Source organism: Neltuma alba, unplaced genomic scaffold, assembly GCF_004799145.2.
Source record: "Neltuma alba isolate B1F8T4 unplaced genomic scaffold, ASM479914v2 tig00010413_pilon, whole genome shotgun sequence".
Lineage (NCBI taxonomy): Eukaryota > Viridiplantae > Streptophyta > Magnoliopsida > Fabales > Fabaceae > Neltuma > Neltuma alba.
The window spans coordinates 198,666-270,754 of NW_021635315.1; the positions used below are offsets into that span (position 1 = coordinate 198,666).

At 31.7% G+C, this 72,089-nt stretch overlaps 2 protein-coding genes across 2 annotated transcripts; both read right to left on the reverse strand.

Annotated features, from left to right (window-relative positions):
* Positions 1-6,830: 6,830 nt before the first annotated feature.
* On the reverse strand, positions 6,831-11,910 carry LOC114756454 (uncharacterized). The gene is made up of 3 exons (XM_028945399.1): positions 11,794-11,910; positions 11,033-11,205; positions 6,831-7,263 (listed from the first exon to the last, which is right to left on the reverse strand). Exons 2-3 carry the CDS (start codon positions 11,182-11,184, stop codon positions 7,122-7,124), a joined length of 294 nt encoding a protein of 97 aa, XP_028801232.1. The 5' UTR covers positions 11,185-11,205; positions 11,794-11,910; the 3' UTR covers positions 6,831-7,121.
* A 35,898-nt stretch (positions 11,911-47,808) lies between these two features.
* On the reverse strand, positions 47,809-48,527 carry LOC114756447 (uncharacterized). The gene is made up of 2 exons (XM_028945394.1): positions 48,343-48,527; positions 47,809-48,234 (listed from the first exon to the last, which is right to left on the reverse strand). The coding sequence occupies exons 1-2, from the start codon at positions 48,506-48,508 to the stop codon at positions 47,981-47,983; spliced, it is 420 nt and encodes a 139-aa protein (XP_028801227.1). The 5' UTR covers positions 48,509-48,527; the 3' UTR covers positions 47,809-47,980.
* Between the last annotated feature and the right edge of the window lie 23,562 nt (positions 48,528-72,089).

The following is a 72,089-nucleotide window of genomic DNA, read 5'->3' on the forward strand; positions in this document are numbered from 1 at the left end:
TTTTTTCTAAATTTTTTTCAAAATTTAACTCTTACTCATTGGCCAAAAAAGTTCTTATTAACATTTTGTTTATATTTTAGTTTACAATATTGCATCTAATTTAATTTTCTTTGTTTTAAGAGTAAAATACTACAACCCCTTTGCATTTTGCCCTAATTATATCAACCTCCTCTTTATTTTGAAAACATATACTTAAATCCAAACTGTTAATTCTGTTAGGAATATTCTAAAAAGATACCTTTTTTTAATTAAAATTTATATTAAAATACTTTTTATTTATTAATTTACCCTTTCAAATACTAAATCCCTAAATTTTGACTAAATTTTTTTAAAGAATTTAAATATTTTTCTTTTTCCTTAATTTTATTTTTTATTTTTGCAAATAGTTATTTATTTAGTGTTTTAATCATATTGGGATACAAAATTAATTAATTTATTTAATATAGACATAAAAACCTTAAATAAAAATTTGATTAGTTCTTAAATATATATAATAGACTAAACACATTATAAATATTTTTAACAAAATTTTTATTTTAAATAATAAACTAAATGATTTTTATTGCCTCTCAAAGTTAGACAATTTATATTATATGATGAAAAAAATATTTATTAATATATATTCTATTCATTTAAAAGAAACCTAAATAAATAAGTTTTATCCTACTATGAAAAATTAAAATTATAAAATTTTATAATATAATCAAGTTAATAAATTTTATTGCATATTAAAAGTTAAAATGTTGAAAATACATGTACTATTTTTGGTCTTAACCATAAGACTTCGTTCGTAGTCTATGAACAAAATCTTATAATTAAAACCAGAGGTAGTATTAAAATTATTTTTTTTGTTGTATCAAAATTTATTTTTTGATAAATATAAATGTTTAAATAACTTCTATGTTATACTGGTCAAAAATAAATTTTATGTTAAGGAGGAGTGTTTTGGTCAAAATTGAAGTTTAAAAGTTAAACTTAATGGTCACCTAACAGTTGGATAGAAGAAAAGGAAATCTCAAATATGTAAGGAAGATTTGTATACATTAAATTTAATTTCAAGAGTGGTTTATATAAATTTTCAAAATAGAGAAAAGGTTTCTATAATTTAGATAAAATAAATGGTTAGAGTATTTGTAACATCCTGATTTTCATATCTATAATATTTAAACAAATTTTTATAGAATAGATAGAGGTTAAATACATACATGTAAGTAAAATAATTCTGATTTTATATATGTGGATATGTGTGTGTGTGAGAAAATGGATAAAATAACAATGTTAAGAAGTCTCACATCGACTAGATGATGAAAAGAGGGAGTTCTAGGAATCTATATATAGGTGGTAGTAGGGGAGAGTTAAAGATGAATTAAATAATTTTCTCATAAAATTGAGACAGTCTCAGTAAAGTGCTATTTACGAGTTTGTGAACCGTTGGATCAAGCTGTAATTTGGTCAACTAGTCCTAGACTTCATGCTCGTTAGTTTCGACGGTTAGATCGTCAATTGAATCCCTGAGTTACAAGTTATTAGGTACGATTTTTATTTATTTATTTTTGATATGGTAGACAAAATACTAGATAGTAAATTAGTGTTTAAATTTTTTCACTGTTGGATTAATCCAAAATTTAGAGAGTAAACTTGTGACATGTAAGACATTAAATTTAACGGTTGGATTAATAATTAGACTTCTATAATAAGAATAAATTAATTCATATTGAGGGTTTTCTATCTAGGTTGTGAATTTGGTTATTCAAATGATATAATTTAATAATTAAAGATAACGTAAGTTAAGAGAACTTATGAATTGAATATAAATTATCATATATATGTTCTTACCCCAAACCTTGAAAAAAATCTTTCGAGTTAGAATTTGGAGTAACAGCTAGAGGGAGCGTTAAATGTTAGAAATTTGTGAGTAGTTTACTCTAATACTATAGAAATAATATTTTAATGTCAATTGTAGATATAAACCCTATTGTGGTATTTTTGAGTACGGGCCTCATTTGTACTTGATTGTTAGCTAGGAGACCAGGTAACTAAATTTCTATCTATTACATGCATTGGTATGTGGTTTGTAAGTGATTTTATAACCAAGTTTCATATACATATATTATTTTAGTATGAACTGTCTTGTAGGATACTATTTTGAAAAATATTGAAATCGTTTGTATTGTTAGAAATTAATAATTATGACTATGAGGTGTTATGAACTGTCTTGTGAGATATTATTTTGAAAATAATTAAAATCATTTGTATTGTTAGAAATTAATGATTATGACTATGAGGTGTTATTCTGGAATTCGGTTGATTATGCATATAGATATATTATTTTGAACCCTGTGCATCTGGTTTGGATGGGAGAATGAGATGATTGGAGTTATTGATATTTATATATTTATCACGTGGTATTAGTTTTCGTACAGAACTCTATGGTTGGCCACTATTATTGTCCCATTAGTTCTTCGAGGGACTACGACACCCCACTAGTTCTTCGAGGGGGACCCATGGTCAATCGAGTGCTATGTGGTCTTTGGCCTGTCCATATGACTCGTGTGATGAGTTTGTTAGAGTAGTCAGTCAAATGAAAAGAATTTAACCCATGGGTCCAATCGGCAGAAATAAGGAGGATATAAAGATGGATTTGGGTTTATGGATTGCATATGACATGGTATCTGCATTTGATATTTATATCTTTTGAATAAAATGAAAAGTATGTTATCTCTTCTGAAATTTATCAGCTATATGAGATTGGCGGAACTATTTGACTTATATGGTTATTGTGAGTTAAACTATTAAATAAATGTCTATTAATTACTATTAACTTTGTGTATCTCACTTGACACCTCACTAGCCCATGCTAGTATGTATAATAGGTAAGGATTTAGTTACTGAGACGTTATCTCATCTCTATTGTTTAACATTTTTCAAGTGAAAGCTTTAGAGGAAAGACATCAGGAAAGGCTTAGGAGGAGTAAAGCTACATTAACGACTTGTAGCGTCACCTCGATTTATGAGCTATATTGTATCTTGTATATTGCCATCTTAGAATAAATTGTTTTTAATTGATTCATGCATTATTATGTCTTATGTCTTTTGAATGTACTATTGTGGTATGTGTGCTGGTAGTTGATCAGAGACCTATGATCACATGTGATTTGTTTATGAATTTATTATAAAGTATGAATTAAGATTTAATTCTTAATTTTTGATTTATGGGCTATATTATATGTTGTTTTATAACCATATTAGATAAGATTGATCTTTTCTTACATACTTTGTATTTGACTGAGTTAAGAAAATTTTTTTTATCTGTGATATGATGTGTAATTGGGTGCTGCTATTTTCTATCACATATAACAATATTATATAATTAGTTAGTGTAGATGATTGTGATATAATTTGAATTTATATTTAGTATGGTTTGGTTATAAAAAGTTATTTTTTAAAGTTATTATGAAAAAGTTAAATTTATCGATTTATTTAGAAAGGTTGTTTCAATAGTTTACTCTTGTTTTAATAGTTACGTTGACTAAAGAAAACAATCTTTCTCTCTTTCTTGTTTTTCCCCCTTTGTTTTAATCTTCTTCGTGGGTTTTGTCCAAAACATTTGATTGATTAGTATAAATTATTACTAATGAATTAGGTTAAAAGTTGGTGATTAAGAAATGTATGATTCATTGCACTTGGCACCAAACTTTTTGAAACTAAGACGTTCCATAATACCAAGGCAACTAATGTTTCAATCGTCCTATTCATAATATAAGTTGATTTTAACCACGACAGGAACAAAAGTTTATGGTCAATTAAATAGTAGTTACATCATTAAAGATGGAAAAATTGTAGTATTTTTCAAATATACACCCTTATCAAAAATTAATACTACAGTAATTATAATATATTAATTATAATTATTTGTGAAATTTAATTGTACTAAAGAGAAAAATAGAAAAAATATTAAATGTTCTAGATATTATCAAAACGGACTTATATATTTTTTAGAAAAATAAGTTGGAAGAAAAGGACTTATGTTGTGCACATATATGCATATGAAAAGGCAGTCAGGTTGGAAATATATTATGCTCCCTTCATTCTTAATTATTATATCCGCGATCTTAATTATAAGATCTTGTTTATAGTCTAAAAACGAAGTCTTATAATTAGGACCGGAGGTAGTATAAGAAAAAAAATTTGGAGGATGTGGTATTCCTATATATAATACAATTTACAAAAATATGGCAGTAATTAATATATCTTTTTCTAAAATACCTGTAACCAATAAATAAAAAAACTTGGCCCACCCAATAAAAGTGAACGGACAGGATACACACAAGTATTTATCTTTATATAACGGAAGGGAGAATTGATGTTAATTAGATGTCTTAATTATATCATTGGAAGCTAAATAGTTATTTTAAAAAATAAAAATCTGTATATATGATATAACTTTTGCTTTCTTAAAATTAATAATAAAAACCTATTCAAAAATGTGATTGCTGATAAAGTTTAATAGTGTCATGCGATCCATATAATAGAGACGACCTAGAAAGATAAGATTTTGTTATTGTTGTATCAAAGTCAAGGAATTATATTAATATCTTGACGTGAAAAAAAGAAAAGAAATAAAGAAGACAATTGATTTACGCGTTGGGAATCAAATTAAGTATTTCACTAAATTAACTTATGTTGAAACTTAAAATAAGCTATTTATAAATTAATTACGAAATAAGCAAATGAATATACTCCTCCTGTCCTTAATATAGGACCCAATTGTTGAGTTAGTTTTGATCCTAAATATAAGACCTATTTCTCATATTTATCAATTTTCTCTAAATTACCCTTATGGATACTTCCTTAACTATAATCAATTATAAGAAGGAAAGATGGTATTAAGAAAGATGATTATAGTGTTTTAGGAAAAACGTATCACATTTCTTATAATTAACTAACTTACTTAACTTTTTTAATCTAATCAAATTAGTTAAATGAGTCTTATATTAAGGACCGGAGGAGTATTATAATGTACATGCATAAGTCAGGACAAAACAAAAAAAGGCCAAACAAAGCCTTCCCATGTGAAATTATTCCAAATCCATGGCCCAAAAAAAAAATCTAAATTCATTCCTGACTATAATTCAAATTACTTTTGAAATCATTTATAATTTGATAAAGAAAATAAGGTTAATGTAATTTTTAGTTCCATAAATCTGTATTTATTTTGGCTTTGGTTCCTCAAAACTTTTGGTCCCTCAATTTTTTTAATTTAAAACATTGATTTTTATAATCTAATAAAAATATAGACTATTTTGTCCTTTAAGAGACTAAAACCTATGGTTTGAAACTTGAAAAACCAAAACCAAAACCAAAATGAGAACAAATTTAAAGAATAAAAAATTATATTAACCCAAGAAAATATTATCTTTGTTATTAAATAGAAGTCTAAAATATACTAAAATATACTACCTGTATATAATAAAATATTTATTTCTCACAAAAGTCTCTGGTTGATCCATTGGTATGTGTGTCAGGTGAAGAGGCATGACTTTGACTAACCGTTAACTGTTAAGGATAATTAAGTTTAGAATAAAAAAATCAATTTTAAAAAGGGAAAATCCCAAAAAAGGTCCTTGGAATATGGGAAATACCAGATTGGGTCCTTAAATTTCGAAAATGACAGAATGGGTCATTGACCCAATCTGTCATTTGTGAAATTCAAGCGAATTGACAATTTTGCCCTCATTTATTCATTCACTACAATGATTCAAGGAATCACTATAAGAGTTTAGGTGTTACCTAGATTCGTATAGCGAATAACTATTCACTTTTTCATAGTCAGGTATCTTGTTATTAACTACAACTAATGCTGTAATCACTAGAACAATGTAAGCATTACCTAGATTTGTGTAGAGAATAACTACTCATTTTTTCATAGTCAAATATCTTATTATTGTCAGGTACCTTATTATTAATTACAACGAATCTTGTAATCACGAGAACAGTGTAAGCGTTACCTAGATTTGTTTAGAGAATAACTACTCACTTTTGCTCAGGGGCAAAAATGTCAATTCGCCTGAATTTCACAAATAACAGATTGGGTCATTTGACCCAATTTAAGGGCCCAATCTGGGATTTGGCGTATTCCAAAGGCTTTTTCTGGGATTTTTCCTTTTAAAAATAAAACCTGACTTAAATAACTTTCTTAATATGTATAAGGTACGCATTTGTAACCCATATTTGGATCATATAGTTATAAAATAAATATTTTGAAATCACTTAGACTAAGTAACAATAACGCAATATCTGATTTTTTTTTTTATTCTTCTTTTTTCTCATTTAAAAACCAAAATAAAAATTTTAAAATCAAATGATAAAATTACCCTCCGCCCATAAATTAAACTATTGAATATCAGGCTGCTGCTGCTGCTTTTCTTTTGTTTTTTTTTTTTGTTGAGCAAATGCATTGGGACTACATAAGCAAAGAACGCCATACCAAAGGGTATGGCTGGGTAATGATTGTATTTGATTGGAGCAGCATTGTAGAAGCATGCATTATGGGAAATTAATTAGACCTCTTTCTTTGAACCCCACTTGCCTCTCTAATTGGTGTGAAGCAATATTATATACTCATGGGGAGCCATTTCATGTACATCAAGCAGATGCATGTATTTACCTTAAAAAGTTTTCAGGTGAATTACTAAGGATATTCTCAAACCACTTTAGGCTTTTAGAGGCTTGGAGCGTATTAAAAAGTTTTTGCTTCTCCCATCATGTGCTTCCTAGGAGTCAAACTTTGTTTTCCTCCCTAAAAAGGTGAGGCCAATACTAACAAAAAATAAAAAGAAGACCCAAGAAAGATTGTAACAGGCAAAAAGCCCTGTACCAAAGTTTTACATTTTCCAAATAATACCAAGAATGCATACTAAAGGGTCCACATAAGTCTTGCTGCACCTGTTACCTTCTAACAGTGAACAAAACAAAGCAAAGCTAGACTTCATAAACAATAGAAAGAAAGGAGGGAGGCAAAGGCCCTGATCAAGAGTGGTAATTATTTATGAGGTTCTTCTCATAGTAAGTCACTGCTTCCAACATAATCTTTGGATTCCAAGGCGCTAACCGTGTTTGTTTTACCTTTTAGACAGAATAGAGGCCAGGCCCACCCTCCATCCATACAACATAGAGAGGCCGTGCCTTTGAGGAAGAAGGGAAGCCAGGCCTGTACGTGAGCTGTTGGTAAAACTAATCTGCTTGGCACTTGGCTCTGAGGACCTGAAATTATTTCAGCATTTTACAGGAAATCAGTAAGAACTTGGTGATGCTCTTGGCATGTGAAAGATATAAATTCCCAAAAACTAATCGTTTCGGCGACGGGGAAACATTAAGGAAAGTAAAAAGCATCATAAACCTAGCTTGTGACGGTGGCATCAGGTATGCATTATGAGCAATAGAGCATATAAATTAAACCAACTCTGAATTTTGTTCAAATAACAGACTTTTCTAAGGATCCTCGTAGAACCTGCAACAATCAGATGATTTTGGGGAAACTATATTTGGGGCTATCCTCTATTATTGCTCGAAAATGTAGACAATCACTAATCTCTCCCACTCTGTATCACTCAGCTAGGAAGCCTACCTCTTACTGCTAAGAAAAAGTTAACTCTCAAAAACAGAAAATTAACAAGAACCAAAAGAGAAAATCCTTTCCAGGCTGATTTTCAAGAGACAAGGCCCACTCCTCACGCTACATTGCTTCCCCCAACCCCCACTTTCTAGCGAGAGTTACGACGAGATCCCAAAAAATAATCACAAAACAAGTCTCAGAGATTGTCATTTTCTACTTTGGAACTTATCATTACAAGCTGCTTATGTTGTTATTAAAACTCTTTAGTAATTATTTTTCTTGTTTGGGACCTCATTGTAATGCTCCCCACTTTCTAATCTGACCTAATCATAAATCGTTAACCAGCATTATTCCTATTCTGCCCTTCCCATGTGCATTATTATTATCAGCGTTTTGGTTTGGCCCTGATCCTCCTCCCTTGGCCCTTCTCTTGTCAACTCTGGCCCCATGATTTAACAGGCCCATAAGTTCTGTTTAGTTTACAGAATATAAGCTCAAAGCAAGCAGACTGGTATAACCGAAAAAGGCGTTTGATACACACACCCCTTTTCAGTTTTACCAGTCTGCTTGCTTGTATAACTGAAAAAGGTGCTTGTTACTGGGGATTTAATCCCCAATATTTTTTTAATTTTCTCTGTTCAGGCTTAAGCCTTCCTTTGTATCAAAAAAAGAAAAAGGTGTTTGATAAGGAGAAATTGCCTGGTTATGTAAAAGATTAAAAAGAAATTGAAAACAGCGTTCCGAAAATACCATTCCTCTAAAGAATAATAAAATATGATCTTTAAATTTTTCAACAATAAAATGTATCAAAATAATCATTTTTAATTATCATTATCAATAGAATATAATAAAAAAGGAAACAGAAAATTGTATTATAATAATAAAAAATTATTATTAATTTTTAATTCTAAACATTTCATACTCGCTGATCAAAATATTAAAATGATCAATAATGTGAAAATCAATTGAAAAAAATTAAAAAAAAAAACTTAACAATACTGATCTATTCTTTAATAGATCAAATGAATAAGATCTTGATCTTTCAAAATAAGAAAATAAAGATAAATAGGCAACATGCTAGATTGTTCAATTGTGAAATGAATGCACCAGAACCTGATATAAAATAAAACTTTCTAAATCTAACAAATAAAATAGAACTCACAAGACTTTCAGGGATATCATCATATGACCCATATTTATTACACTTTCACAGATCTATCCTTTTCCTAATAGATTTTGATCTTGTCATTCGAGTTACGGGCGCAAATGAGGATGTTAAACCTCAGGGAGATTGCTGACAAAACTACCCATGTAATGTTCAATTCTTTAATGAAAATGCGGTCAACTATTTAGTACGGTGCCTTCAACAAAAGAGAGGTAGACGATAGTGGTTGCATTACTAAAGAAGAAAAAGAGGAATATGAAGATAAAAATGAGACTCATCAACGTACAGAGGTATTAGGTTGTTGTTTGATCAGTCAGATTTTCATTTTCACCATCCTCCCTAATATTACAACCAGCATTCTCTACCTTGACCTTTCCAAAGGCCAACTGCACTTTCAACAAAGGAACAAACCTCACATTGGCAATACCGGCAGCGATCTTACTGAAGTTCAACATTGCCATTCATGCTGACTTGGATTACAAGATTGGAATCTATTGCGAGAAATCCATGGAAGTCTGGATAGATGAAGCTATGTGATAACGCTCCTAGAATAATCAAGAACTTGAATTTACTTTTCTTGGATGCAGGGCCCGACATAAAATAAAAATCTCAATATAATAATAATAATCATAAATTTATAACAAAATAGAATTCTCAAGACTTCATGAGCATGATCAAATAGCCTCACCTCTATCAGACTTCCACGGACCTATATATTGTTCTTGTTAGAATTAACCCGGAAGTGACGCAAATATTTTTACATATCTTCCCCTAAAACATCTCTTCTATCACATGCCTACTATCGAATATCATTTTCAGTCACACCTTCCTTTCCTTTCCTATCCTAAAGCTTATAGATTGTAGAAAACAAAAAAGACAACTCATATTGCATTCAAATATTCCCAACTTAAAATGTTAGCTCATCAAAATAGGATCAGAAAACCTCTTGAAATTGAGGTGTGTTTCTGCTAATATCTTCTATCCAACCAAGTCAACTCAAACACAGATCTATTATCAACATCACCCACATCACTACTTGACAGTGAAATATAACCCAATATAGTCCCTGTTTCACTTTTTCCTCCTTTGGAATGGGCAATAACTATATGAGAGCATGCAAGCTACATTCAAAAGCTCCAATCTCAGAAAAACCCAAGTATCGGCATTGATTCAACCTTGGGGGAGGCATTTGGGCAATGCTTCCCAAAAATGCTTTTGATATTGATTTAAAACAATGAGGGTGAGGGAAATGAAAATGCATAGTTTGATTAAGTACAAAAACAAATCTCTCTAATATGACAAATTCTTACTTTGATTGAATTCAAAATAAAATTTGAAATTAATTTCTGGAGATGGCCAAAACATTTCAACAATTTTGGAGATTTCTTCAGCCACAAAAATCAATTCAACCAAAAGCTTTAAAATTATCCATTCCTTATCATAAGTACATTCATTAGCTTACTATTCATTTCTTTCTGTCCTCAAAGAAGAAGAAAATCTTTAAAAGAGATGGCATCGATTGATGCATTGTATTTTTCTAGTTATTGATGAAAGAAAGATGAATTTGAAAATGGAGAAGTTGATTTGAGGAACAAGTCTTGGACACTAAAGTGGATATCAAGAGCAAAATTTGGACAAAGGTGAATGCTTGTGACTTGATGTCATGAACACCATAATGGGTGTCTACAGCACTATTGGAATAGTGGTGATTGCTTGTGGCTTGATCAAAGCAAAAGTTTTCAGGGAAGATTGCCTGAGTATCCATAGGAAAATTGAACAAAGGCTTATTCTCGAACTTTTGCATATTGGGCCCAGCCAATGCTTGTGGCTTCTACGCTCTCCCATAGCTTTTAAGAAAAAAATATGAAAGAAAGAGTATATACAGAATATACTGGGTTAAATCATAAAAACGTGAACTCAGCCTCTCAATTTCTAAGGATCCTGATCCATCAAAAAAAGGTGCCCTTTCCAATGACTTAGTGAAACAAGCAAAATTAACTGTGAAACATGATGAGCCACTGATCAAATAAAATCCATACAAGTGCGCAAGCATGTCTACCACAGAAAGAAAGCATCTATACATGTGTGCATGAATTTCTACCACAGAAAGAAAGCATGCAGAAACTTAAACTAACATATGATATCCTATAAACAAAAGCCAAGGGTTTTGATGAGAATTTTGCAACATGCCCATCAAGAAGGAAACTACCATCTACCAAAACCACAATCATAACTGAGAAAGTAACACATACACGGTATGAGATGACATTGCTTGAGCAACTGTTGACATGCCTTGTCTTTGCTTGTGCTTAGGGTTGGCCGTACATAACACATATACACGTCCTCGACGCTTAACTGTCCGACAGAACTCACACATCTTCTTCACAGATGACCTTACCTTCATGATTACTCAAACGTCTACAACCTGTCAAAGTAGCCTTAGTAAGCATAATTAACCACATAACCACAGCAAGATCCACACCTAGGGATGAGTTCCACGTGCTGCTCTATGATAACATATTTACAGAATGCACCAACCGTATCTGATAAAATGATCAATTCGTCATCCTAAAAATTGAAGTATGCCAACCCTGCCCGAACTTGATTAAGAAAAACCACAAAGGGGGAAAACCATTGGCCGAATAGAAGAAATGGTGGAGGCATGAAAACCGTGAATAAAGTATTTACTTCCGAAAAACCCAACCAGATATCCAGCTAAAAATTATATATAAATTGTCAAAGAGTATGGTAAAGTCACGTCAAAAAGAACAAAAGAAGAAGAGAAAAAGAGTATGGTGGAGTTATGCCATTGTTGTGCCAGAGAAAACGAAAATGAGAAGCCAAGATCAACACAGAGCACGAGCAGACGGGATTATTTTCGAAATTTCTTAATCAGAAAGGATGAATTGAAGCATATCCGAAATATCCAATCCAACTGAATTTACAAATCAAACAAAATCATTGTTCTCAGCATCAGCTTATGTTAAGGGACTGAAAAAAAAGAAAATGGTACCTGGGAAGAGGACAGTGGAGTCGGCGGCGCCGGCTGGAGGTGCTCCGCAGATGTCAGCGGCTAGCAAGCAGAGAGGCGAAGAAGCAGAAAGGCAAAAGCCAACGGGGATGATGCCATAGCAGTTAGGGCATATTCATGGATGGGCAATTGTGGAATATTGAAAATTAGGCATGGTATTTTAGTTAATACATGACATATTTACTTTCCTCCTCTTTTTGCCTATGACCAGAGCTGGGAATAGACTACACAATTTATTAGGAGTATATAATAGAAATAGGCTCAAAGCGCAAGCTTTTTTGAAAGCGTGTTTCCATTAAAATGTTAGGCCTAAATTTTTTAATAAGCCTATTAAGCTTGTCACATCAGCTTGTACATGTTATCATCAAAGAGTAAAAAATTAGACTGAACCAACCAATTCAATAAAAAAACTAGTGAACCACCTGGTGGCCTGGTTTAGTTTGGATGTTAAATAAGGAGGGAGTTAAACGATCAAATCGGAGTGAAACGGTGAAAACCGGTGAAAATCGGCAATGAATCGGTTTGGATGATTATGTTATTATTAGTCTTATTTTTTTTCATTTAACTTCTAATATATCAACCCCTATAGATTTAAATGAATTTTAATAATGATTTTGGTATCAATGATTATTAATTTTAGTTAATGATGAACTATAAAGATCAAAATTCTTAATGTTATTATATTTTGTTATTGTTACAATTAAACTATTGTTATATTTTCTTATATTTTGTTATTAGTGATTATTAATGTTGTTATATTTTGTTATTTTTAATTATATTATATTATTTTAATATGACTAATTGGACTCTGAGTTGATCCTAGTTCGATCAACTGACCTTGAGCCGCTACTTTAATATGTTTAGTGACCATCTGGTTTTTCGTTCCTTATTTATAATTTTAGTCTTTTTTTGTGAATAGTACAAGACTAAAACCCATATTGTTATATCTTCACTGCTCGTGGGAAAGACACTCCCATGAAACAAAAATATAGTTCTTGTACTTTCTCAAGTGACTTCACAAAAAATAGTAACCACATTCTTTAACTCAAAGCTAAGATTGGCAAGCTTATCAGCACAAACATTACCTTACCTATATACATGTCGTATCCTAATTCTAACAAAATTTTCTAATTCCTTACAAATTCCAAAAGACTAGACGTCACATCCAACTCATCAACTACATTACAAAAAATATTTACAATAGATAAAAAAAATCACTTTCAACAATAAGAGATTGTATACCAAGGTAGTTAGCCAATTTCAGTTGTAATTACCAATCTAGCCAATTTAGCCAGTCCCTTTGAAGCCCCATTAGTATTCAATTTAACCCAATCCTCCTGTGGTGCTATCTACTTTATATTTATTTCTTGCCTTGTTAGATTCCTTAAGTACAATCCACAAATAGCTTTTTCTACTTCATTTACATAGCTATTTATGACCAAGCACGGGCTGTTAGGGGGTTTATAACCATCCTCAAGCAACCCCTTATTCCTCCAACTCCAAAACATCCAACTTTAAACGCTATATCCTCCGTTTCCTTTTCTTTCTACTTAAACACCATCAAAACCAATCTTTTCCTCGCAGAACATAAAAATCCGAAACAAAACTTCTCTCTCCCAATTGCTACCATACCTCTCTACCATAATCTCTTAACACATGCATCACTATTTCTGGCTCGCTATTACATTTATAGAGCAGGGCTTCCGCCCATCAATCTACTTTTCCTCTTAAGAATAGGTAGTATTTATTTGCTACTAACCATAAGAAAACTTGGATCCTCCTAGGATCCTTTAATCCCCAAAATTTTTCCTATAAGCTATCACATACTCCACCTTCGATTTTTAGCTTATTATACACACCAAAAACTCCAAATTTATCCTGTTAGGCTAGCTTAGGCCTCTTATAATTTTGGTTAATAGTTAATTATTCTACCCTACCCCTAGGTTTTTAATCATGTCGACTATTGTGAAATATTCAACCTCTTTGGTTGAAACCTGCAACCTGGCCGTTCCCGCTTGCTCTCCATGATCGGTCTATCACACTCAATTATTCACTCTCATACCTCTATTATCTGATTTGAAATGTGAAACATTTCTGACCTCCTAAACCCCTATCATTCATGTTCATCATTCGTCTGACCTCCATTCTCTATTCTATCCGTAATAGCCCAGACTGAAAGATTACCGTTCATACTCCCATTCAATGTAGGAAACTTGGGTGAACCTTGTTGTGACGTCCTAATTTTTTTATCATTAAAGTAAATTTTTAAGATCAAATAGAAAAAAGTTAAATATATATATGAAAGAAATTAAAATAATTATAATCATATGTATTTGTGTATATGTATAAATATATATAAATAAATTGATAAAATAACAATATTGAGAAGTCTCACATAAACTAAATGATAGGAAGATAGAACTTTAGGAGTCTATATAGCGGTGGTAGTAGGGGAGAGTTAAGAATAAGTTAAATAATTTTTGCACAAAACTGAAACAGTCTTAGTAAAGTGCTGTTTATGAGTTTGTGAACCATTAGATTGAGTTGAAATTTGGTTAGCCAGTCTGACACTTCAAACTCATCATAGTAAATTATTGTTTTAAAATTTGTTCACTATTAGATTGAGCCAGAATTTAGAGAATCAATTTGTGACATTTAAGAAGTTAAAGTCAACACTAGGATCAATAATTAGACTCCTATAGTTTGTCTGAGTTCTTCAAAGATAGAAAATAAGCTATAAATTGGGAGTGTTCTATCTATGTTACAAATTTAGTGATTCTAATGATATAATTTAATAATTAAAGAGTAATCTGAGTTAAGAGAGCCTAGGAATTGAATCTAAATTCTCATACATATGTTTTTACTCTAAACCTTAGAAAAAGCCGATCCAATTAGAATTCTGAGTAACAGATGAAGGCCTTAGAGGAGGAGTTAGAGGCTAGAACTTTGTGAGTAGTTTACTCTAATACTGTAGATATAATATCTTAATTTCATTTATAGATATAAACCCTATTATGGCATTTCTAAGTGCGGGCCTTGTTTGTATCTGACTAGTAGCTAGGAGACCAAATAATTGAATATCTAGCTGTTGTTAAATTCTTTTATATAAAGTTTTTATTTGCTTGTGGGGTACTATTTTGAAGGGGACTGAACAAAATGAGTTTGGAAATAACTAGTCTTTGAAATATGATGCTTGAGTTAAAGTTTTGATGGGTGATATTCTTATATATGTGTATATCCACTTGAATATTTTGAATCATGTACATTTGGGATAGGCTATGGAGGAGATGATTGGAGTTACTGATATCTATATACTTGCCATGTGGTATTGGCCTCCTTATGAAAATTTATGATTAGCCACTATTATTGTCCCACTAGTTCTTTAAGGAAGTGAGACACCTTACTAGTTCTTCAAGGGGGGACCCATCATCCGCTGAGTGTTTGTGGTCTTTAGCCGGAGGATATAAAGGTAGATTTGGGTTCAATGATTGCATATGGCGTGGAACCTTCATCAATATTTATATCTTTTAATAAATGAAAAGTATATTATATCTTATGATATTATCAATTGTATGAGGCTGGTAAAAATATCTGACTTATATGGTCATTGTGAGGTTAACTGTTAAATAAATGTCCATTAAATATTACTAACTATGTGTATCCCACTTGACACTCGCTAGCCCATGATAGTGTGTATGTGATAGGTTGAAATTTAATTACTGAGACATTGTCTCATCCTTGTTGTTTAACATTTTTCAGGTGAAAAGTTTAGAGAGGGACGTCAAGGAAGGCTCAGGAGGACTAAAGTTACAATAGCAATTTGTAGTGCCTCTTCGATCTATGAGTTATGTTATTTCTTGTATATTGCCACCTTAGAACAATTTGTGTTTCATTGATTCATGCATTATCATATCTTGTGTTCTTTTATTTGTTTTGTTATGGTATGTACATTGGTAATTGGCCAGAGACCTTAGATCATATGTGATATATTTATTATGAATTTATTATAAAATATGGCTAAGACTTAATTATTACTATTTTGATTTATGAACTATATTATATGTTCTTTTATAATCATGTTAGATAGATTGATCTTTTCTAATATGGTATGTATTTGAATAAGTTAAGAAAAGTTCTTTTATCCGTGATAAGGTGTATAATTAGGTGCTACTCTTTTCTATCATGAATGATAGTATCATATAGCAAGTTAGTTTATCTAGTTATGATACATTTGAGTTTTTTATTGGCATGATTTGGTTATAAAAAGTTTTTTGTTGAAGTTACTCTAAAAAAAGTTAAGTTTATCAGTTTATTTAGGAAGGCTATTTCACTTGTCATCCTAGTAAAAACTTTGTTTGTAACACCTCACTAGACATTGATGCCAACATAGCTATTATTCAATGCATAATCACGATAAAAAAGAAACAAGGTAATACTGTTCATGATGCATTATATTGTAGTTATAAAAGATTTCTCTTACCTCAAAATCATTAACCATGTTAGAAAAGAATTTAGCCACTAACATGGTTATAAGGAGCTCGTGTTGTACCTGATGAACATAGTTAAGATAGCAAATAAGTTAGGTACTAACAAGGAATAAATCATCAAACTGGATCTGCTTATTTATTATATAATGAGTTGCCAAAAGAAGTGTAGATCGGGTTGCTTAGCAAAAATCTACTTCAAACCAAAAATATAACCAAAAATAGAAATAACAACTTAGTCAACAAGTTCTACAAAAATAATAGAGAATGTAGATGTTCTGGGTGACAAATAAATGAAAGTCAACATAATCAAAAGAAATGTGGGGTTAGGTCACTTTGCCATGTGACCTCCAGCCTCAGGTTCCTTTCCTGTCGCAACTCTCCTTTTGCTCTCACCTACAAAAAGTAATAGAGTGAGATACAATGTCCTGGTAACAAAACTCCTATCCACCATGTCCACAAGCATCACTATAATATACTGAGGTAGGATTAACAGTTAAAGTGACTATCGTTTAAAATCATGTTCCATAACAAGACACAAATATCAAACATTAGGAATAATAAGTAACAAAAGGAAGTCAAGCAATGGGTCATAATTATAAATCACTATTTATTAGTTAAATTCAATTACCGCCATATATCCTCTTTATACTTGCTGACTTGAACCTATAAGCTGAGTCTTACCGTGTGATTGGTGACCCTTACAAGCTCCTCTCACATGTGATGTGAACCAGTCAAAGTTAGCAAAGCACATGTAGGCCATAGGCTCCCAAAAAAAGAGGCATATTACCCCAATGGGTTTACTGCCCAGTATTTTAGCGAGTATGCTACTCTCAAGTCATACTGTCTTAAGAAACTTCTGGCGTGTCGCAATTGGGGTGTATTTGCCCTCTCCAAAAGTATTAACCATAATGCGGTTGATGGAGGCAAATCACGTTGTTATACAATATATCTCATCACAATAGCTCTCTTCCAGTTATACAATTCACATATGATTAAGGCATATCTTATTTCCTTATGAGATAGTACCACCATATTATCGTATAAATGATTCAATTAACATATCCACTAGTTTTAAGCATGCTATATCACCATATTCATCTCAAATATAAGAATTATGCAAGCATACAAATAAGGAAAGAACAAATATACAAACCTAAGTTCTTCGTTGCAACATCACAAGGAATCGCCGTAGTGATAGGATCACTCGTTAGGGCATCTTTCAACATACTTCATCATAGCAAAAAAAAAAATTTCACCCCGATGATGATCATAGTGTCACATTAAACAGAGGCAAAAACAAAAATTCACAATTTAAGGCTTCCATCCAGTTTTAAAGTTCCAAAAAGTTTTTCCAACAAGCAGCCATACTGAATGAAACTTTTGATATACTCAATGATTCTGAAAGCTATTTTATTTAATTTGTCTATCCCAGGTCATTTAAAAATATAACCTAAAGGTTACCCTTTTAATTAGAGATCCTCTTAGAAGAGCTAGTAGGAGAGATGGATAAGAATTTACGTTACCTGGATACCAAGTATAGTTACTGACGTTCCCAATTAGTTTGTTCATTCCTCGAGGGTTATAAATTACCTTAAGATAGATATAGAAATTAATTAACAGACTACTATAGATCCTCACAAAGTACCTAAAATTCTAACTAAGAGGGTAAGAAATAAAAAAGAGGAGAGAAAAAGAAACAGGAAAGCTGGAGTCGCTTCCCGTGACTAGTAGAGCTCTCAGATTTTCGAAAGGTTGCTCCAAGTTCACCCTAGCAAAGAAAACCCTATCTTAAAAACTTTTAAACTCCATTAATGAAGGCCATACGAACTTTGCCCATATTTAAAGAAAATTTTGACCTTTTGCCACATCAACCTTACTTTAATAAGATACCCTATTTTGGGCATTTGCTGTGGTGACATTACCCTTCATTGTGGCCATCTATCTTGAAAAAGTGGATGTTACACTATTAGAGCCTAGAAATCTATGCTTGTTTTGGGGCTACTAACTTCTTTACTTGCTATACTAGCTGTCTCAGATTAGTTCACTATCTCTATTCTCTTCATCTTGTTGATTGGTAATATGCTATTTTGAATCATGATTCTTGCATAAATGATGATTATATGAGTATATAGCTATTGTAATCCGTATTTTGGAAAACACTTTCTATACCAAAATTTTATCTTTCTTGGAAGGAGAGTATAACATCTTAAATTTTGGGTCTAGAAATATAAGAAATAGTCTGAGATTGGCCTACTAACTAGACCTTTTTTAGTAGGAGTTTTAGAAGTTCCATGGAAGGATGAGAGAATTCTCAAGGACTAAATCATAAAGTAAGAGTTTTCTAAAACTATGAGATAGGCAAGTTAGAGACTCTGATGAAGTTTCAAGGGCTCGAGTATGACAATTAGAGATGATTAAGGGCCAAAATTTGTATTGAGAATCTTAGTGAGATGATTCTTGAGGCTAAACCCAAGTGGAGACCTAATTGTAAATTCAGAATATTTCAGGCCGAATAGGGCTGTGATGGAAACTACGCCTGAAAATTCTAGAAAAATTTAAAAAAAATGGAAAAATCAGGTTTTGAAGTTCATATAGAGTTAAAAATGATAAAAATACCCCTTAGAAAGAAGGGTCGAAGGTTTTGGGCCTATAGCTTTCCATGTCCCCCATTCGTCGGGTGGTGCTTGTTGTGGGGTGTGCCACCTGAAATCCTTGAAGCTCTCGCCTTGCGAACGAGCTGACAGCTGATGGCTGTTAGTCACGACTACCACCAAAAAGCTTCAATGAAGATGAATATTAGAGAAAATTGATGAAATTCTCACAGTTTGGGATCATTATGAATATTAGTCAAAATTGAATTATTTAAAATATTAGAAGACCTCAGATAATTGGAGATAAATGGGAAATAATTATTTAAGGAATTATCACAAGTTTTAAAAATGATTACGTCCTTAGAAAGCAGAAAGGTTGGTTTTAATAGAATTTAAAGCCTATTTATACACTATCCAGGGAAAGTCACAATAAACTGCCTATGAGTTGACTTTTAACGTGAGAAAAATTAGAGAAATGCCTCATGATGAAAAGGTAATATTAGTAGCTAGAAACAAATTCTAGGAATCATAGACTGATAGAGAGAATTTGGTCAAATTTACTGAGAAATAAATATTATTAAATGTTTTAATGAAAGAAGAAAGGGAAGAGTATCCTTCCCTCTGCATGCATGTTATATGATACCATATAAAGTTATTTATGATGAAAAAAGGGTTACAGAATATGTCCCAGGTTTACTGAATAAGTCAGGACCCGGAAAAATACCCAATACAGTGTAAAGTTGTAAAATAGGTGGAGGAATAGTCAAGGGTGAGAGGGAGAATGAATTTCTCCCTATTTTCTACCTACTTTAACTCAAAAATGATGAGAAGCATATGAACAAAATAGTAGAAACTGTTAAGGGGCATGTTTAGAAGAAATGGAATTATATAATAAAATATTATGTTTTACCACATGTGTGATTAGATGGCATAACACAACGCAAGTGTTTAAGTAAGGTGGCTTAGGATTTGTATACTTTATAAGAGGCTTAAATGGATGGCAAGAGATCAAGTCACAAGACCTTTGTAATTTCAAGCAACTTCAAGGGCAAAATTGAAAATCCAAGCTACAATTTTGTCTATAAATACCCCTTTCTCCTTGCTATTTATGTGTTTGGATGGCCAAGAGAGGAAGAGCAAGGGGAGCATGAAATTTTGGAAAGAAAAAGGGAGAATAAGAAGAGCATAAAGCCAAGGCACATCCAAGCTTCAAGACAATGTAAGGTTAGGATTTTTAATATAATTTAAGTTTCTCTATGTCGTGTAAAGCTTGGTTATGGTTTTTATTGAGTTTTGGAAGTTTAAAACCTAAGGAAAGGTTCTGTCCAAATATGTTTAAGTTATGGAAAAGATTGATTAATGTTAGATTAATGATTAAGAGGAGGAAAAGAGAAGTAACCACATCGCTTTGTGATGAAATTAGAAAAAATCCAACTTCTCCCAATTTCATGAGAATTTTAGCCTGACTTAGGGATGATATTAGGACTTTAATTTGATTATTTTGATACTTCCAATATGCTTAGAATGAAAAATTATGTGGGGTAAATGTAAGAAAGCAAGTTTGGAAACATTAGAATTGAAAATGAAATTTTAAACCCTAAGCTCTATATGTCTCGGCCAAGATTGTTAAGAGGGAAAGGAGTTTGATTTTAATAATTTTGATCTTGGACTAGGACAAAAATGCTATGATTTTAAGCTTTTGGGATAAAATTTCACCTAATAAATTTTCTGATATCTAGTACTCCTGAGTAAAAGCTTTCAAAGTAAATTTACACCTTAACTGTTATCCAATTATAGTATATTTTTGGCTGTTCGAAGTTTTTAAAAATACATGCTTTTTTTAACAAGCGTCAGGTCAGACCAAGACTTTGTACAGGCTAGGCTTGACTAAATAAAAGGCCTATGGCAGAATTTTGATCTGTTGTTGGAATCCCATAGTTATATATCTAGAATTAGGAAGTTGTCAGGCAGTTGAAGAGAAAAGGATACCATGGTTTAGTTGCATTTTTCCAAATAAATTTCATGACTATAGAACCTTGCCAGCAAATGAGAACTTGATAGAAATGAGTTTTTTTTTTAAAATTTATAAAGAATAATACTCCATCCTTCAATCTTATTCAAAGAATCTTCTGACAAGAAATTTACTGAGGTCCTTCCTTTATTTTCAATTGGTTTTCGAAAAGCTATATTGGCAAATGAAAGAATATCATTAACTTCCCTCACAGTGACAAATGGATCTTAATGAAAACCATGATGAAGAGCTAAATTTCATTTCCTCCAATTGACATTGATCACGCATAGCATCCCACAAAAAAGATCCATATGATTAGATCCATAAAGTTTCAATAAAGTGTCCTTAAGCCATCCTTTTAGATTTAGAAAATCAAGGAGAGGAATCTTGATGGAAAAACAATCATACCATAAGAGATCTAGAATAGGGATAATGAAAATATGTTCAACAGTTTCCTTCATGTGGCAATTGAAAAGACATAAGTCATTGGTTGGCAAATGATGTTGTTTTAACATATCAATTGCAAGCAAGCTATTGTTATAGAATTTCCAAAAACAACAAATATGTTTAAATGGAAAAAGAGATTTTCAGATTATTCTCCAAAAAAAACATTCATCATTCAAATTATTTGAGATTTGCAATGAAGCAATTAAATTAGATCTTGCTTTTAGGCTATCTAGCAAATTTATCATAGAGATAGGCCAATGATTGATTTCCTTTGCTATAGGATGGGGATAAAGAGAGCAAAGTAAAAGGGATTTCCATTTAATGCAATTCTATGAAGAAGGGACATGTATTAATAGATCAGCTACCTTGTGAAAAAGACTCACATGAGGCTGATTTGATTGCATAGGCCACCAAAAATGCTGGTTGAGTGGAATAGATTACTATTGCCTACCTTCCGCCCTAATTTATCAATTATAATACTTGAATTATCAACAATTGCTTTCAGATCCAAGAGGACTTAGAAGGAAACTTAATAATAGATTGAGAATCCAAATCAAAATACTTGATTTTCAAAGTTCCAGCTAGGAGGGAGCCTGCATCAAAGGTAATGATCCTCCAAACTTATTTAGCTAACAGAGACTGATTTGTGATTCTGGTAGGTTGAAGCACCAATCCTCCCTTGTCTATTGACTTAAAATGATATTTTTATTTAGCAAGTAGATGCCTTTTCTATCATCATTTGTACCCCAAAAAAATTAAGAAAGAAAGCGTTTATATGGTTACAAACATATTGGGGTAGATTGATATATAAGAAGAACATGCATATTAACTACTGTCAACTGATTTAACTAAAGTCTTAATGCTTATGAGAGCAGTAGTTTACTAAGCAGAAGTTCCTTTTCTATTGAACTGATGACTTGATCATAAATAATAGACTTGTTCTTGCCAGGGTCTACCTAAGTACCCAAATATTTTCCAAAAGAGGATTCAAATCGAAAGCCCATGAACTTGGAAATTGCAACTTTTGAGTATGCGTAATATTGGGGCTATAAATAAGGAATAGCTTGGTCTTGTTACAATCTTGACTAGTTCATAAGGCATCGTATTCAGTATCATCTTGATAAAGAGAAGGTTTTTAAGTGAAGACTCAAAGAAAAAGAGAGAATCATTAGCATAAAGCAAATAAGAGATGGCTTTGCATTGTGATAGATCTTAATTCCCTTCCAAGAGATAGAGGCATTGATGTACCACGCATGACAAAATGTCAGCATAAATAATGTAGAGATGAGGAGATAAAGGATCTCTTTGTCAAATGCCTCTGTTAGGAAAAATTGTAAAGGTCAATTTACCATTGAATTGGATTTGATATTGGATAGTAGACAAGCATTGTTTAATCAATTTTGACCCAGTTTAAAGGGAAATTCATCAAAGAGAGAATAACTTCAATGAAATTTCAAAAGTGCTTATCAAAAGCCTTAGAAAAATCTACCTTTAAAGTTGCCAGCTTTGTCCTTCTAGAATGAGAGGAATGGATTTGATTAAGGAGATCCACAGCCAAGAGTATGTTGTTAGAAATTAGTCTACCTTTAAGAAAGGCACATTGATGTGGCACAATGATCTTTGGAAACTTAAGGTGATTACTAAGAACCTTTTAGATGATTTTATAAGTCATTGTGCAAAGATTTATTGGGCAAAAATCCCTAAAAGATTGAGGTTTATCAGATTTTGGGATGAACATATTATGGTTTTGTTGAGGGATTTCAATGTATGCTCTATTTGCCAGAATTGATTGACCATACTAAAAATATTGCTAACAATAACCTAATATTTTTTTTTTGTAAAAGTGTGCATGAAATCCATCAATTCCAACCGCACCATCCTTTGGTAAACTAAAGACAATCGTTTTGACCTCATCCTTGCTGAGAAGTTTTAGAAGAACTTGAATATCCAAATTAAGTGAATGAATGGCTAAATATTAAAGGCTAGAATAGACTTCTTCTTTTGTAGGTTGTTCAGTTCCTTAGAAAATTGTCTGAAAATGAGAAAGCCATTTTTTGACAATTTTTCTTCATTTGAGGTCTAGTTACATCCCCGTTTTGAATTCAAGGCGATGCTTAGCATCTTGAAAAGTAGTCATGATGCTTGAGAGAAATGTTCCATCCAAGGAGATAGCATTGGAGATATCATTGAGATTAGATTCTACTTGACAAGTTCTTCTAGGTAGATTTCTTAGTCTAGAGTTATTCCAACCAGATAGAGTCTAATCTATAGAGCTCTTGCAAGCTTAGTATGGGCTTTGAACATTGGAGAACCTAGAATTGGTTAAGACTAAGTATTTCTTATGATCTCTTTAGTTTCTTCAAAATAAAAACTAATAATTTTCAATTTTTTCTGCTTATTTTTTCTAAAGTGGCAATCAATAGACAGAATGATGGAACATTGATATGAGGAAGCAAGAGGCAAAGTAGTTACTATAGAAGAGGGAAAACTCTGTAACAACCCTAGCTTGTAATAAACAGGTTAGAAATGTACTTTTGTTTCTAAAAATACCCTTATAATAAATGAGAAAAATGATGAAAGAGCATGTGTGGGGAAATGTGATAATAGAGAATATGGCAAATGAGAGAGAATAAATAATCGATAACAAGATTGAAAAAACTGCATTAAATGTTAAAACGAACCCAAATTAAAGCTTGTGAAATGAACAACACTCATCCCCAAATTTGAAGCTTATAAATAGGATCGAAGGAAGTGCATAGGTAATATAGCCAAAATTCATTATCATAGCGAACTAACATGTTATAAACATTAAAGACTTGGCCTAATTAATAGCTTCCTTATCTTCGCTTCTACTTGTACTAGGACATATGGAAGTTAGAGATGGAAGGAGAGGTGAGGTTTTACTCCATTTAAAGTATACATGTTATCACTCAAGCAAATTTGTACAGCACGTACCTTTGTAAAACAGTTTGCAAGCAAGGGTACAAGAGTTAAATATTGTGCATCTTTGATCAACTTAAACACCAATCATAGAAAAGCATATTTGAGTTATAAATCATAAAACAATGCCAATATAAACTTTCTTAAGTAAATCTCACTAATGTAGCTTGTTGACTCTAAGTCTGATGGCACTACTACAAAAAATACATTGAACAACACCACTTTACAGCGGTTAAAAAGAAATATACTGTAAAATAATGATGGTGGCATTTTTGTAATTAACTCATGATAAGTTTTGACTTTTCACGATGGTTAGTCGTAAGTACTTTTCATGACAATTATTAAGATAACCTCCATTAAATATGATTTTCACGATAGTTATTTTAATAACCACCGTGAAATATATTTACCGTGAGTTTAAAAAAGCCCTATCAAGTGATAAGTTTCAGAGTTTTTCATAGTGTACCGTGGTCCCCTCCTCTGCCCTGCTACTCAAACTGCCTTTTATGGCATAATCCATTGTATACCATCATTTTTGGCCATCCGTTCATCACATTTTGCATTACCGTCACATTTTGCCGTTCAAAGTCGCCTCTTTTCACATTTTACTCATCTCCCACACCGCAAGTTTCCTCTTCATTCATTCTCTTCCTTTTTCCTGATTTTTTTAGATGTTTAACGATAGGAATTTGTTATATATCAAATCGGTTGATTGATTTTATATTTGGAACATTTTGTATTATTTATTTTCAGTATCTTACATGCGTGGAGGGTTGGTTTGTGACACTTAGCATTAGAAAACTACAATTACTTCCTATACACTACACTAGAACATGTTTAAATTTTCAAAATTGATTAATCTTTAAGTTTGTAATTTTTTAATAATTTTTTTATATTTATTTCGTATTTTGTCAAATTTTTGTTATAAATTTTAATATTTACTAATAAATAATCTATTAAGTGTTTGGCTAATTTTTTTCTATTGTGAACTTTGATTGATGATAAAGTGTTGTTCAAAATTTTATGACAAACAAATATCATTTGTGTTCTTATTTTGGATTCAGAAGTTTTAGCTTTAAGAATATTTATTCATTGGTTTGAGATTATTGCTTTTGTTTTGCTAGTTATAGTTCTTCAAATTTGTCTTGTATTTGTTTCTTATATTGTTAGTTGGTTGATTGGTTGATTTGTTCATTGTTTAAATTTTTGGGATTCCTTATATTAAGAGGAAACCATGTCAAAATTTTTGTAAAATGAAAAAGGGATTCCCTTTGATTTGTAATTAAGTGTTAGTTAATTTTAATTTATTGACTCTGTTAAATAATAGGTCTTAGTTGGATGAAATCTAGAAAAATTAGCAAAAGATATGAGGAGGAGGCTGAAAGGTTTCTTAAATTTCCTTAAAGAAATGTCCCTAACAAAAGAGATAGCTTGTATTGTTATCCTTATGTCAAGTGCTTAAATAATAGTCGATGGAGTATTCCAGAGATAAGAGAATATTTTATCTGTGATAAGATAAATTTGAGGTGCACAAACTATATATGACATGGTTATATTAGAAAGATCACTCTATCTAGAAAAGAGAAAGTTGTCAATTATGATGACTTTGGTGATAGAATTTCAAATATGTTTCATGATATAACGTTCGAGTCCTTTGCATAGTTCTCTCTTACATGCAAAAGCTTGTGTAGTGATACAAAGATGCTTTTGTACCCAGGATGTAAAGATGACTACACAAGATTGACGATTGTGTTAAAATTGATGAACTTAAAGGCAAGAAATAGTTGGACTGATACTAATTTCATGGAATTGCTTGAGTTATTCAGTAATATTCTACCTAAAGGAAATTTACTTCTAAAAAGAATATACGAGGCAAAGAAAATTTTGTGTCCAATGGATTTGAAATAGGAGAAGATATATGAGTGTCCTAATGACTGTATATTATTTAGAAATAAGTATGAAGGATTAAATAAGTGTCCTAAATGTGGCACTTCAAGATAAAAGTGAAGAAAAACGGTGGTGATTTTGATGAGATGACCAAAGGTTCTTCTTTGAAGATATTGTGGTATCTTCCAATAATACCATGATTTAAATGTTTATTTGCTCATGCCATAGAAGCAAAGACCTTAAGATGGCATTCTGATGAGAAAATATGTGATGAAAACCTTCATCACCTAACAAAGTCTCCTTAATAGAATGCAATAGATTAAAAAAATTTTCAATTTGGTAGTGAGCCAAGAAACCTTTGACTTGGGCTCTACACTAATAAAATCAATCCATGTGGTAATCTCAGTAGCACACATAGTGCTTAGCTAGTTCTCCTGGTAATTTACAACTTGCTTTCTTGGTTATGTATAAAAACAAAGTATATTATGTTGTCTTTGATGATCTCGGGGCCAAAATAGCTGAAAAAAGATATCGATGTGTATTTGGCACCTTTGATTGAGGACTTCAATGCATATAAACAAGAGACTTTCAACTTGTGTGCCATGATCTTCACCACAATAATTGACTTTTTGGCATATGAAAAGTTGTGAGGATACAATATTAAGGGACATAAAGCATGTCCGATAAGCGAAAAAGGCACTCGCTAACTCAAACATAGAAGGAAGAGGTCTACCTTGGTCATAGAAGGTTTATTAATCGACACCACCCTTACAATAAGTTGAAAAAGACATTTAACGGCCCATAAGAATATCAAATGACTCCAGTACCAATAACTAAAGAAGAAGTTTATCATTGGGTAGAAGGAGTTAATGTGATCTTTAAAAAAGAAGAAGAAGAAGACTGCAATTGAGAGAAATATATGAAAGAAAAGATCTATCTTTTTTTATCTTCTATATTGGTGGAGTCTTGAAATGAAATATAATCTAGATGTCTACATGTGGAGAAAAATGTGTGAGAGTCTTATTGGTAGACTTTTGCACATAAGTAAAAAGACTAAGGATAAAATCGATGCGAGAGAAGACTTAATTGAAATTGGAATAAGAAAACTACTACACCTATGAGAAAGGGAGGGTAAGAGGGCTTATTTGCTTCTAGCAGCACACATATTGTCAAAGGAAGGGAAAACAAGTTTCTGTGGTTGTTTGAATGGTATTAAGGTGCCATAAGATTATTCTTCTAATTTAAGGAAGCTTGTTTCAATGCAAGATTTGAAGATATCGGGAATGAACTCTCATGAATGTCACATGTTAATGCAATAATTACTTCCAATGGCTATTCAATGCATTATGAAAAATGATGTGAGAAGCACTAATATGAAACTTTCTATGTTCTTTAATGCTATTTGTAGTAAGATGATTGATCCTTTTGAGTTAGACGAATTAGAAAATAAAGGTTATGTTATCCTCTCCTAACTAGAATTGCACTTTCCCTTATCATTTTTTGATATTATGGTACATTTGATAGCTCACCTTGTGCAGGAGATAAAATTTTGTGGTCCTGAGTGTTTAAGATGGATATACTTGTTTGAGAGATATATGAAATCTTAAAAAGGTACTCTAAGAATCCTTATTGTTTTTACCCCATTTGATAACAATGTCTACCAGTTTGATTTCCTCTATGGAGCACCACAAAAATAAACCAAAGATGTAATTGACACGTGAGTTTATGTTTTTATATTTATTGTGTGTAAAGTTTACAAAAACATGCTCTAATTTTATTTTTTGATTGTTGATAGGGCTTTTCATAGTTTCAATATGATGGCCAAGAAAAAAAATTTGCCACTACCAACATGGATTCTTCTACTAATATGTTGCTTTGAGCTTAGTATATGTTTATAAATTTTTTAGATAATCAAAGTTAAATAGTCAATTTTTTTTCCATTTTATTATTATATCCTTGTTAATCCGAGAGCACTGAGTATGGATATTATGTGATCCACTATATAAATGACATTATTGAGGCAAGAGTTACTAAGATGTTAGATGAGGTAAATATAAGTTACATTATAATTTTTAATTTTTTTTACAATTTTGATCTAATTGACTAATGACTGTTATTTTTAATTTACAGGCATTTTGAGATAGTGTGCCATATGATCCCGAAGAAATCAACTCAATAAGGGATGCTTTGTCAACAATGTTGCTTGAGAATTTTAAAAATGTGAATGACTAATTCACATTTTAATTCATTGTTTATTAGGTTTAGTTGAAATATTGATCGATAAAGTTGTTGACTATTAGGCATAGTTGATTGAATAAGAATTAGAAACATTAGTTATATTAGTGTTAGATTTGACTTTAAGCCTTGAAATGGTTTTGCATTCTTTTGTTATGCTGGCTGGAATTAGTCTGTAAGTGGTTTGCATTGCAGGAAGGTTGTATAAAAAATTAAAATGAATTATTTTAAAAAAAATCCTGAGGACTTTTTACTACGGTTATTTGTATATAACCACTGTGAAAAGTTAATTTTTCATGTGAAATTCTTTGCTTTTAATATTGTAATATTCACTACGTCTCTCAAGAATCGTCGTGAAAAGTCTGTTTTAATTAACCGTTATTAAAATCGTTTTCTGTCATAGTGTGAACTAGACATGCATAGTAGGATCTGATCTTAGAGAATAGGAGAGAGCTAAAGGAGATGAATGAAGAATGCAGCATTCAAATAGGATATTTATAAGAGTAGAAAACTCATGAAAAAAAAAAAAATTGCATGCCTTTGGCCACATGCCACACAGAGGTTACGTAATTCTCTGTTTCTTCTTAACACCTCATCTTGCCACGTGTCAAGCAAGGATTACATGATTCTTTGTTGCTTCAAACCTCGTCCATTTATTTGCTAACAATTAACATAGTTGTGACACATCAGTACTCACTTCAAGATCTCAAGTGTCTCCATCTAGAAAATTTTATATGATTTTTGTATCTCTACATTCTACCGATAATATTCACAATCCGGTAAACACTGTAAAATCTAGAGAAAATATTTTCAATTTTTTTGCCAACGGAAAAATATCTTCAATTTAATCCCTAAACTTTTATTTCATATTAGTTCTTCATTATTTAAAATAATTATCTAACTTACTAGATATATTATGTTATCATATTTAGCAGGCACATAGGTAGCTTGTGACACTTAGACTATGATAAATATTGCTAAATATTATTTTTTCCTCCTTACTCTTATAATTCTCCTTTGTGAAATATTATTTGATATATATTTACTTCTCCACACAAGAGGGTGTTTATTGTCGCTGAGCATCTCTGGTCCTTATTCCAGCTATATTATATACATAGAGAGAGGCATGAAGGAAAGAAAAGATTAATAATGAAAGTTGTGAACTCAATGTTTTGCGATAACAAAATCGGAGAAGTATTTATTTTGTTGGGAAAAAAAATTAATAGTAACGTTCGAACATATACACACACACATATCTGTCAGTGACTTCTGGCATTCTTTGCGCATCAACCCAATTAGCCCAGCCAATCTATGTTATCCCGAGGTCTTAGCAGTCTATGTATTTGCCCTGTGGCTCGAGTCAGACTTGGTCTCACCTCGACGTCATAATTATTTCTGAATTTTCTAAGTGAATACGTATGCTTATACCTCGAGTCCACAACACTTTCACCCTTGGCCACTATGATTCTTTGTAGTACACTATAGCATGTTTGGAGTTTCACACTCAAAGATTTTGCGTTCATCTAACCAGAATCACATCGAATCTCTCATTTGAGTTCATACCTGTTCGTCAAAGGGTTTGATTATTATAACTTACATTGATCTCTTATAGTTATAAGTCGAAGATATGCGCGTATAGGATTGATTTCTTGATCTCAAATATTAGACAATGGGTTCTTCGTAATTGGTAGAGATATCCATTCGGCTACCGTTAAATTGAGCGAGTTTGCTCCCTTTTTAATACTATTCTTAATCCTAAATATAAAATCTATTTTATTACACAAATTACACTGTAAAATAAATTTTATATTTAGGATTTGACAGCGGAGTTCTATTTTTATTAGCAGCAACAATATCAGTAGTTTGTCCTCATGGGAATTGTGTTTGGCGATGGGCGAAGAGGATTGGTCGAACACTCAACTAGAGCCGGTTTTTAGACGGAGCCTTTGGAATTTTCTGAGATGCAGCTACTTTCACGCCAAGGACCCTATACCTAAAGCCAAGCAGAATCTTGTGGTTATGCCATTATAACATTTTTTGGTCCAAAAGAATTAGCAGTAATTGAAGGAAAGAAAAGTACATTAGCGTATTATTTCGTTTAGTTCCAGAAATTCTTACGAATATTTTTCAAAATTCCTAAAATGCGTTTTATATTTTTAATCTTTTAGAGTTCAGGTTTATATATATTGTGAATTTAAGTCTCACAATTTAGGAATAATCTTGTCGTATAAAAAGTGAAAAAGGATACTAATAAAGTTAACTTAATTTTTTATTTATTTTTCAGTATTATATATATCTATCTCTGCAAGCATGTTTATTATTTTTTAAAATCTGAGTCATTCTTTTTTTTTTCATTTAAATTAAATGCATATGAAGAAAATTTACATTACGCGTGCCTAAACAAATTTGGACTATTATTTGTTTGATGAAGGCACATCGAGCATCTTAAAGTATTTTTCAAATACATTCAGCATTCTAAAATATTTGGTACATCAAGTATCTTGAAATATGTTTCCAGGTACATGTAGCACTTTGAATTTGGTGCATTCAACACCTGATAAGTTGTTAGGTGCACTATAAAATATTTTAGAATACTAGATGTACTTAAAAGGAATAATTTAGGATGCGTCTAGTACTCTGAATTTTTTTTTTTTGCATATCCAACGCCCTAAATTACTAAGTGTAAAACTGCATAAAAATATTCTTAGAACGCTAAATATACCTTGAAAAATATTTTAGGATCACAAAATATTTTAGGATTATGGATACACCTATGAAATTACTTTAGAATATTGGATATACCTTCATTTTTTTTGGGGTTTATTTACTAGTTCTCACTTCATTTAAAACTATGATTTTGATAAAAGTTTTAACAAGTCATGGTTTTCATTATGATAAATTTGTTTTTAATTTTTAAACAGACGTCTTTCTTTTCTAATTTCAAGTTAGATTCTTTCTTAGCATTATTCTCGTCCCTAAATATAAATTCTAATTTTTAGTGTAATTTACATTAAAAACTAAATCTTATATTTAAAACAAAAAATAACATATATTATGGCTTCCTCAATCTTAAGCAACATAAAATTTTCTTTTGACAAATCATACATTAATATTCCAACAAACATTTCATCATTTATTCAATAAGAATTTAGACTCTTATATCCAATCTTCTTGTTTGCTTATTTTGAAAGTAGACTCTTCTTTTTCTCCGGTATTCAGGGAGAATCTCATAAATTTTTTTTAAAAATTACTAAATCTCAAATAAGATTTAATAATAACATTTTAATAAGATTTGACAACACTAAATATACAAATAACAATATATTTATATAAAAAATCTTCATTTAAAGTTTAGTAATTTTAAATTTTTTTGTGACATTTTCTCTTTCTTTATTTGGTGAGGTAGATAAGACACAGCACAAGAACTAAGTCTATATTTTCCGTATATGTTTTCCGATCTGTTTACAGGTGCAGCCCATCGAGTCCTCCCAGCAGAAACGGGATGGAATCATGGAAACGACAAAGAAAGTTGATATAGCAATGATAATTATGTCCACGATGAATGCCACTCAAAACTTCAATTATATTTTCTTTTTCATTTTAAAAATGGATGATTTTTAGGTTTGAAGCTCATCCAAAGTCAAAACAAGCTCTAAGATTTTTAAAAGAAATAACCATGTTGAAAAACCAAATTTACAAATAAGTTCCTCCCTCTTTTTCTTTTTATAAGACACAATTAAATAAATTACTTTGTTCAAAATGTTGATTAAAATTAATTGAAGAGAATAAATATGTAAAAAAGTTACTCCCTCTGGTCTTTTTTATAAGAGCATGATAACCAAATTACGTGATTTAAAAAAATTAAAATTAGTTAAAAGTAATAAATATGTAAGAAATTGACTTTTTTTTTCCCAAGCACATCATTATTTATTAAGAGCAAGTGAGAAAAAGAAATAGCGTAGTAATAAGAAAAAATATAAAAGAGAATGTAGTATGTCAAGTTGCTAACCTTTTAGTTAATGCAGTATATAAAATTAATTAAAGATAAAAATGATAAAAACACATTAAATATTCAGACAAATTCAGTTAGGATCTTATGAAAAAGAACAAGACAATTCAAATTTTAGGTTCTTATAAAAAAAAACAGGAGGGAGTCACACTTTTGCTAAGAATACCCTCATTTGGAAAAGAGATAATATGTGATGGAGAGAGAATGTGTGGGAATTAAATACTCCTCTAGTCGTATTTATAAAGCATTACAACATGTTCCACACAAATAAAAAAAAATCTTAAATTTCATTAATTTTTTATTAAAATATCACAACTTTCCATCTTTACTGTTGTTTAATATATACACTTTAAAAAAAAGATAACTATCTGCACTATAAAAACTGAAGGACAAATAGTATATTTATACTAAAAATTTAATGAAGTGACTTATAAATAGGACCAAGAAAAATCTTCTCTCTTTATCTTATAAATAAGACCAGAGGAGTACTAAGAAATATGAGTAGTTAAATAGAGGTAAAATAAAAAAATCAACAAACAAAATTTAAAACAACATTTATATGTCTCTTATAAAAGAGAATATATCATACTCCACAATTGTCTCCTATAAAAGGAAAGTATTAAAAAACCATTAAATTTAATATATATATATATATGTATATTTATATGTATAACACAAGTTTATTAATTAAATTAAACAAAAAAATTTACAAATAGAACAATAAATATTTACTATGAGTGGTATTTAGGAATAAATGATTTTTAAATTTATTTTTTAAGTATAATTATTTTTGAAAGGCATCTAGACAAAATAAATGCATAACTTATTTATTAATCGAATTTTTATATTAAATCATACTTTGTGTGAGATCATTAACTATTAAATAAAACTTCCCGGCTAGGACAAAAAGAACTACTTCTCCTATCTTTAATATAAGATCTAGGTAGAAAGTTAATATTAGTTTTATATGTAAGACCTATTTCACATGTTTATCGTTTTTTTTCAAATTAACCCTACTGATATTCTCTCAATAATAATCAAATATAAAAGGAACGGGGGTAATTAAGGAAATGCTTATAATATTTTAGAAAAAAAAGTCATATTGATTAAGTCAACTAACATTCTTAATTTATTCAAATGAGTTAATTAGGATCTACATTAAGGAATTAGATTAGGTTCTACATTAAGGATAGGAAGAGTATTAAATAAAACTAAAACAATTAAAGAAAAGTTGTTGTTGCCATTATAGACCTGTTTAAAATAGTTTATAAATAATTTTTTAATTGTGATTTATGAAAAACTAGGTAAGTATATGACAGGAGGATTTTTATCTCACCTCACGTATTAAATGATTTCCAACGCTATGCTAAATAGGGCCAATGCATTGTTATGTACAGTGCACCTTTTTCTTCTCTTTATTTACTATTCCCAACGTTCTAGTGCCAAGTTTCTTTCCTTAAGAGGCAGTTTATAAACATTTCATGCAATTCTATCACTATAAAATATAAATGAACAAAAGTAAGATATCTTTTTAAGTTTATTTCTTAAATTTAAAAAGAATTTTTATGACGTTTTAATCTGACACCGTGGATCTCATTTCTCACTGAGTCATAAAATTTAGATGATGAGTATGAAATCAAATAGTAGACAAAGCATGCTTTAAATTGTATTTCATTAATTGATATTTTTATAAATGCTTAAATTGTTAATATTTTTGTATTTTTAATATTTTATCACTTATCTGATTATTTAAAATCTTAAATTTTTAAAAAATAAATCTGGTTATATGAAAGAATGAAAATTTAGAGTATTCTTTGCCAGCATTTAAATTTAGTGAGTTAACATTCTTTTTCCAAAATGAGACTAATAGTGTTAAAATTAAAAAAAAAACTCATAAACTTCAAAAACTAAACTAAAATTTAAAGTAAATCTAGAGCACTAGACATATACTTTAACTTACCTTTCACATAAAAATAAAATAAATTCATTCATTTTTATTAACTTTTACGTCTTCAATCTATAAATATTTTATTACTTATTCAGTGAGAATTGAAACTCTTTTATCTAACTGTTGATACTAGAATCTTTCATTATTTTTTATTAAATTGGAGTGGTAAAATAAGGCAAAGCATTAGAGTTAGGTAGGATTTTATTCACATTTTAAAATATTTCACAGAAATATATATGCAATCTATATTTCTTAGTTCATAATTTTTACATTATTTCTTAAATATTAAGATTGAATAACACATAATAAAAACGTGAAAATTTTTAAATATATGCGAGTAATACAGATTCTCAAAGTATTAGTTGTCTTGATTGAAAATGATGAGAAGAAAAAAGGAGTTGAGGAACGTACCAATCAAGTACATATTTTCTTAGTGGATTAAAATTTTTTTTAAAAAGGTAGAAAATCTCAAAATAAATTCATTTCCACCTAATTATTTTTCATATAATTACTTGAATTTGAATTATATATTAATCCTCTGTTTGCTGTGATTTAGGTTTTGTTGCATCATATGCAAATGGTGTGTTTAGTATGAGAAAAATAGGGAAGGAGAGGAAATACTTTAATAAGTTTTTGTTTAAAAGAAAAAAGAAAGTGGGGTTAAAAGTTTTAATTAATTTTTTTATTTTTTTATATTACATCTTCCCTTTATTAAAATTTATAATCCCATTACTTCATTTTTTAAATTGAACCTGTAAAAATTTTTGTTCACTTCTCCTCTCCTCCATTATTCTCATGCCAAATATAGGGCAAAAGATAGTTAAAATGTTTATAACCCCTAAGGTATGATCAAATATCCCAACAGCAAAACAAGTAGATTTTTTTAATTAGAGGGACAACTAGAATCAAACTGGCGAGCTCGTGCCAATTATTTGAATGTTGATTGTTCTACATTCAATGTGGCTAAGCAAGTTTGAATGGGGTCAATGTCAATGAGTTTGCTTTTTCCAGAGAAAGCAAGCCAATTGGCGTGTCTAGGTTGGTCACTCGCTTGACTTCAAAGCATTCCAGCTGACATTTATGAAATCAATCGTACACTATCTGTCCACATGCTGCTGACACAGGTATTACTTCTTACCGACTACTCAAATCCTACCTATAGAAACTAGGTAAGAGTTAAATTTAATTTTGAACATAAAATATCAGTTTATTTGTTTTTTAAATTTATAATATTTTTTCATAATATTCTTTCTGATTGTAGGGGATTAAATATGATAATTTAGAAAAAATCAATACATATTTGTTATAAATAATTAGTTTAACTAATTTTTTAAATATTCTCAAGTTTTTTTTTGTTATTTTTCTTGAATTAGTTATCTAACTCTTATATTAAAAATTGAAAGTAATATAATGACATCAAACGTACCATCTAATGTAGGAGAGGTCAAACTCAGTTCTCTTCAAACTAGTCAAAACTTAATATAAATTTTAAAAATTAACCAGTATAATTAATAACAAATATCTAACACATTATTCTTTTTATTCATTGGGCTTAGCTTCTTTGTTTTTTTTTTTTTTTAAAGTCTTCAATTTACCAATTAAAATTACTCAAAGCATTAACTTCCCATCTTACCGCGGCTTGCGTAAGCTTTCATTTACTTTCAGTTTTTATTTATAAGTCATTTTTAATATGGTTTACATAAATTAAAAAAAACTTTAACTTTTATTAACTCTCATTTAAAATTTAATAATTTTTTAATTTTATCTTTATTTAATATACATTATACCTCATGTAAATAAAGTCAATACAATAATAAATTAAGGATAAAATTATATATTTATAAAAAAAAATTTCTCACTGTCCTATAAATAAGACAAAAAAATATCATCTCTTTACCTTATAAATAAGATTATAGGAGTAAAATAAAATAATCAACCTTACTTAACGCGTCTCTAGCTAGTTCTCTCACCGCCGGCTAGAGTTTTGAGTGATTGTTCAATTTTCTTCTATTTTCTCTGAACCTTCTTCAATTTTCTTCTTTTCTCGATATGGTTGATAGAACGGTAAGGAACTTTCTTTTTGAGGCCGTTCGACAGAGAGGTAGAAGGAAGTGGATTCTTTTTTTGTTTTTGTTTTTGTTTTTTAAACCATCATAAGGAAGTGGATTCAGTTAACAAGCAAACAGTAGAAGGGATATTGGTGGTAAAATGAATCGGATATTGGTGGTAAAATGCATCCATCTCCTCGTTGGCAAATTTTCTAAAACAACAGTTTTATCTTATAATAAATATTCTCAATGCATCAAGTCTCGTTTTCAGGACATGTTTAAAATTGTGATTGGAACTTTTAAAAGCAGCTTTTCAATCATAATTGATAGAATATAAGATGAGTATGTAAGAGAAATATTGTCTTGACTTACGTGAGAGAATATATAAGCACTTAATAGAAGCATATACAAACAGATCCTTAATAGATCAAAACCTCAGAAGACTTAATTTACTTTTGCCTTTTTGTTATTGGATTAACTAAGCTATCCAATGCGTTAACAGGTTTTGTAAACGATTAAGGGCCTATTTGTTTTCTTTTTTGTTTTTAAAAACACTAAATTAACAATAAATTACTAAACAAGGTTTTTTTTTAATTTTTAAAAACAAAAAACTGTTTTTTTTAAAGCAACGCCTGCGTTTTGCTACTGTTAAAAAAAATTAATATGTTAATCATACTAGCTACTTAATATGCCATTGTGTTGTTTTACAAAGAAAACTTTCCAGAAATGTGTTCATCATGTGCTTAACACGTAGACGTATTGCGTAGAAAAAGCTTCCAACAGTTATAAACAACCAATTTTTGTCTCTAATGACTATATTCTTCAATGAAATATAAATTTAACACTCTCAACATCTGATAAGTTTTGATGATTAGAAAATCCTTAAATAAGAGTTTTAACTATTTCTTAACTGGTTATTTAACTTGGCTATGTAGTTTTGCCAAAGTCGTTATTTGTATTCATACAAAAAACGAACTTGAGATTTTGTAAACTCTTCACATAACAATGTCTTCCACCTGTATCGACCCGCAGAGCGAGTCTTGGATATAAAAAGAGGGGCAGCAAGGATTAAGCTGCTTGAGCGATATGCATGGACCCTTGGGAAAGGTCATGGTAATGGTGGCCAAGTTTGGACAAAATCCGAACAAGTGTATTATTGGCAAAACCCTTGCAGTGGATGAGTTGTAAGGGATACATATGTGGACAAAGTACTTGTATGGTTTAGCAAGGTTGGATAAGGTTTGGGCAAGTGTAAGCAGGCTTGGGCAAGGTTCAGGCAAGTATTGGTATGTGTGAACAAAATGCTTGTATAGTCTTGACACGTCATGGACTGCCTAACATGTCTAGGCAAAACTCCTTGCATTACAACTAATACTTATAGATTGTTTTAAGTATTTTCTACTCTTATATTTGAAAATTTATATTTCATTCAGCATCAAATGGTATTATTTGAGTAATAGATCTTCAGTGTACTCATTTTGCTGTGTCAGAGACTGTTGTTGAGTAGTAATCTTCTTCAGTCATTCCTCAAATTGTGAGGATGAGGAACTCTTAGAAGTTAAAGATGAAGTATCCCCTGGTTAGATTGTCATGAGAAAGGTGTCTTCTGAGAGAACAATTTTCACTATCAGCAATGAAGAATTGCAGTGGGTTAGAAGTGCTTGTTTGAAACTTTCTTTTGTTTTGTTTTGTTTTTGAATAAATAACAGTAGAAAGATACAATATAATAAACCTCTGTTTTAAACAACAGGGGCATCAGAGTCTGAAACTTTGTAGATTATAGTAGAGCCACTCTTGTAGGTTTTCTTGAAACTGGACGCATGCTCAAGTGAGATAAACTAGGGTAGATCTTGGAATCTCTGTAAATTTATCCTTCAGCTCTTTACATTTTCAACACTACATATTTTACCATGTTTTATATTAAAATAAGGTCAAGGTGAAAATTTGTTCTCAAAATTTTTACTTAGAAAGGCTAGGCATCAAAAAAATTTGGAAAAACCATATTGAAGGTACCTATACTTTCTTTTAATTTTTAATTTGGTACCTATGTGTTTTTTTCTCTTTAATTAAACATTTAATTTTATCTTTTTAGCAATATTAGCTCTTATAACTTTGTTCTATTGATATTTTTAGTCTCTACATAAGGATTAATGACGTTAATAGAGGAGAAATAAAGATTTAGTTAAGAACAAAAAACACATAGGTACCAAATTGAAAATTGAAAAAAAGTATAGGTACCTCCAATATGGTTTTCTCAAAAAATTTTTGACTGCAAGTTTGCCCTGAACATTTAAAATCATAGTAATATTACCCCACCATTTAAAAACTAACATTGACCATTATCTTTTTTAATGGTAAGGGGCAATATTGTTTTGATTTTAAACCTTTGAGGCAAATTTGCATATAAAACAATGTCTTAGTGCCTAATGCTCCCAAGTAAAAATTTATGAGACAAATTTGCACATTAACATATATAAATAATAAAATCACATTTTAATAGGGTAAAAGTGCATCCAACTTTCTAATATTATTTACCAGGTACCAATACTCTATCTTTTTATGATACATCAAACACCTTGATTGTATTTTTCTAAGGCATTCAACACCCCCATATTATGTTTTTAGGTACATCTTGCACCATTTTAAAGTGCTAGATGCATTAAAAATAAGATTAGAGTACTGAATGCACTAGAAAATGATATCAAAATTTTGGATGCGCCATAAAAAAATCAAGGTGGATGCACCTTTATCCTTTATAATTGGGAAAATCACAATAGAAAACCCCTGAATTGGTAAAATAATGAAATGCACACCTGAATAAGCTTAATTGTTTGGAAAGACAAAGTCTTGAATGGCAATTATGAAATCAAGGCTAAAAGTAAAAAAAGCCCTGCTCAGATTTTAAAGAACAAAAGACGCGGGCGCGAACTAACCCCTTACTCTGAATAACTTCCCATTTTGTGGGACTCTCCATTTTGGCTGAGAAAGTTGCTCACATCGTGCCCTAAAACTAGCATGGAGAAGAGTCGAGTGGGAGAGAGGTTAACGCAATCCTCAATTTGGCAGCATCGTCCAAGCAGCTTGCCATCACCATTTGTCCTTGTCGTGGCCGTGATCACTTCAGCTAGGTGGCACTCCGACATTAGGTGAGCTTTCGCTCTATTACACCCAGAGTTTAGAAATTTCTACTGATTTGAAGTCGTATTCCGTTCTTAAAACTGGTTTTAGCTGTCGCTATTTGGTTTGATTGGAAACCCACATGGATTCCTTGGCCTTTGATTGGACAAGACAATCTATGTTTGAAGTTTCTATCTATCTTTTCTCTTTCATGAGTCCGATTAGAATTAAAGTTCTATCATTTTAATGACATTATTCAGAATTTATATCATGAAATCATGATAGTACTGTCTTCGAATGACATTGATTTTCTAGCAAGAAGAAATAAATATCATAGCTCAAATAGGATATCTCAAGTTATCTTTGTGAGATACCTGTTAGATATTATGAGGGATTTTGAAAGGCAGCAAACAAGAAGCCACAAGAATAATCCCTTTCGCCTGAATATGATGATTTGTGGGCTTTAATTAGGTGGAATGATGCGTTTGAACAAATTCTGATAATTTGATAGAGAAATGTTAGCATATAGCTTATACAGTGAGTTGTGACACGCAGCAAAAGTTACGTAGTTTACCTTGTTGACAGATCCCATGTTTTTCTATTGTGACCATAGTATTGAAAACAAACCAGACCGGATGAGGTTGGACCGCAAACTGGCCAACCGATCACCTAACCGGTCTAGTCAGTTGAGAAACCAATAGGAGGGGTCGACCCAGTGTGAACTAGTCAACCCGGGAGAAAACCAATTAACCCGTCCCGGCCTTCTGGTTTGGTGGGTTAACCTTTTTTTTTTTTTAAATTCTTTTACTGGTAAAAAATTATTAATCAGAGACTAAAGGATTGCAGATAGGAATACTTTGCTGCCATAAATCTATTTTGATATTTTGCATTGAATATTTTGTTATTTTAATAATATGATACTATGATGTCAATTTGTCAAGGGAATTGTAGGAAAAATGAAAAGAAAATATAAGTATATAATTATTTTGTTGGAAATTCAAGGTATTAAATTGATATTTAGTCTTTTGGATAGCATGATGAGAATTTAATTAATTTTTAATTTTTTTATTTCTCATCCGTTTGACCCCTAGTTTGACTCTGATCTAACCTACTAACTCTTGACCCATTGCCTTGACCTGTTCAGAAGCCGGTCCAGTTTTTAGTACCTTGATTTTGACTTGCTTGATGTTATTGATTCCCCTGGTTTTTTTTCTCTACCTTCTTTAAATTCGAAATATGATGTGCTTGTGGTTGGTGGCTTGAATTTTTGTGTTTGAGAAGGAATAAAGAGAAAATATATTTGTTAGCTAGTTTATGTTCATGCTAAGTACATAATTATGGGTTTAACCCTATAAAATCATAAACATATTAATGCATAATTATGGATAATGTTGGTTATTCTTTTAAAAATAAAATATTCTGACTACCTTTCTAATTTGCACACTACAAAAAAGAGTAATTTGTAGCGGTTAAAATAGGTGATTTTTAATGATTTTAACTGCTAACAATACCAATTGTAGCGGTTATACAAACCACTACAAAAACCATTGAAACAAATAGTTTTGTAGCAGTTTAATGGAACTGCTGTGCAAGATAGCCAACCACTACAGATATTTGTTGCGGTTATATAATCGCTAGTAATTATGTGATGAATGAGATAACTTTGAGACAATTTGTGACGGTCAAAAAACTGCTACAAATACATTTGCAAGTTTGGAAATGAAATTTGAAACTTCGTCACGGTTTAGAAAACGACTACTAATGACAGGCACAAAATTTTTGTTTGGCGGGAATCCAAAAAAAATTTATTTGGAGCCAAAATTTGTGGCGGCTAGAAAACCGCTACAAATGGAGAAATTTTAAAAAATGGAACCAATAGGAATTTGTGGCGGTTTAGCAACCGCGACAAATAGGGAAATATGAGGAAAGCAATGGCAGTTTATCCTTTATAGTGGTTTAAAAACCGCTACAATCATTATGTTGAAATTTTAAAAAAAATTGTTATTAGATTTGCAATTAAATTTTGAAGATAAAATATAATAAATTAAATATGATTTACATAATTATGAATGACATTTTATTACATTTGATGTTATATGAGGAAATTTTAGTAACATTTTAAATATTAAATGAAAAATACTGATTAGAAAATTTAGAATTTCATAGTTGTAAAAGTTAAAAAAGTTTTTGAAATGTTATTTATGAAGGTAAGAAATAAATTAGAAAGAGTAGAAGATAAAGGTAAATAAGTCTTGCATAAAAAAAAAAAAAATAGCAAATATAAATTAAATAATGTGAGAAAATAAAAATAAATTGACAACTGAAAAGCTTATAATTTGATAAAATTATAACGGAGGACAGGAGGAAAGGAGGAGGAGAAGTGAGAAAAATAAGAGGGAGGGTGGGGGGTATTTATATAGGGTGGGTGTCATTTGTAGCGGCTTTAATTCACTTTATAGTGGTTATAACATTTGTAGTGGTTTTTGTAATGGCTACAAATAATGAATTTTTTTAAAAAAAAAAAACTTACTAATTTAAAAAAAATGGTTTGGAATGAACTGTTGGAAATTTAGTTTTTATCACCTTGCTTGAAAGGAGATATATAAAGTCAAATAATTAGAAATAATTATAACACATATAATTAATGTAACAAAAATAAACCAAAATTATATGTAAAAAAAATACCTAACAATTGGTAAATTGTCATCTCCTTTGGAGGAGAAATTTTCAAAATTCAGTGGTTGGAAGGGTTCATTGTCGTAAGTGATGTCATCACCATCATCACCTATGTTATAAAGATCTTGCGGCTTGAGGTGAACTACCATATTCCAATCTTTATGTTTATCATTCTTGACATAATAAACCTGGTGTGCCTCAAAGGCAAGAATGTATGGCTCATGACCTTCAGATTCTCCAGTATGAATGAGCCTGGAGAAATTAACAAATATGATGCCCAATTCATCAGTAGTGAGTCCATGTGAAGTTGTTGTATTTGCCTAGGAACACTTGAATAAAGTGACAGTGAAAAGTCCTTGATAATTTAACTCAACAATATCAATCAGCTCTCCATAGTAAGGAATGCCTCCAAATTACATGTCACTATCACTGGTACTAGCATAACTCCTCATTCCAAATGTGCCAAAAACTCCAGAGTTTTGTATGAGTAAACCCTGATCATGTGAACTTGAACGCATTGACATTATATGTAGTAAACCTCCTGGCATTATCAAACAGACTATATGCAAGACTTTTGAGTTCAGCTATGTGGCAATTGTTGTCATTACATATTTGATGTGTAAATCAACTTAGAAATTCTCCGTGGACTCTCTTGTCAACCTCAACAGATATTTGTCAACGAACCCATAGCTGCCTCCTGACATATCTTCTAAATCCCCTATGGTGTTATTTGTCAGAGAAGGCAATAATAAAGAAATTTTAAATATAAAAAAGAAAATCAATGTACAACTTACTGGAGAAAAGGTTCAACTTGAGTGCCAAAAGGAACCTCCCTACATACATGGGCGAAAAGTGAAAAAATAAGGGGGGTGGCGCTTATATAGACATCACCGTTTTGTAGCGGTTTCCCTAAAACCGCTACAAAATTTTCAAAATTTGTAGCGGTTTCTAACAAACTACTACAAAATGATGACATGTGTCTTATCCGCATTGAATAACACAATAGTTTCTCACGATTGTTTGAGAAACCGCTACAATTTTCTAAACTTTGTAGTGGTTTATTGATAACCATGACAAATTTTTGCACCTTTGTTGTGATTTAATATCAACCACTACAAATATTACAAATAGCTTTTGCTTTTCAACGAACCGCTACAAAGGAAACCACTACAAACTGATGGTATCATTTGTAGCGGTTATTATAACCTAATCGTAACTATATAATCGCTGCAAATTTGGTGCCAAGCTCACGCCATCCGGTGCTACCTTGATGCCAAATTTGTAGCAGTTATTTAAAGGAGAAACCGCTACATTGTGTGACACAAAATGTTACCTCAGCAAACTGATGCAGATTTGTAGCAGTTTTGTTTGAAACCGCTACAATTTACATGTTTTATAGTAGTTTTTTTTAACCGCTACAAATAAACAGCTGCAATTTTTAGTTTTTGTTGTTGTTGTGGCATCAATTACACAGACCTCCTATCTATTTTAAAAACATACAGTTTCGTTTAATCAGTTTATACCATCAGGAATATTTTAAAAAGATTCTAAAAATATTATTTTTAATTAAAATTTATATTTCATTCAATTAAGACAAATATAGAAGATTTGGTTAAAATTTAACTAATTTTTAAATAAATATATATTGGACAAAAATATGTTTATAAATTTTTGTAACAAAGCTTTGTTTAAAATTTTTGAATTATAAATTTAAATAATTTATAAAATCTTTCAAACTTATATCATTTAAAATTTATTATAGATAAAAACTATGTATTTGAAATATTTTTTTACAATTTAAAAAAAATCAAAGTAAATAATTTCTAACGAATATGATGAAAAATTTAAATTATAAAATTTTATGATTTAAATCAAAATTGATAAATTTTATAATATATTAGAAATTTTGAAAATATATGTATCAGAATTATTATTTTTGATTTATAAAATATATTTTATAAAATGTAAATTTCTAAATAATTATTATTAAGTTAAAAAAGGCATTTTGGTCAAAAAAATAATTTTTAAAGTCAAAATTTAACGATCAACTTACGGTTTAGGTGGATGAAAATGAAATCTTAAATATAGGAGAGAGGTTTGTGTAATATACATTTTAATTTTAAGGAAGGTTTATATATATATTTTCAAAATAAATGGGAGGTTTTTGTAATTGAGGTAAAATAGAAGGTAGTCAGTACATTTTACTCTTCTTTTTATCTTGTTTACATATTATCACTATTATTGGTTTTACTTTTGCTTTGGAAATGCCTGAGGAACAATAAGTGACATATTATCTCACATAAATTAGTAATTGGGAATTTCTAAGAAATAATGAAATATAATTAGCTTGGCTACAATGGTTTTTAAGTGTCATATACTTCTTATATGCTATGTGTGTATCAAGCATCAAGAACTCTGATTCTCAATTGATTCTTGTATACTATGTGGACATAAAGAAAATTTGAATTAGTCTTTAATTTGCTCTATTTGTTTTAGGAGGGAGATAAATATTGCAAGATGATTTGAATTTAAGACTTCTTGAAAACCTGTGGCTAAATTGTTTGTCCTAGCTAGAAGATTCATGAGCTGCTTAGCTGTAATTTCTGATAGCTAGATTTGGTGCTTGAGTTCATACTATTTGCTATATGTTGTTGTCAATGATTGTATGTTACATGTTTTGTTGGACCCGATATGTGATTTGCTTAACTGAACAAAATGGTGAAGTTGTTATTTGATATACTTAACTTGTCATATATAATATTCAAGTTGCGATTTGCTAAATTGAACTTGTTATTTGGAATAGTGAAATTGTAATTTGATATACTTAAGTTGTGATTCTCAACTTATTATTTATAATAGTTAAGTTGTTATTTGATATACTTGTTATATATAATATTTGTCATTTGCTAAACTCAATTTGTTATATGGAATAGTTAAGTTGTTATTTGTTATACTTAACTTGCAAGAGCTGACAAGGGACAGAAAACCAAAAGAATGAGAAAGTTTTTATACATAGTTTTAATAGGAAAATAAGGATAAATTATACATACTGTTATTGCATTTAACATATGTATAATATTTTTTTCTTTGTTGATGAGTGGCCATTGTTATAAATTATTAATGGCAGTTATGTATTGCTAAAATGACATTTGAATTTGATATTATTAAATGTTTCAATTCGAATTGTCATTATTTTCGCATTATACTGCCAAATGACAAGAGTCATAAGCCAAAATAACGAGTTCGGTGAGCAAAATTCGAGCATGTGACTGGGTTTCTAATGAAATTAAATTTCATGAAAAGTTGCTATTATTTTCACATTTTACTGTCAAATGACAAGACTAGTAAGCCAAATGACAAGAGTAGTAAGCAAAACAACAAGGGAAAATGGCAATTAGGTCCCACTCAAGGGAATTAAATACAAAAAGGTCCCTTGAAATCATGAAATTATTTTAAAATCCCAAAAAAATTTTTGCATTAAATTTTATTTATTTACTTACCAAATTATCCTTCTTCTTTTTTTTTTTTAGATTTGCATTGACAACTGAAAGAGCAGTAGTTGACAACTCAGGGTGCAAGGATTGACAACTATCGCGGCTGGTTTGACAACTTATGGTGTGATATGTCGAGAAAATGTGTTGTCAAACCAGCCGCGATAGTTGTCAATCCTTGCACCCTGAGTTGTCAACTACTACTTTTTCAGTTGTCAATACAAAGTTAAAAAAAGAAGAAGGGTAATTTGGTAATTAAACAAATAAAATTTATTGCAAAAAGGTTCCCTAGGACTTCAAAATAATTTCATGATTTCAAGAGACCTTTTTGTATTTAATTCCCTTGAGTGGGACCTAATTGCAATTCTCCCAAACAACAATTCAGTTATATGGTTTCTCATTAAATTATGTTTCATGCAAAGTTGCCATTATTTTCACATTTCACTGCTACATAACAAGAGCAGTAAACCAAATAATAAGAGTGGTAAGCAAAATAATAAGTTTGGTAAGCAAAATTACAAGCGGGTGATTGGGTTTCTAATCAAATTAAGTTTAATAAAAAGTTACTATTATTTTCACGTTTCACTGGCAGTAAACTAAATGACAAGAGTGATAACCGAAATAACAATTCTATGATTGGGTTTCTTATGAAATTAAGTTTCATGAAAAGCTGATATTATTTTCATATTTTACTACCAAATGACAAGAGTAATAGGCCAAATAACAAGTTTAGCAAGCAAAATTACAAGTCTACGACTAGGTTTTTTTTATTAACTTTAGAACATTAAATAGATCCATATTGTTACCATTTAGAACTAATAAATACAAAATGTTAATATTGTTTTGCCCATAAACGAAAGACCAACATTTTCAGATCATCATGTCATGTTGCTGCCATCATAATAACAAGTATGAATTTAAAACACTACCAATCAAAATTACAACAATGGTAAGCCAAATAACAAAAGATTAGAGGTGATTTGATAGCAATCAGTTTTTGCATTTCGCCATTTGAATTCAAAGGATTGGTAGAAAATTAGGTTTGAAAATGCTGTGAAGCTACCTGCAAAAGATGGTATGCTCTTGACCGTCACTTACTAGTCCATGGGGGTACTGTGGCAACTCCATAGACGCCTACTCAATTTTCTCAATGCCACAAGTAGGTGAGAGAAATGAAGGAGGTCAATTCAAGAGAAGATACAAGAGAGACTGCCATGGTAATTCTCTCCCTTTACAATGGTAACTGATGGTGAATGGCGATGAGTGCTTTGTATTTCCCGTCATAGAGTGTTCTCAGATTGCTAGGGGTTTGACAGGAATGAAGAAGTGAAGTAGGGTGGGGGTCGAAATTAGGAAGTAGGGTGGGGGGAGATGAGGGTGGGGATGAGGAAGTGGGGTTGGGGGAGAAAGGAGAAGGAAGAGGAAAGGGAAGGATGAATAGAGGGAGATGAAGAGAAGGAGGAAAGAGGAGGAGGAAGAGAAAAAGAAGGGAATGGCATTTTGCTATTTTCTCTGTCATCTCATAATTGCAATTTAAGATCTAATCTCTTCAAACAATTATGTTAATTTAAGAACTCATTTTGCAATTTCATACCTTCAAGGGTTTTTATTTGTGATTTTTTCTTTATAATTTTATAGTAAAACTTGTTTTGGTGAATCAAGTTTAAGCTTCAATGTTCATATTGTGCTTCCGAAAATTGGTTGAGCAAGCTAACAACATGGCTTTGTTTTTGTATTTACTCATGCACACACTTACATTCTGTGTACGATAAAAAGTCTTTAAAGATCTTAGGAATTTTTTTTTTGTAAATACCCAATTTACCCCGTCATCGTTGTGTTGCTAATTCTAACAGTATTTAACAAATTTTATTTAGAGATTTAGAATTGAAAAAGTTATTCCATTATTTTAATCCAATAATTGATTCATTGAATTTACAAGTCAGAACACAATTACAACATGAAGATCTGCATGTAACATCTTGGAGTGCAAATAACTCAATAACAGAAGAAGATCAAAAAGAAAAAAAAAAAAAAGGGAAAAAGTCAGGCTAATTTGAAACAGAATCACTAAATCTATGATATAAAATATCGACAAAATTCTACAACAACAGGAGGATCGACCCAGTAAATCGAGTCGTCTCAACAAGAAAAAAAAGCCTATGACTGGAAACTTCCCCACTTCTCCGTCTACAGCAACACAGGACAAAAGAGAAAAAGAAAATAAAGGCAAACGAAAGAAGACGAGAGGTATAATCACAGAATATTCACAGAAAAACCCCAAATCAGTAAGAGTAGGCCAATCGTTGAGCCACACGATCCCTCAATATCCCATTATAGAGAGCCACTCTGTTCGCAGGCATTCCTCTGTTCTCTTCAATTCCGCCATTGCTGCAACTCCTTCGAACCTTCTTTGTTTCTGATGACTCTCTGTAATTTCTTCTCACTCCTCCTTCTTCATCTCTTCTTGTTCTTGACACCGCCACGTCCTCGGCGAAGTGAACCCTCTTCTTCTTCTTTTTCTTCTTCTTCTTCTCATCTGCGCAAGAAACCAACCCACAAGTCAAAGAAACAGCATAGAGATCGAAGCTTTAAGAATAGCGAATCAATGCGTTTTGAATCAAAAAACAGGGGAGGATGACGGTACCTGAGGTGGATGATATGCAAGATCGAAGAATTGGAGGCGAAGAGTGGTGTTGGTGGAGGGGGAATTGGAGAGATTTCTGGAGACGCAAAGTGAGGAGGAGGACGGTGCCGGAGACGGCGGCGGCTGCAGCGGCGGCAGCGAAGACTACTGCTTGTGAGCTCATCATTTGAAGACTTGTTCAGGTCAGATACAGGAGGAAGACGAAGAAAAGGAAGAGAGGAAGAAGAAAAGCGAATGAGTGTGGCGATGGCTTAGGAATTATATTATCGTAGTGGTGAAGTATGAATGAGAACGATACATGAATATTATATTTATATCTGAACCACGTTGGAATATTTATAAACTAATTAGCGGTATTAATTATCAAACCTATTTTATCTTATATCCAGATAAAATTACAGAAAGAACCAAAACTTAGATATATATATTATGAATTGTTCAGAGTTAAAAAAATTTTATTTGATAATAAAAAAATATCAAATCAAAATTTGACAATATTACCTCTGGTTTTAATTATAAGAGCTTGTTAACTAATTTAAGAAGATTAAAAAAATAAGTGAAATTAGTTATTTGTAATAAACAGATGTGTCTTTCTTAAAATATCCTTAGTAATTAAGTGTGTTGGCTAAAACTATAATTATTAGAAAAACTATCTTGAAAAAAATTGTATAAATATGAGAGATAAAATAGATTGGGGTCTTATATTTAGGACCAAAATAAAAGTCAAACAAGATTTTATATTAAGGAACAGAAGGTAGTATTAACTATGGAAATTAAATAGAGATGATTTCAGTAAAAAGTTCGTATAGTTTATGTAAATCTCTGGAGATGAATATAACATTAGTATTCTGATAATGGGATGTTCTCGTTAGGGGATAAAAAAGATAATGGGATGTGATATGCCCGTGTTGAATCCTATATTTCTTCATCTCTTCTTCTTCTTGTTTTTTTTTTTAATTATTTCTTTGTAAGATTTTCTTAATTATTTCTTTGAGTATAAATGAAAACTTAATCACTTAAACTTATATATTACTTCCAATCTTTAATATAAGAGTTTGATTGATATTTAATTTGATCAAAAGTATAAGACTAGATTTGATATTTAATTTGATATTTAATTCACATTATCTGTTATACTGTTAAAAGTTTTATCAAATAGTAATTTTAATTAATATACATGATTTATAATGTATTTTATAGAAGACAATACAAATTTATTATAAATATCTAACTTAATTTATTTTTTTAATTTATTTAAATTAGTAAACTAACTTTTTATATTAACTACCGCAGATAGTACGTAATTTGTTCGCAAGTTAGTTAGCTATATGATAAATAATTTAGTTTTAATGTAATTGCCGTAAGTGAAGCATAAAATAAATGAGGTCCCCGGCTCGTTTTCATTGAAAAGTGTCAAGAATGAAAGTTTATGCAGCCTAAAATAAAGAATATAAAAATTCTAAATTCTTAAATAGTATTGCATTTCCCTTATCTATTATTAAAGTGTAAAATTGTTTGTAGAATTGTATCGGCAAAAAAAAAACAAAAAAGTTTATGGGACGCGGCGCAATATAATAAAAAATTGTTTCTAGAATCGTAAAGTTGAAACCTGAGATGGGATTATTTTATATTCTATAAATATGTGTGTGTGTATTTATGTGTCCCCGTGGCTTCTAATATTTTATAATTGCTCACCCAATCCACAAATCACGATCAAGGTGTTAAATTTTCAATATTTTTAATAACCGAATGGGCTGAAAGTGGTATCAAAAGTAACATCAAACATAAAATAAGAGTACAGTGTGTGAATTAAGTTTATCATTATGAAGAACAATTTCATGAATTAGATATGTTTAGAGGAGATGAATACTTTCGGTTTGCCTATCTTTTGAGAGAATTACTTTTCTGAAGTTAGCGATATATAATAGGGAAAATTATTTTACACATACTTATATGTATTTTTTAAAATTTTTAATTTGATACTTATATATTTTTTAAATAATTTTTTTAATTTTGTTCTGGTAATACTATTAATCCCTATAAAATTATAATACCTATGTACTTAGCATAAAAATTAGTTGACTAATTTAAGTAAATTAAAAAAATTTGTTAAGTTAATTATTTGTGATAAATAGATGTTAATTTCTTTAAAATACTCTTGTTAATCATTTGTATTAGTTATGATTACTATTTGATAAAATTTTTAACATATATAATTACTACAAAGACTAATTTGAAAAAAGTGAATAAATTTGAGAGACAAAGTGAATCAGAGTCTTATATTTAGAATAAGATTAGATGCCAAACTAACCCTTATTAAGCACTAGAGGTGGTAAGAATTAACTGTGCCAATAAAGTAAATTTAAAAAATTTAATCAAGAAAAAAAGATATGAATACCAAATTAAAAATTAAAAAAATAAGTATCTGCAAAATAAGTTTTTCTCAACATCTTAAAGAACACTTAGATATGATTTTTTTCCCTTGGCAAAAAAAAAAAAAATTTTTTTCCTTCTCTTCTCCTTATTAGCTTCTAACTACCATGGATTGATTTTTTAAATTAAGAAATTAAACTTTTAAATTAGTTTAGCCGAACGTTTACGTGCTAATCCCATGTAGCGCGTGCACTTCACGTTCCAGTAGCATTAAAACATGCTTGTCTCTAATAATTGAGAATTGGACTGAGAGAAAAGTCGTGGATCTCTAGTTGGTCCACGTTCTTGGGAAGGCTTTGGCTTATTATTTAAAAGACCTTATTTTCAACGTCTACTTTTTTCCTTTTTTTTTTTTTTTTTGTTTCAGACTTGACAGCTAAATTGAACTAGATTTAAGTTCTGTCTTGTCGAAACATGAATATTATACTTGAATTAAATTTGATTCTTTTACATATACATATCCATAGCTATATATTTATCTATAGATCTATGAATTTTAAACATGTGCTTCTAGTATGCTAAGCATAAACCAATTACCAATAATCTTCTTAGTTCTTAGGCATGCCGTGTAAGGAACTCATCATTAATATGATTAACTTAAATATTTTGAAAGAGTTAAAATGGAAAAATGCACTTTCTAAAATTCACTTCATATTTATGATTAAAGAACCAAATCAAATTAGATGGTCTAACTGGTTGAACTGTTAACCGGATTTGCTAGCGGACCAGTTTAATTAGAAAATTTGTGTCATGATTGAGTTGAGTTGAACTAGAATTGAGTAGTTATATACAGAGTCAGAACTCAAAATTAGGTCATGAAATGAACTATAACTGTTTTTAAAAAATTTGCTTGATTTATTATGAATTTGTTTCCTTCATATATTATTATAGATACACATAATTTTTTATTTAATTGTTATGTTATTATTCAACCACCAACCTAACCAATTAGATCATGAGAATTGTGAATCTCGAACATTTTGATCCGATGTTGACTTTTAAAACACTTTCGTACATAGATTGTTAATTTACAACATAGAGTTTACCGTATGGATGCTTGCATGTAACTAATTAAAAATAAATCTATGGACCTTTGATTCTTTTATCTTTTTAATAAAACCTAAATGTCATTATAAAGCAAAAAGTTAAAATAGCATAAAACAACCTACTTTTTTTCATCAATCTTCACCTCTTTGAAACTCGATTTTGACTTAGTAGGTTCTGTGGTTGATGAAGTATACACTAGCTGTTGATCAATAACTTCTTGTTCTTTAACTTTTTCATCTCAATTTTGTTTCTATAAATTAAATTTTATAAATTTGGATTTTTTTTTTTTAATTCATTGAACTTTAACTTTATCCCTTAACCTTACCTTAAATTTTCCTTTCATCCTTTAATATGAGTTGCCCCTTAACGTTGCTCAAAATCAGTCACATCGTTCTCTAAACTTTTTATATTTTACATTTATTGATTTATTGATTTTACTATATTTGCTTGCAATGTACGTTTTCATGGTCTCCCAAATTTTACGCATGGCCTTTACTTTCATTCTTGCTTAACTTTCTTCAATCTAATTGGGGATTGATGTCATTTCATATTATCAATAATCATCCGAGAGAATTTTAGATTCATTGTTAAAGTGAACGAAAGATATTAAATTAAAATCAAATTAAGAGATAAAAATGAAAATAACTAAAATTAAATTAATCAATTAAATTGGGGGTATATAAAGTTAAAATATGAGAATGAGTTATGTAATAAGATTAACGGATCAATAATAATATATTTTTATTATGTTTTTGGGGACTGTTTAAATCTAACTTAGTCTATCAAGATATTGTTTATTTTTAAAAATAAACAAATAATAAAGCAACATAATTTGAACCGTATTGGATAGTCATGATAAAAAATTATGTGTCGCGCTTGGTATGAAGAAGTTAGAAAAGACATAAATATTTACAAAAAGTTAGACAATTGCTTATTTTCTTTTATTGTTTTTTTCCCCAAAAAACTATTAAGTGTTTTTTTTTAAAAACAAAGTTGAGATAAAATTTTTGGGAAGTTGGAGACCAATTTCCCCTAAATAACTTCTAGGTGAAGACTGTCTGTAAAAGTTGCATTTACTTGAGTATTTTAGGTAAATGTTTTTCATAATAAAACCCTCTAAATAGACATGTTTATTTAAAAGATTGATAGGTAAATTTACTCATTGGAATATTTAAGAGAGCGTCAGGCACCATAATAAAATGTTAGGCCCAAGATTATTATGTTGATTCAAAAAGAGCCCAAGGATGCTACTTCTTTTAAATTGACCAATGCTAACGTTAGTTTAAAAATGTTGACCAGAGATGGCTTGGAGGGTGATATATACAACGTGGCTGTGTATTTTGACTAGGAGAAGAACATTCGTGGCAGAAAATTAGGGGAAAAAAGATCACATGCGAGCAAAGAGAGGTAATCAAGAACAAACCAGAAACCATGGCTACATCATCTCCAATCCCAGCTGTCTTATTTATCTTTCTGCTCCACCTTGCTACAACCGTCCTCTCCATCGGTGTTAACTATGCCACTATCAGAGACAACCTTCCTTGACCGCGAGTGGTAGCAAATTTCCTTAAGACCAAGACAACCATCCATAGTCTTAAGATCTTTGATGTAAGTCCTCAAATCCTACAAACCTTCACCGAAAGTGGCATCTCCGTCATCGTCACAGCAACTAACGGAGACATTGCAATGCTAACCAACCTAGATTCCCCAGGGGGTTATTACTCACATCAAGCCGGTTGGACCAGTTGGAACACCATCAAGCTTCTCGTCCCTGCCACGAGGACTCTCCACAAAGCTCTGAATAGAGAGGGAATAAGAGACAGCAAGGCATTCAAAATCGACCAGTTTTCCCATCTTCCTCCCTTATTAAAGAGCCGACCCATCTTACATTGAAAGCGAGCCCCTCCCCTTTTCTCAATCGTTGACAATAAATCATTGATGACTCTTCCTTTGTCCCTTCTGCTTCTGCTCTGCTTTCAGCCGGCCTAAGCGTATCTTCCACTTGTACTTTCGCAAACGTTCACCAATCCACCGTCTCTCTCTTTACTGTATTTCTACAGCTTAATCTCACTTTGCAAGCCTGTTGACCAAGCCCTTGCCATAGTGAATTATGGCCTATGGGTGTTCTTTTGAAATCGATTCTAATTCAAGGCAAGCTAATAGCACATAGCGGCATAAAAGGATGCCATGGTTCAGATAATCATATACCACGTGGAAATTTGGTGGCACCCACAAAAATAAAAAGTAACGGATGTCTGAGAGAATTAATTGAGATGGTATTTTTGCCCCATTTTAAAATGTCTATGTATATTTTTGCACCCAATATTTTATTATGGTGCCTGATGCTCATTTTAAATATTATAATGGGTAAATTTGCCCCTTTACTCATATTTAAAAATAATAATTTCAACTATTAATAATATAAAACAGAGAAAATATTATATCAGCAAAGATGTTAACAAGTGAGGGTATGCAAATTAATAGGTGCCGATGTCTTGATTAACAAGTGATAATCTGCTTATTAACATCACATTTTATGGCATGAAAATTGACAAATTATATAATATCATCGCTTATTTTTATATTCATATGTGACCCATTTTTATATTGTTCAATTTTGCATGCAAAAAAAAAGGACAATTCTCAAAATCACATATATTAGCAAGAAAATTGACAAGTTGTAGTATGACTATTGGCAAGTTAGGGTGCAAAAATTAACAATTGATAGAGGGGATATTGACAAGTAAATGTGTCTTTAATTTCAAATTGTAATTCAATTAAATTTCACCTAAAATAGAAATATTATATTAGTTTGCACATAAGCTTTGGCCCACCATTTCATTTTGTTGTAACTTGAATTACATTTTTTTTAACTTATATCAGTAGATAAATTGACAAATGATAATGTCACAAGTGACAAGGGATGAAGGGTATATTAAAGATATAATGAAGGGTGTAGATAATTACAACTGACTGCATATTAGAATCCTACATACATATGACCTCTTTTTCCATTGAATTTTATTAAATGTTCTACATCATCATCATCTACAAGCTTCATAAATGTATTTCTATCAAACATAACTAAGAATTCAAAACAAACAACTGACTTTCTTTTTATGATATAATTGTCTTTAATTCTTCATAACTTGTGCCTTCTTTTATGTTTTTTTGTTCTTACACAACCCCCAACGTATCACATATCATTTTATCCATCATTTGTAAACTTTCCTCTATGTGAAAAATAAAATAAAATAGATGCTTTCAAAACGTACTCATTATTATTAATGGAAACCTACACAACACAATTGTCATTAACAAGTCAAGTGGTTATACTAACTTGGCCTATGTTGACAGTATATTTTCCCATTTTGTCTTAAGGGTTTCTACGCACACCAATTTTCATTTTTTTTCATCCATGCCCATTGAATCATTCATAAACAGACCAAACTCATTATCAATCCACCCATAATGTATCCAAAAAACAGAGCACCAATTATTACCCTACCCACCCATAATGAAATCCCAATTTAAAACACCAACACACACCAAAATGAAAACACAAACTGTGCATTGCTTACCTTGCTCATATTAAACCAAAAACAAAAGTTTTGCATCAGCTCAAAGGTAGAAGGATTTTTTACATACACTCATAATTTACCAACCACAATGTTTTAGGAGAAGAGAGAAAAGAAAGTTTCAAACCTTAAAATAGGCCGAGACGATGAAAACAGAAGGTGCTTCAGCCTCACTAATGGTGATGGGGAAGATATTTGATTACTCTAATTGTTCTTCTTTTTCAAGGTTTCATTTCTCATGAAGGAGCTCAAGGAAGAAGATGCAGAAAATCCTTCTGAATATTACTTTTTCTTTCTAAATCATTAAGGACAATATGGTCTTCTCACATTTTTCCTTATTGCAATAAAATCCCTTTAGGATTTTATATTCATCACCAAGTTTTGTGGAACCCTTTTTGCAGTATTTTGTGCTTAATGGGATCTCAGTCACATTTTCCCTATTTTTTTCTTGTGAAATCTTAATATCTACTTCAGCATGACACGATGTAAAGGATGAATCAGTTCCACGGCAATTGCATATTCAAATAACTTAACTTTGATTTCCCACCCCACCATACTTATCACTTGGCACAAAAATTATTAATTTAAGGGTGTTGAAATCAAATAACTAAAATGTCCTCTTACCATAAATTTCTTTAATATATTAGAGTTAGCAGAGAATATTATATTATACATCGTTAGTTTTTTGCTTTTCAAATTTTCTTATGCAAGACATTTTTATAAATAAATATTATATAATGTAAAGTTTTTATGGTTTAATTTTTTTGTTTCCAAAATTAAATTATAAAAATAAATTTTAGTCTTTTAACAACATTCAAAACTCCTTAATAAAGCCTCTTAACCTAATTAGGAATTTGTTAAAAGTATCTTAATTTGAATTTGATCTTTTACGTGAATTTAATTAGAATTCCCAAAAAAAAAAATGTAGGCAAGCAAGCAGTATTTGATTGCCCCACGCTGGTCCCAAAAAAAAAAAAAAGTGTTTGATTGCCCCTCCCTCCCTCTCTAGTTCTAGTAAAATGGATAGAATATGAAAATAAATTTCTAGGGAGGGGATATGGATATTCCAAGCGGGTAAGAAATGTACCATGCGTCGTACATAAGCAATTGGCTCAACTATTCCCCTCTCCAAAATCCCACAGCCCCACCCCACGTGCATATTAATAGCTTTTTCACCAGCAACTATTTTAATGAAAAAGAGAAAAAAAAAAAAAAGGGGAAAAAACAGAGAGAGAAAAAAAAAATACAAGTGTTTTCCTTTAAAAAGGGGAAAAAAACAGAGAGCAAGTGTTTTTTGAGCTAAAAACGCCCCGGGAAGCCAGTAAAAGTTACTTCACTTGCCAAGGAGTTGGTTTATATTCTTCTGATTCTATTTATATATCACTTCTAATATATTTTATACAGGCCAATAAAAGTTTTAAATATTATTAACTCTCATTTAAAATTTAACAATTTTCTAATTTTGCCTATTTAATATATATTATACCTCATATAAACAAAATCCACATAATAAAAAATGAATAGTAAAATTGTACATCCTGAGAAAATTTTTTTATTAATGCCGTGTAAATAGAACTAAAAAAAATATTTCTCTCTCTAACATATAAATAGAATTAGAGGAGTAATTCATAAGGTTGTAAGTTGAAATTCTGTTACTGATATGAGAGCCTTGTTGATGGGTTATCTATTATTACATTTATAAGTACTATTTGAACAGTTTCCCAGTCTTCAAACAATAAGTAATGTAAAACATAATAATATCTAAGGAGGATACAATTGCTTTTAAAAGTGAGCAAAACTAAACTGTAACCGAAAACCGAACTTAATTTATTTATTTTTCAATTCAATCAATTCAGTTTTTTTTTTGTTAATTTTTTTTTGGTTATTTTTGTATTCGGGATTCAGTTTGGTGTGTCTTAAAATATTTCGATTATAACTAGCTAACCGAATATAAACCATTTTTTTTGTTTTTGTTAATCTTTCTTCCTTTTTTAATCTTAAAATATTTCAATCCCTTGCTCCCTTATCAGTCAATCACTCTCAATCTCTTCCTCCCACAGTCGTACTCTTAGCCCTAAATCTCGCAGCCTCCTTCTCTTCTCCTACCTCAAAATCGAATCCCCTTACTCAAGCTATCTCCATTCAAATTGTGCCGTCGTCATTTCGCCTCCTCACCTTTATTGTTCATCTTTTTGAGCTTCGGTTTTCTGGCTTTCAAAGTCCTCTCCTCCATCATCATCTCTTTGGTACCTTTGCTTCGTCTCTTTACGCCTCTAAATCGTACTATCGTGGCCTCCTCACATCTATTGTTCAGCTTCTAAACTTCATCTTTCAAGCTTTCGGCGTCATCTCTAGTCTCCTCTGTCATTGTCTCTCCAGGCATCTCCTCCGACGGTGTTGCTTTGCATCTCCATGAGTCCTTGAATTTTTCATTATAAGTTTTTTTTTTTTTTTGCCTTCTTATTCTTTCAATTGTTCAGCTTCAGCTTTCAAATTTAAGAAGTCAGATGATGTATTAGCTATGGACCCAAAGTAACTCCATTTATTGAGAACCTTTGAATTATAACTTAATTTTCTGTTATTGTGTCGGTTTTTCAACAGAAAATAATAGTTATATATTGATGAGATAAGAAGTATATAAGAACTGATATGTAGTAAAAATGATAGTTATATGTTGTAATTTCTTGTTATTATATCATTCCTATATATATATATATATATATATATAGATATCCTAGATCCTCATTGGTAGATATAAAGGGAACATTGATATCAGATCATAAAGGCCCACTAACCGAATAAATTGGCTAACCGAACCGAATTCATTTTGGTTAGTTCAGATTGGTTAGTTAATGCTTTTCGGTTTTGGTTGGTTTTCTAAATATGCACTCTTTGGTTATTTAGTTAATTTGGTTATCACTGATAACCGAACCGAATAACTGAATGCTCACCCCTATTTATTTCCTTTAGTCAATACATTTAGTGCGAGCTACTCTTTAAACCTATCCTTTTATTGATAAATTGATGATGATAACTAAAATAGGTTGTCTGCTAAATATATAAGATGATCTGATTATACCAATCGTTCTATCATATCTAATAATTTATTATTTATTGTTAATCAAATGATGAAAGGAATTATGTTTAATGTGTAAGATGAATAATTTATTATATTTTGTTAAAAATATCTTCTTATCTAAAACTAACAAGAGCCATGATTGAAATATGTTCACACTTACAAATATCTAATATAAAAATATTTCTCAGGTCAAAAAAATATAAAAATATCTAAGCAAGATCATCTTTGATCTTCTGCTGTAGTATATCTTAGGTTGAAAGCTGCTCTTTAACCTTGGCGTTGTGAGTTCAACAACTTATACTTAGACACTTCAACCAATAATCTTATAATACTACTATCATGATATTGAAACTCTTGTTTATATGTAAGTGGGGAATTGTAGGTTCCATCTCATTGCAGTCTCAAACCATTAGTGTGTCTCTTTTAAAACAGTAGAGACTTTGACAATAAACTAATAAGATGGACATATGTGTGTCATTATTTTGGGTGAGATATTTACTTATTAGCTATAATATTTTTAATGATGTTGTCATGAATTATTGGATGCTAATACAGAATTAGGGTAGATTTTTAGGAAAATTAAAATAAATCGTATTATTTATAATTTATTAATAGTAACACTTTTTTAAACGAACATAGAACCACTTTTAAAATATGAAAATTTTCACATCTTGAATGATGTAACTTTCGTTTAATTATAATTTTTAGTCTGTGAGCGTAGTTAAAGTAGATCTATATTGTCAAATACAAGAGTATAAGTCCATGCAAGGGAAAAAAAAAAAGCACACACACACACATATATATCCTTTTATTTATATTATAAGGTAGCTTTTAGAATAAATTTGCAGTATGTAAAAAAAGGAATAAATATAGAGTCTCTCATCTAAGTTATTTAGAAAATTATTAATTAATATTTTCTGTTTTTTTCCCATTGTAAATGGCAATGATTTATAACATGCTATTTTTTATTTTTAATATAAGATTTTATTTGTTGTTCAATTTAAATTAATCTTATAAAAACTAATTTATGGTATACATTATACCACAAACTAGCTCACAAGGTATTTATATTTAATGTCCGGCAGTGTCTTAAATAGAATTGCCTATAACAGGGGAATATCTATGTATAGAAATACAAATAACGGTACTACTTTCAGTTTTTAATATAAGAGCTAGTTGACTAATTTGAGTATATTAAAAAATTAGTTAAATTAGTTATTTGTAATAAATAAGTTTTATTTTTTACAAAATATGTTTGTCTTATGAAATAGAACCAAAATGAAACCACAAAAGTAGAAAGATGAAGATAAGAGAATGAGAGAACTTTTTGTATTTCTTCACTTGCATTACAACACAAATGACATGCCCTATTTATAGGCATAGTTTTACAAATAGTTTACAATTGTCCTTAAATGACAAATAGTGGATAATCAATCCCATGAATGTAAATGGAGGTGAGTTACAAGAGTGAATGGGTAATGGAGGAGTAATAGATAGTGGAGAAGTATTGGATGGTGGAGGTAGTGGAAGTTACTTGGAGAAGATGAAGAGGAAGGGGTAAATGGACATCCTCACAATATTCATAACACTCTCCCTTGGATGTCCATGATACAAATATGTGCTTCGTTAAAAAACTTCAACTAGGAAAAATCCTGTGGGATAAAAACCTAGAGGAAGAAAAAAAGTACACATTCATTGATATGCTATTCAGTGCTCCCTTATTAAAAACCTTACTAGGAAAAACCTAATGGGATAAAAACCATAGTCAAGGAAAAAAGAGTACAGCATGTGTTAACTCCCCCTCTTGGTAATATCAGTTGATATCTTTGAGTCTACAGCATCCGATATCATAAACAAGCTTTTCAAATATTGTACAGGGAAGTGACTTGGTGAACAAATCTGCCAGATTTTCATTGGAACGGATTTGTCGGACGTCGATTTCACCATCCTTTTGAAGATCATGAGTGAAGAAGAATTTTGGTGAAATATGTTTTGTTCTATCTCCTTTGATGTACCCTTCCTTTAGTTGCGCAATACATGCAGTATTATCTTCATACAGAATTATCGTGATCATTTTGCTAGAAGACAAGCCACAAGTGGTTCGTATGTGATGTATTATCGATCTTAACCATACACATTCTCTACTTGCTTCATGTATTGCAAGAATTTCTGCATGATTAGATGATGTGACTGATATGGTTTGTTTCATAGAACGCCATGAAATGGCTGTACCACCATATGTGAACAAATAGCCTGTTTGTGATCTGCTGACATGTGGATCAGACAAGAATCCAGCATCTGCATAACCAATGAGGTTAGTCTTGGGTACATTTGAGTAAAATAACCCCATGTCCATAGTACCCCTGAGGTAACGAAGAACGTGCTTAACTCCATTCCAATGTCTTCGTGTTGGTTACGAGCTATATCTTGCTAGTAGGTTAATAGCAAATGATATATCAGGTCGTGTGTGACTAGCAAGATACATGAGTGCATCAATTGCACTAAGGTATGGTACTTCTGAACCAAGTAGTTCTTCATCATTTTCTTGAGGTCTAAAAGGATCTTTATCTTTCTCCAAAGACCTTACAACCATCGGAGTACATAATGGATGTGATTTATCCATATAAAAATGCTTTAAGACCTTTCTTGTATAGGTTTTTTGATACAAAAAGATCTCATTTCTTGAATATTCAATTTGCAATCCAAGACAAAATTTTGTTCTTCCCAAGTCCTTCATTTCAAATTCTTTCTTTAAACAACCCATAGCTTTTGCAAGCTCTTCAGGAGTTCCAATAATATTTATGTCATCAACATAAACCACAATTATTGCAAACTCATTTCTAGATCTTTTCATAAAAATACATGGGCAAATTGGATCATCTCTGTATCCCTCATCCAACAAATATTTACTTAAACGGTTATACCACATACGCCTTGCTTGCTTCAATCCATACAGAGATTTATTTAACTTAATTGAGTATTGCTCTTGAGAACTTGAATTGCATGCTTCTGGCAACTTGAATCCTTCAGGGAGTTTCATATAAATAGCATTGTCAAGTGAGCCGTATAAATAGGCTGTAACAACATCCATCAGACGCAAATCGAATCCTTCTTTTACTGCAAGACTAATTAAATATCGGAAAGTAGTTGTATCCACCACTAGTGAGTATGTTTATTCAAAATCAATACCAGGTCTTTGTGTAAATCCTTGGGCAACAAGCCATGCTTTATGTCTTACAATTTCACCATTTTCATTTCATTTTCGCACAAAAACCCATTTGTATCTGACTGGTTTTACATCTGCATGTGTATAGACTACAAGTCCAAACACTTTTCGCTTTTCCAGTGAATTCAATTTAGCCTCAATTGCGTCTTTCCATTTTGGCCAATCTTTTCTTTGTTTGCATTCACTAATAGACTTTGTTTCATGATCATCATCATCATTCATCACATCAAGCGCTATATTACATGCAAAAATATTGTCAACATTGACTTCATTTCGATCCCATCATATTCCATTCATAACATAATTTATTGAGATCTGATCATTTTCGCACATTTCAGGTAGCCGAGTTTCTTTTGGAATTGAGACATTAGTATTATCTAATGACTCTTCTTGAATTGCTATTCTTTCTTGATTATCCTCGACTTGGCCATCTACATTTTTAGCTCCTTTTCTCTTTCAAGGATTTTTATCTTTGGAACCAATAGGCTTGCCACGCTTCATGCGTGCTTTAGATTCATTTACAATAGTAGGTTGTCCAACAGGGACATCAATTCTGATAGGAGTATTAGCAGCTGGAACATGTGATTTGGTCACTTTCTTTGGGTCAGTAAATGCGTCTGGCAACTGATTAGCCAACCTTTGTAAATGAATTATCTTTTGAACTTGTAGTTCACATTGTTTTGTATGAGGATCAAGTTGAGATAATGAAAGTTCCTTCCAACTAATCTCCTTTTCCAACTGCTTCTTTTCTCCCCTTAATGTTGGAAATTTTGATTCATCAAAATGACAATCGGCAAATCGAGCCGTAAATAAATCTCTTGTTGATGGTTCTAGATATTTTATTATGGAAGGAGATTCATATCCAACATATATTCCATCCTTCTTTAGGGACCCATCTTAGTACGTTGTGGTGGCGCAATAGGAACATATACTGCACTTCTAACAATTCTTAGATGGGAGATATTAGGTTCCTGACCAAAAACCAATTATAAAGGGGAGGACTTGAGATAACTTGCTGGCCTGATACGAATTAATATTGTTGCATGCAAAATTGCATGTCCCCAAGCCGAATTTGGGAGATTTGATCTCATCAGTAATGGTCTTGCAATTAATTGTAGTCGTTTAATTAATGATTCTGTAAGTCTATTTTGTGTATGAACATGTGCTATAGGATGTTCAACATCAATTCCAAGAGACATACAATACTCATTGAAAGCTTGTGAAGTAAATTCACCAGCATTATCCAAACATATTCTTTTGATTGGATATTTAGGAAAATGTGCTCTTAATCTAATTAATTGAGCAAGCAACCTTGCAAATGCTAGGTTACGAGAGGATAATAAGCAAACATGTGACCATTTTGTTAATGTATCAATTAAAACCATAAAATATCTAAATGGTCCACATGGTGGGTGTATCGGCCCACAAATATTCCCTTGTATACATTCTAGAAATGTGAGAGACTCACTTTCTATTTTTGCTGGTGATGGTGGAATGATTAACTTTTCTGTAGAGCATGCAGCACATGAGAAAACATGTGATTGTGGAATCTGTTGACTTTTTAGTGAATGTCCACATGAATTCTCAATTATTTTTCGCATCATAATAGTCCCGGGATGGCCTAACCACTCATGCCAAACGTTAAATTTATTCTCACTTGTAAACTTTTGGTTTACAATAGCATGTATTTTAATTGTGCTAATATGTGTGTAGTACATACCTGAAGAAAAGGTGGGTAATTTTTCTAGAATGCATTTCTTATCAGAAATTAAATTTGTGATAACCAAGTATTCTTGATTTCCTTCATTTATTGTTTCAACATGATATTCATTTTTGCGGATATCCTTGAAACTCAATAAATTTCTATTAGACTTGGTAGAGTAAAATGCATTATCAATATGTAATTTTGTTCCTTCAGGTAGCAATACATCGGCTCTTCTAGAGCCTTCAGTAAGGTTTATACTTCCAGATATAGTCTGAACATTGGCTTCTCGCATTACTAGAAAAGAGAAATATTTCTCATTTCTAAGTATTGTGTGAGTTGTTGCACTATCAACGAGACTCAAATCTTTATTATTGAGGTCAATAATGGTCATTCTTCATGAAAAAAAGCATAGGAAAAAGATTAAAAAGAAAACATGATTAATAAAAGAAAATTATAAATTTTATCATGAGTAAAAACTCATAATTATATTTATTTTGGAGGCAATAACCTTACAAGTATAGAATTTATTGTGGTAGATGAAAGAGCACACTTATAAGCAAAACATGAAAATATACTTAATTATAAAACTCAATTACATCAAGACGACTCATTTTTTGACACTTCCATCACCAATTAAGTGATCAATTCTTCCATCAGGATCGGCAAAGAAATTAGCAACATCCAAATGAGTAACATTCATGTTACCATAATCAGAATCGCCTTCTTCTCCAACAAAATTTGCTTCCACCTTTGGCTCTTTGCCTTTATTTTTATTCTTATTCTTATTTTTCAGCGATTCTTGATAGAGTCAACCAAATGCTTTGGCGTACGACAGGTACGAGACCAATGACCCTTGTCACCATAACGATAACAAAGATTTTCAATATGATTATTATTTCCACTAGATTCTTTTTGGTGATGCTCATCGTTATTTCCCCTTCTGGTGGGAATGACCACCTCCACGACCACAGCCAGGTCCACGGCCCCGTCCACGTCCACGACCATGGCCACAGGTTGATTCACTTGCCACTGTATTTGCTTTTGGGAATGGAGTGGAGCTAGTAGGATGGGATTCATGATTCCTCATTAAAAGCTCATTATTTTGCTCAGCCACAAGTAAGCAAGAAATTAATTCAGAATATTTTTTGAAACCTTTCTCACGGTATTGTTGCTGCAGGAGCACATTGGATGCATCAAATGTGGAGAATGTTTTTTCTAACATATCCTCATCAGTAATCTTTTCTCTATATAATTTCAGTTGAGAACTGATTCTAAACATTGCAGAATTATATTCGATCACAGATTTAAAGTCTTGTAAACATAAATGCATCCAGTCATAACAAGCTTTAGGAAGGATTACAGTTTTCTGGTGGTCATACCTGTAACACCCTATTTTCTAAGCTACTTAAAACACCATGTAAAAACTAGTTTGATTTTAAGGTCTCAATAATAAAGTTCACTGAAAGACTCAGCCTCTTAATCACCGCAAGTAAACATGAGCAATTAAACCCATAATTTAATTCGAGCATAAATATCCAAGCTTGCAGTCTCAAAGTCTAACATAACATAACCCGTGGATAAAACTTGAAATGAAACACTAAAATCTATCATTCAAGGAATTAACAAAATACTGATTTGATGTTCTAGGGTCATGGCAAATAGTAAAGAATCAAATTAATTCAGCATGTACTTGAGAAGTGTAAGAGCTACTAGCTCACTCCTCTGGTACCTTCCCTTGCTCCCTATAAGGATTATCACCTGGAAAAATGTTAAATAATTGGGGTGAGCACAAACGTCTCAGTAACCCAGAATTCAACCATGTAGATACAACCATTACCCAAACATTTTCATATTGGCTAAGCGAACAGATATTGCAATAGCTTAAATAATCATTAGCAAAATATGTAACTAATTCAATAATATACCATGTTCATATGCAATGGATGCTTCCACCGTTATTGCTTCATCCAACCTTATTCCACTGACTGGAACCATAGGCTTATAAACGGTCTAGCCCACACACTGGACTGACCAAAGCTACTCCAGTACTTAGGATGTATCTGGCCAAAGATACAGAGCCCAAGCCTAGACTATGGCTCCCCTCCTTAAAAGAACCAGGAGGTGTCACTGTCCCACGTTCCCCCTCTACAAACCTGGCCAGGTAAGTATTAAGGAACGGGGCCCTAAAAAGGCCAACCACTTGCGCTAAGTGGAGGCAAACCACGTGGTCACAGTTTGTCACATATATCAATATTATGAACTCCCAAGTCCAACCGCCTATGCATGTCATGAATGTATAACAAATCCAGTATATGCAAGCATGCTTGAAAGAAAACGAATTACCATAAATTTTTCACAAAAATATCCAAGACACATTCAGGCTTAAAGGAGAATTCAAATAACATAGAAGATAATACAATTTTATTCTTTCACCTTTTTAGTCTTATCTATTTATTTGCAACAATTAAGTCGATAGAGTCAATACAATTTTAATCATGATGGATAAAGATTGCACACACATAGAAAAACCCCAAGTTACCTGACTCCCTTTGCTCCTCAGTAGTGAAACGAAAAAAAAATTCCAAGCAATACGGCTCTCAGTGAGAGTCTACAAAAATTACACAAATACCAAGTTAAATTATAATTTGAGCTATTAAAGATTACCTAAAAGCTATCTAAGTTTCAAATCTACTCCACACCCATAATTTAGTCTTAAATTTTCAGGATCATAAGTCACTTAGATATTATAAAATTCAAATATTACTTTAAAGCTATCAAGAGGCCTTTTAAGTTCATACCTATTTATAACTTAACTAGTTCGTTTTACCCATAAATTACATATAAATATCTAGTTTACACATTTTCCTATTATCTATTTATTTTAACTTATCATGAGAATAGATATAAATAATTTAAGGAAAACTTACAAATAAAAAATCGAAGGATTTTTTGCTAATTCCTAGCACTTATATATATATGTGTGTGTATTCAAAAGCATCTCCTATTGCTATTTGGTAGTTTATTTAATTTGTTCATGTTTGGGCATCTATATATATATATCGGTAACATTATAATCGCACGCCTAGACTTTTGATCATACTAAACATTAAAGTGTATAGTTGTATGATAGGGTGTGCATTGTGGGTGTTGCCGAATCTCCCTACTCATGAGAAAAAAAAACTTTTATAAAACAAACAAGTGGCTACAGGGATATATATATATATATATATACATGGAAGAGGGAAACTTATATCTAAATATAAGATATGCTCTGTACCTGGAAGAAACCGGTGACTGTTGATTGAAGAAAAGGACAAAGAAAGGCAAGGCTACAGTGGACAAAGAAGAGAAAATAGGAATGATGTGAATGAAATTATATCTCAGGAGTTGGGTTTGTGTTACGGCAGAATAAATGAGGTATAAAAGAGATGAGGGTATTTAAAAGAGATTGACGTAGGGCTTCCGTCTCTTCTCTATTCTCTCTGTTTTTTTTAATTATTATTCTTATTGTTAATTAATTTTTTTTTTCCGTTGGGATATATATACAGATTTTCCCTTCTTTTTTTTCTAATTGAAAAAAACTCACCTTGTCTTGCTATATCATTACTTGATCCTCGGGATTTTATATTTGTTACTCAAATGTTATAGAAACTAACTTCAGGATACAAAGGATTTGAAAACACATAACATTTTAAATCTATTTCATTTTCATTATTATCATTATCATTATCAAATCTCTTTTATATCCATATAATTATAAACATATATTTTATCAAAATTCATATAACAGATTCAAAATTTGAATTTCAGTCTATTTGATATTATTATTATTATTTATTTTTCCTAGTTAAATTGCTTTTCAAACTAACATCAAAGATATCAAGATGATTTATATATATTAACTAACTAACTCTAAGACCTAAATAATTTCAGGATGTTACAATTCTACCCTCCTAAAAGAAATTTTGTCCCCAAAATTTAGAAGTATCCAAACCAAGACAAGCAATTGCAAACAAAACAACATATCAAACAAACACAAGCATATAATTTAAACACATACCTAAGAAAACAAATAGGGGTATTCTTGTTTCATCTTTTCTTCAGTTTCCCAAGTAGCATCACCTGGGGTCATTCCCTTCCATATGACCTTAACAAGTCGGATGGTTTTGTTTCTTAACTGTTTATCTCTAACATCTATAATTCTTTCTGGTTCTGCTTTGTAGGTCATATTTTCTCGCAATTCAATCTCCTCTGGTTCAATGATGTGGGACGGGTCTGGATGATACTTTTTCAACTGTGATACATGAAATACATTGTGGACATTGGCTAAAAGAGGAGGTAAGGCAATCCGGTAGGCTACCGTCCCAACTCTTTCGAGAATCTCATAGGGACCCATAAATCTGGGAGTCAACTTCTTAGCTCTAATTGATCTTCCAATGCCTGTCATCGGCGTGACCCTTAAGAAAACATAATCACCTACCATGAACTCTAACGGTCGTCTCCGCCTATCAGCATAGCTTTTCTGTCTACTCTGAGTCGTGCGTAGCTTCTGTTTAACTAACTCGATTTTCTGGGTGGTTTGATCTACTAAGTCAGGTCCCAGTATGCTTCTCTCACTCAGCTCAATCCAGCAAAGGGGAGATCTACATTTCCTTCCATACAATGCTTCGTATGGTGCCATTTGGATGCTAGAATGAAAATTGTTGTTATATGCAAATTCTGCAAGTGTAAGATGACTATCCCAGCTTCCTTTCAACTCAATTGCACAAGCTTGTAACATATCCTTAAGGGTTTGGATGGTTCTCTCAGACTGTCCGTCAGTTTGAGGGTGATAAGTGGTGCTAAAATTCAGTCGAGTACCTAAAGAATGATGCAATGTTTTCCAGAACTGTGAAGTAAAACGTGGGTCACGATCCGACACAATACTCTCTGGCACCCCGTGCAACCTAACTATCTCATCCATATAAATCTGAGCGAGCTTCTCCAATGGGTAGTTAGCCTTGATAGGTAGAAAATGAGCCGATTTAGTTAAACGATCCACGACTACCCAAATGGCATCATGCCCTGAAGGGGTTCTAGGTAAACCCATGATGAAATCCATAGTAATGCTATCCCATTTCCACCTCAGGATGCTTAAGTTCTGCAATGGTCCTGGAGGTTTTTGATGTTCAATTTTGACCCGTTGACAAGTCAAGCAGCGAGTGATAAAATCAGTTACATCCTTCTTCATTCCTGGCCACCACCAATCATTCTTCAAGTCATGATACATTTTAGTCACCCCAGGATGAATGGTGTATTTACTCCTATGAGCCTCATCCAATATAAGCGTCTTCAGCATGTCATCATTAGGAAGGCATACTCTTCCTCTGTACCGTAGGAGCCCATCATTGCCAACCTCAAAGTCTTCACCCCTTCCTTCCTCAACTTCTTCTCTAACTCTTAACAAAAATTCATCCTCTAGTTGTGCAAACTTAACTTCTTTCCATGTCAACCTCTCTATTGTTAATGCTTCCATAGCAGCGCACAACCCAAAGATCTCAATAGGGACATTTTGGGCATCTTCCAGTAGTCTCTGCTTTCGAACCATCATTTGAGCTGCATGGATAGACTTTCTGCTTAGAGCATCTGCAACAACGTTAGCTTTTCCAGGATGGTACTTCAACTCATAATCATAGTCTTTCAAAAATTCCATCCACCTTCTTTGTCTCATGTTGAGTTCCTTTTGGTCAAACAGATATTTCAAACTTTTATGATCACTGAAGACTTCAAACCGTGATCCATAAAGATAGTGCCTCCAGATCTTTAAAGCAAATACCACTGCTGCCAGTTCTAAGTCATGTGTAGGATAATTCTCCTCATGTGGCCTTAGTTGTCTTGAGGCGTAAGCGATAACCTTACCATTTTGCATTAACACACACCCAAGACCCTTCTTTGAAGCATCTGTGTATAATGTGAATGGTTGTGTGGGGTCAGGGATCACAAGCACAGGTGCTGTAGTTAATCTGGTCTTCAGTTCTTGGAATGCTGCCTCACACTTTTCAGTCCAAAGAAATACACAATCCTTCTTTGTCAACTTCGTTAAAGGCATGACTATTTGGGAGAATCCCTTAATGAATCTTCTATAGTAACCTGCCAATCCTAGAAAACTCCTGATCTCGGTCACACTTTGCGGCCTTTCCCAATTCAACACTGCCTCGACCTTATTAGGATCTACAGACACCCCTTCTGCCGACACAACGTGTCCTAAAAACTTAACTTCCTTGAGCCAAAACTCACACTTGGATAGCTTCGCATAGAGCTTATGCTCCCTTAATACCTGCAGTATCATTCTAAGGTGCCCCTCATGCTCTTTCTCATCTTTAGAGTATATAAGGATATCATCAATGAAGACCACCACAAATTTATCCAAATAGGGCCTAAAGATCCTGTTCATGTAATCCATGAAAACTGCTGGGGCATTGGTCAACCTAAATGGCATGACTAGAAACTCATAGTGTCCATATCGAGTACGGAATGCAGTTTTCGAGATATCTTCTACTCGAACTCGTAACTGGTGGTAACCTGATCTCAAGTCGATTTTGGAGAAAACAGCTGCTCCATTCAATTGATCAAGCAAATCATCAATTCGTGATAGAGGATATTTATTCTTTATAGTTACCTTGTTCAGTTGGCGATAATCGATACATAATCTCATGCTTCCATCTTTCTTCTTCACAAAAAGTACTGGTGATCCCCAAGGGGAAACACTAGGCCTTATGAAACCCTTCTCCATTAATTCTTCAATCTGCTTCTTTAACTCTGTTAACTTTGCTGGAGCCATCCGATAAGGAGCTTTAGAGATAGGCTCCGTTCCGGGCACAAGGTCAATTACAAATTCTACCTCTCTTTTTGGGGGCAAACCTGTGATATCCTTGGGAAACACTTCAGGAAATTCACTTACTATCGCTATATCTTCAACTTCCTCTTCCGCTTCAGCTTGAATGGAGAAGAATACCATATAAGCCTCATACCCCTTTCGAATACATCTCTCAACCTGTGCAGATGACAGTAGTTGTGGTCTATGGGAAAGATTCAGAGCAGCTGGTAGGGAAACAATCTTCCTCTTACAGTCAAGGATGGCATGGTTTGCAGATAACCAATCCATTCCCGCTATGAGATCAATACCTCGTAAGGGTAAACAAACTAGATCTATAGATGAAATTTTACTATCAAACTCAAGCACACAATTTAATGCAGTCTGGGAGGTTCTTACTGAAGCTCCAGCCGGTGTAGAGACAATCATATCATAAGGCATTTTATAAACACACAATTTCAATCGCAACACACAATTATCAGATACAAATGAATGGGTTGCCCCGGAATCAAAAAGAGCTTCAATTTCAGAGCCTCGGAGTTTAAGAGTACCTTTTATGAGATTTGGTGCTCCATTCGCCTCTTGTTGGGTCATTGCAAAGACCCTGCCTGGAATAATGTTTCGATTCTCATGAGCTCCTGATGAGTCAGCCTCACAAAATCTAGCAACATGGCCTGGCTTCCCGCACCTAAAGCAGGTTAAACACCTGTTTCCCGAATGCATCCTCCCACACTTGGCACACCTTTGGCTATTTACTGTACTGGTGGCAGGAGCAAAAGAACCCTTGGCAGAATTTTGTCCTCCCATGAACTGGCTCCTTGAAGGTCCGCTATACTGATTCCTTGGAGGTCCATTGAACTGGTTTCTTGGAGGCCCGCTGAATTGGCTCCTTGAAGGTTGTTGGGGTCGCTTACTTGACCCTCCAACACTATAATTGTTCCTCTTATTGACACCCCCAGTCGGTCTCATGAAAGAGGCATACTTGCCTTGGGATTCCTTTCTCTTTTCTGCTTCTTCTTCCCTCATCCTTCTAGCAGTGATGCGCAACTTAGTGCATAACTTTTCAAAGTCCTCTATCTCAAATGGTGCCAATGCTGTCCTCAATTCTAGCCTAGCTTTCTCCAACAATCGCTCACACATCCATTTTGGATTATGGTGCTCTTGAAGGTAAGTACTATATTTAGACAGTTCCAAAAAGCGAGCAATGAACTCATCTTCGTGCAGATTCTCTTGTTTAAAAGCATAAAATGCAGCCTCTCTCTCGGCTCTAATAGCTGGAGGGAAATAGTGTTGCATGAATTTATCTTTGAATTCCTCCCAAGTAGTGTCTACATCATCCTCCGGTTTCATACTATCCCACCACTGCTGGGCTGCTTTTTGTAACAACTGCTCAGCTAGTCGCACCTTTTGATGGGAGGTACATTGGACAATCCTGAAGATCTTTTCTACTCGCTTCACCCATTCTTCAGCTTCAGTTGGGTTGAGTTTTCCTTCAAATATTGGAGGGTTAAACTTCCGGAAACTCTCCCAAATTTGAGTGATCTTAGTAAGTTCAGGTTGGGAGAGCTTGTTAGTACTACCGCCAGACCCATGCTTGGAGCCCCCCGCAGAATGGCGATCACTGGGTTCTTCGATAAGAGGGCTTTTTCCCTTGGCAGGGCTATTACTCTGTTCTTTCATCGCAGCTAATTGTTCTTCATGCCTGTTCAATATTTGTCCTATGTTTTGGACTGCGTCTCTTAATTCCCTCAAAATGGCATCGTTGCCCTGTGAATGATTTTGGGGAGGTGATGAAGGTGGGTTTGTGTTGGTTAGCCGTGTAGTTT

Coding starts and splice junctions, on each gene's coding strand:
- LOC114756447 (XM_028945394.1), bottom strand. CDS start 48,508: ATGATGAGCTCACAAGCAGTAGTCTTCGCTGCCGCCGCTGCAGCCGCC. Junction 48,235..48,342: donor TTGCATATCATCCACCTCAG/GTACCGTCATCC, acceptor TTTCTTGCGCAG/ATGAGAAGAAGAAGAAGAAA.
- LOC114756454 (XM_028945399.1), bottom strand. CDS start 11,184: ATGAAGGTAAGGTCATCTGTGAAGAAGATGTGTGAGTTCTGTCGGACA. Junction 7,264..11,032: donor GCAATGTCATCTCATACCGT/GTATGTGTTACT, acceptor AAATAATTTCAG/GTCCTCAGAGCCAAGTGCCA.